The sequence below is a fragment of the Ischnura elegans genome, chromosome 3 (assembly GCF_921293095.1).
Source record: "Ischnura elegans chromosome 3, ioIscEleg1.1, whole genome shotgun sequence".
Lineage (NCBI taxonomy): Eukaryota > Metazoa > Arthropoda > Insecta > Odonata > Coenagrionidae > Ischnura > Ischnura elegans.
Genome location: NC_060248.1, coordinates 99,878,567 through 99,950,655, shown reverse-complemented (window position 1 = coordinate 99,950,655; position 72,089 = coordinate 99,878,567). Strand labels below are relative to the sequence as shown.

Genomic DNA, 72,089 nt, shown 5'->3' with positions numbered 1-72,089 from the left:
AAATTGACGAGGATGAAATCAACAAGGAACGGAAGAAGACGACAGTATCAGTGATCTCTACTCCATTTCCGGCTCCAAGATTTCCTCATATCAGAAGAAACCTCGTTGACTTCAATGGAAAAGCCTGTCAAGAAGGCTGAGAACAAAGAGGAGTTCATCATTACACGTGGTGGAAGAAAAGTAAAAAAAGCCCAGTTGCTACTCTTCCTGGTTTGGAGAAATCATCACATGAACTTCTTATACAAATAATTAATTCATCAAGCTATTCTTTTGTGGATATAACTCCCAACTAATTGTAAATAAGGTTATGAATTAGTGGGATGATGAAGAATCACCTTGAAATTATGAAAACTTGTTTATTTTCGTTGCTATGTAATGTCAAGGATATAAATTTGTTGATGTAATCTTGCTATTTACAATAAAAACGGAACCCTGAATCAATCGGTCGAAACTTTAAATCTCTCTGTCGGGTAGGCGAGTGGATTATACAGACAGCATAGTACTACTAGCATTAGCCGATGCTAACTGCAGGTTTTTGTGGATAAATGTAGGAGTGAATGGAATAGCAAATGATGCAAGCATTTATAATTCAAGCAACCTTAAAAGGGCTATAGATAGCAATATACTGAACCTCCCACCTGCATCGCCCCTTCCGAATGGAACCATAGATGTTCCCTACGTCATTGTGGCAGATGATTCATTCCCTCTGGATTGGCATGTCATGAAGCCATTTAGGATGAGGGAACTAACAAATGAAAGAAGAACTTACAACTATAGACAGAGTCGGGCCCGACGGGTAGTGGAAAATGCTTTCGGCATATTGGCCAACAAATTTAGAGTGCTTCTTACCCGAATAAACCTCGATCCAGGAAAAGTTGATACGATTGTTACTTGCTGCTGTCTACTGCGCAACGTCATTTTGAAGAGAAAACCGGTGCACTTAGGAGATGAAGATAATGAGAGGGCTCAAAATTTGCAGCCAATTAGATGCCTATCAGGTGGAAACAGAGCTCGGGCCCATGTGTATGACATTAGAGAGGAGTTTGTTAAATACTTTAATGGCGTTGGACGAGTTCCCTGGCAGGGTGAAGCAGTCAATAGGGGAAATATGTAAACCAAAAGGTAGGTTTGACAATATAAATTGCTTTTTCCTGTTGAAATAGCTGAAACACAGAATTTTTTAATAGCCCAAATTGTCTCTTTGTTAAAAATAACAATCCACATTCATATATTTACTTGATTAAATGTAAAGTAATTGAGCATGACGGTCAGTAATAATGAAAATATATAGCTGAAAAAATTCTTCTTAGTGCAGTTAGCAGGAACGAAATGGAATGTGAAATAAACACTAGCACTAAGAATAGGAAATATTTCTTATTCAAACTAAATTCAATGATTACATAAAATAATACTTTATGTAAAATAATATATGCCATGAATGTTTTTAAGTTAAAACCACCATTTAAAAACTATTCTATTAACACTCTGCTAAACAAATACTATTAATTAAATTACTTGAAAATAATTAAAAAATTTAAATAATTCCAAAACATTTTCATTCTTTTTTATCTAATAGATCCTCCAGCTGGCCATCCATCAGCACATCAAATAATTTTTTCATTGTTTTCAAACGTCTTCCCTCATCTTGGATCTTTTTTAGACCATGATAAATAAAGCTAGAGAATTGACTGTCTCTGGGGTGATGGGCGCATCTAGGGTCTTTGCTATTTTCTCCAGAACCTCAACGGATTGGCACTCTTCTTTAGGCCTCTTACTCCTCCTTGTTTTGGTGGAAGAGGCATCAGGCACAGGTGTCCTCACCCTTTCTTCATTTGATCCCATGAAACGGAAAAAAGACTGAGAAGATTGGCCACCATCATCCCCACTAGCGATTACGTTACCTTCCTCGATCGGAAGGACCTCATACTCTCCTACCAAAGGTCCAAAATTTTCTAAATCTACCTCCACCGTCACTGCTTCCCCCTGTAATTAAAAATAAGAATATTCATGATTTCAGTTTTATGGTCACAATTTATTATATTTATATGCATAAGTTAACCATATTATGCTTATGTATCTAATGCTTATGACGTAAAGAGTCATGACAATGGCTCTTTGTCCTCAAATAGTAATTGTAAGTTCATTATCGGGAAGAAATATTTCTTAAATTATTACAATTAAGTGTTGTATTCAAGACATGGGATTCAACAACTGATAGTTTAAATGATTTGTATTCACCCTAGCGTCATCAGTACTTGTATGGGTACATAGTATAACATTCGGATTTCTATGAGGAATATGATTTACTAATTTTTTTCTGGGATACATGTAATCTCTTAACAAAATGCAATTGATCATAGTACCTAGTAACAGTAACCTTATTAATTGACAAAAGTAGAAGCATCATTTTATTTAATGTTATGTGTTGAAGACAAGAATTGCGTATGGGGAAGACTGAAAACTTTTATATCATAGCTTATCTGCCACACTTTGTTAGTTGTTTGATGCATAACAACATTGTATTGTTGATATTGTACAAAAATCAATTAATGTGCCATTTTTTTACCATCTTTAATACCCTCATCAGCATGGATTTATGTGCAGTTTCTCTGCAGAATTCTCTTTGGATATACTATGCGTTAATTAATTTATTATTTATTAGGTGTTATTTAAAATATTCGTTAGAACAGCACAGGCAAAGAGAGCTTTCTACAAGAAGACGAATAAAAGGAGAAATAATGCATAGAAGTAAGGAAACAGTTCATCAGATGCTCACATGGAGTACTTTTGTGAATGGGAGTGCGACTTGGAAGTTAACAGCAGCAGAGAAGTCAAATATGGGAAGCATACAAAATGTAGTGTTACGAAGAATGATAAAAGTAAAATGTATTGGTAGTGTAAGGAGGAATTGCAAGGAAGAGTGGGAGAAATAGAAGTCATCTAAAAACCTTAAGCAGAAGACAGGATAACTTAGATGGCCACATTATCAGACATGATGCATCAGGCCATATGGCCTGATGAAAACAATCTTAGAAGGACAGGTGGAAAGGAAGAATGGCAATTGCCTTTGCTGTATGGTAGTCCTTCCCTTCCCCCCAATGGAGGGTCAGCCTGCCAACAATGGAGGAGTTTATTTTTATCAGAGAAGGGGTGGGTGAATGAGTTTCATAGGACAGGTTATAAAGAATGTAAAAGAAAAGATAAACATTGCTATGAAAAGGCTAGCGCATAGGATAGAGGAATGGAGAGCTGCACCAAGTAATATTATAATTATTGACTAATTATGGTGATTTATAATTCATCAAGAAAAAATTGTCTGAATTTATGTGAAATGGGTTAACCAACTGATAAATAAAAAAATAAATCATGACTTGTTATGAATTTAAAAGCTCTACCAATTGTTAACCTGATTGAATGGAAAAAAAATTATTTTCCAAAATATTTCATTACTTAACTTCACTTATTTTAGTGGGCACAACAGATATCTGTATAACATATGTTTCAGTGCATTTTCGAGGGGTCATGTGCTCCTTCAAGAATAAAAGCTCCCGATAAAATTTAAATACAGGCACATACACCTTGAAGCCGAATCTTGCCGACCTCGGTGTCGGCGGGGTAACGTTCTCGCCTGCCAAACAAGAGGTCGCGGGTTCGAGTCCCGCCTGGGTGGGTTTTCCCGATCCAGGGCATGGTCGTTTGTGTACGTTTAATTGTTACATTCGTTGAACACCCCGGTGTAAAATGGCCAATACGAGCTGTATCCGGTGGTTTGAGAGAAAAATAAAAAAATAAAAAATAAAATAAAAAGAGAAAAAAAGCATTGAAAGTCAAAGAGTGAACTTCCATATGACAACACAAATACATTTTTAGGTTTGTATATTTTTACCTCGGTAGTGGAGATCCGGTCTTCATCGATGCTCTGATGCGCTGCTCTTCAGCTCCAAATTGGCTCCTCAAAGTATTCATTTTGCTCTTGATATCTTGAGCGGAAGTTCCAGGGCGGAACGCTTCTTCACATTTCACTAAATCATTGATACTGCGCTCCCGCAAAAACTTGTTGTGGTAATTTTGAGCTTTGCTATTATACAAATTCTCGTCTTTACTGTAGTTCTCTATGAGAGTTGTTTTCGCCTCGTGCGACCACGAAGCTGATGCACTGCGAGACATCTTCTTTCAACAAAAATTTACGGGTTACTGTCAGTGCGATCCTCACGGCCTTCTTGGTACCTCTACTGCACAAACGCTCAACAATCCCCCACCGAATCAAATCCGCTCATAGAGTAGCCTAACAATACGAATGACTGACCTGACGTTATCGGATTGGAAAAAGTGATAAGGGCGATTCCACGCGTCACAGACTGACCGTCACAATGTGTTTCTGAACTTTTAATAACACAACTAGCGCGAATGGACTGACACACTAAACTTTTTCAACTTCCAAATTGCTACACAATTGTGAGACATTTAACTTGGGTGGATACACTACTGTATCTTGAAAAATACAGGAATAACGTGACTTAAAACTCTCTGTCACGGACTGACAACAATGAAACGAACTTTCCGCTCCGAGTAAAACCTTTAAGTTTTGCTCTGAAACAAAAAGTGATTCAGAGTTTCAGTAAGATACATCTCAGAACTCCAAATATATATTTCATAATGGTGCAAAGCCCTTTACAATAACTGACTTTACAGAGGAGAAAAGCATCTTCACGGACTGACCAGAAATGTCACGGACTGACTTTTGTGATTCCCTTTTGTTATAAACTTATTCACTGCCATTAAAATTAAAACAAATAATTTCTTTAATTCAAAATAAACAAGACAAATATATTCAAAAACTCTTAAAATCATTCAAAATAATGAACGAACCTCAAAATTGGTAAAATACAGTCATTCAGTGTCCATAAAAATCAAATAGCAATACATGTTTTTTGCGCATAGATGACGAGTGAGCTCAGCATACAATACCTCATTTTGTTTATTACACTCAGATACTTCGCCCAATGGTATCTTCAATGTAGATATTTTTGTACACTTTTTTCATACACGGACGTTAACTATCTATTATTCATCGCCTTTTCCCCTGATGGTATGGCAGTCCACACCATTTTTTTCACCAACCCACCAATTTCATCCACAGCCCCCTTTCCATGGTAGGACTAAAAAAATTCCATTCAATAAACACATTAAATGCATCAGCTAGATATGTCATATTGCACAGTGTATACATTTTGTTTAAATTGACTTGATACCCCATCAGAAAAAAGATTATGTTCTGAATACCTGGTATCAAGGTTTTTATTTGGCCCAGCAAAGTTTTTAATGCAACATGTACGGTGTATTTATCTTGATCTGCACAGTCAGAGACTAAAGCAAAGGATTTCGTTTTAACATCTCTATTTTGTTGTTGGCGGCACCAGACTACAGCTGCAAAAATAGATACGACCTTATTGATCAAGTGAGCACTCTGTATTTCATTTTGGTGTTAGCACGAATAATTCTCAGCGAAGTCCACCTGAATAACCAAAAAATTAGTGGTCACATTTTCTCTAGCATCTTTGAATGCTTTACTCTTCACAATTACGTGTTTAAGAGAGCAAAAAAGTGAATTATCTAAATTTTTAAGTCAGTCAAGAACTAAGCCCTCTTTAGATATCAAAATTACCATTTTATTCTCGATACCCCAACAACGCCACTCACAACTTTTATTAGCAAGATCATCGGTCAGTTCAAGAAAGGAGATTCCTGGACAATGATGAGTTTCTGACTTCATATATTGAGTAGACTCTTGATTACACGTGGCCTGAGCAATAAAATCCTTAAATTATGTCTTAATTGGAACACCTTTGCTGTGCAAAGCCCACAGGATAATACTCATATTTTCTTGTAAAACACGGGTGCACACATTATGAGGTGTATTACCATGTAAAAAGGCAAAAACAGGGCGCAGCGAAGCAAATTTGGAAAAGCTGATACTAAAATCGTGCACTTGGATGAAGAGGGAATGTGCCTCCTTGAAGGTTACCGTCATATATCTCACGGAAGCTTACAACACAGTCCCGTTCACTTGCGTCTTCCTGTGTTCCTTTATCCCTGGACACTGGTAGTAAATCGAGTCGTCTTCGTAGTACTGAACCACGGCTTGGCGTGTTTGGTCAGGCAGTCGACACGATGAGCGCGCGTCAGCAGCCTTAGGCTTAGTATTCCTCACTTTTAGGCCATTCTCTCTCGCCACATCAATGAGATTTTCTCTTTGTTTCCTTGGCGAATCCGGCTATGAGGCGATTACTCGCTTCTTACATTTGTTATAATGTTGTCGACTCCGAAAGGCAGTGGAATGCGAATATGGAATTTCCTAAGCGATAAACCATAAAAGTGGCTTACTGGGATTTTATCCAACAGTTATTTCATGAGTATTACTCGTAGAAAAAATTAAATTAACTCCGCTAACCAGTGTAGGTGACCCACTTGCTCTTGTTCTTTCACGGCGGTGCTGATTTTGTGTATAGACCCTATTCTCCTGTTTTGTATTCGCCTTTCCTCGTTGGATGGAATTCACTGTTCCCCTTTTCTGCTGCTTCTTCAGCGTATCCTTCTTTTGTTTTCGATACTCCTTTTTCTCCCTATTTCTCTGTGTATAGTCACGCTGTATTTCAGCACCCGTTTTACCCATTTTTCTCAATACATTTACTTCACTAAGCGTGTAATAGTAAGACGACACTCTTGCTCACGATCAGACCGAACTAACTGCTATGTACGGGAATCTCTAGTGGTGAAAAAGGAGTGGAACATTTTAATAATATTGAATGTGTTGTTCCCTATTTTGAATAATCAATCATTGTTGATTTTTCTGTTTATATAGCTCTTTGTTGGCCTGGTAATGTATAGTGTCCCTTAATTAGCGTAACAATGTCAGTCCGAGACGGCGCTCCTGAGCCGAAAGTATTGTTGCCACAAAAACAGTTCAGCACCTTAATGGGGAACATGCACAATTTTTTATAACCAGATTAATCGGAAGACAACTATCTAAAATGGATTTGGTAAAAATTTCACAGGTGATCTGCGGTTTTTTTACTGAGATATCACTCTTTAAAAATAATTCTTTCTCGGCAGCCTGAAAACACTGCGTCATGGGGCAATGGACGCGTGACGTCACAGAACGATATCGCTAGAGACCATTGTTTGTATTTTGACAAGAAAGTAAGTGGATGAATGATGGAACGGCATTTCGAGTAAAATATTGCTTTTTCTTCTTAATTAGTGATTTTCACTAATCTTAATTGATTATTTCATTCAAGCATAACAAGCATAATGGATGTAAACGAGAAAAAAGAGAGAAAGTTTTACAAATCTTGTGTCGTGCCCTGTTGCTCAAATTCCTCAAATTCCACGCCGAAGAAGGTTTTCATTTATGTCCCGAAAGATTCGAAGAAGAGATTAAAATGGTTGAGAGCCTGCAGAAGAGACGTAAATTCTATCTCGAAATTATCAACAGCTTTCTGTTGTGAGGATCATTTCAGCGTACGTGCCAGTAAGGTTGCAAATCTTATTTTTATGAGTTAAAAAGATTGAATTGAGCCAAAGGATGTTATTGCCACGTAATATAAATTGAAAAGTTACAAACATTCACATCAAAGGAAAAACTTAATTATGAACGGAAAAAGTGTTATTATATTTAAAGAAAAGTATTATTATAAGATTTTTCTACCGTATTGATGGAGACTTTCGCGGGGTGGTGCAGCATGCGCAGCAAGGTTTTCGGGTTGACCTTGCTGAGCATTTTTCTACCGGTTTAAGTACGTGTGCATGGAGCTTTGATACTTGCATTTTTCAATTCATATATATAAATAATTGAGCACAGGTTCAAGTGGCAATGAAGCTGACAAACTATGTGAACTTGAAGCTGAGTCAGAGGATGACCGGGAGAGTAGTTCAGGTATATCCTCTCAAGTGTCATCAAGTGTTGGGGTTCAAGTACGCACTAAATTCAGGAGCAAACAAACGCAAATATAGACATGTGTTTCTGATAGGGCGACATCACCAAAAAAAAAATATGTAAATACCCAGACACCCCCATTCAAAGTTTGAAGAGAAGGAAAGTCAGTGAAACTTGTGAGGAGTCGAGCTCTGAGGAGGATATGAGTGAAGAAGATGAGTACAGTTTTCTGATAATTCATCTAATAACTCAGAAGCTGAATTTCTTAATGAAAATGACTCTGTTGAAAGAAAGCAAGTAGCAATTGCACGAATAAATTTATTTAATGGAAACCCTAAGCTATACATGGGTGTACCTGAAAACTGTTGCTTCATTCTGGGCACTCTTCAGAGAAATACAAATTTACATATGTCCATGATCATGCTAACTCTAAAAAAGATTAGACTTAATGAATGCTTTACTATTCTCTCTGATGACTTTAGCATATCATTCAGCACAGCTGGTCGGGTTTTTCATGATGCTGTTCCAAAAATATCCCAATGTATGAAACAGCTCATTATATTGCCAGCCAAGAAAAAGATATTAAAGTTACTGCCCATACCATTTCGATCAAGGTATAGCCATGTACAATCAATTATTGATTGCTTAGAAGTAGAGATAGAAAAACCATCGGACCCTGTAAAACAAGCTCTAACATGGTCGGAATACAAGTCTGCAAATACTTTAAAGTACTTGGTGTCTAGCTCACCTGATGGATTAATAAATTACATATCTTAGGGCTTTGGAGGTCGGATATCTGATTCACTGCTTGTAGAGCAATGTGATTACTTTAAATACTTGCCTTCTCATTGTACTGTGATGGCTGATCGGGGTTTCAAACACATTGATAGCTTTCTTGGTACAAAAGGCTGCACATTAATTCCACCCCCCAGTGTTAAGTCTGAAGTTAAGAGCATAAAAAAGGAAGTAATGGAGACGAAAATATTGCCAGCTTGAGGATTCATGTTGAGCGTGTTATCAGACGCATTAGGGAATTTAAAATGTTAGTTCCTCATGCCTGTATAGATCACAATCTTATTACCTTGATGGATGATGTGATTATTATATCTTGTGGCTTAATTAATCTTCAGGCTCCATTAATAAAGTAGCATACTTGAAAAAATGCCGACAATGAAAGGGAGTGCAAAATAAATGTATTAAAAAATATAACAAGAAGCATATGGGGCCAGTTCTGGTGTAACTAAAAAAACTAATCATGTTTACAGCTGTTGAAAAGAATAGGAAAAATATTAATCTCCCAAAATCTTGTGGCGGCAGCCACAACATTCATTACAAAATCATGGTCATACTCAATCCATAGACAAGAAATATTCTTTGTCTTCTCAAAATCAGGAGCAGCAACACAAAGTGCAGCTCCTTTTTTCTTTTTTTCAGAGATAGTGTCATATTATGAGACACATTTAGTTTTGCTAAATGCCGAATCGTATTTTTGGTGAGTGAAGATGTTGTAATAACTCAGAATTATTAGGCATTAATCATACCTGAAACATATTTGTACATTAGTCTATTATTTTATTACTTATATTCTAACGACTATGGAGCTGATATAAGAGAACCGCATGATAAGTTTGGTATTAAAATTATGGGCAACTAATAATTAACCGCTGATGAAGGATAGTTTATTTGATTTCAAAAATAAGTATTTATAAACAGAAAACAATGTTAAAACTTAAAAAAAAATTTCCTATGTATTAAATAGCTTGCTTACCTGCTTGCTTTCACTCCACGCATCTCGGCGGCGACGAAAGAATCACTGTTTTTAAGGAAGGCGGCCATAATAAAGGAGTCAACCATAGGTAAATTGTCCGACTGCGCCTTCTTAAATCCCACTTCAGTCATTTTGTCAATCAGTTTTCTTTTCACCTCATTCCTCCAACAATCCCCCTCTTTTTCCATCAACAACTCCCTAACGACATTAAAGATCTGTATTCATTGAAAAACAGCAGTATTTAGACATCGAATTTTACGGAGAACTGAGGCCACTGAGACTGAATATTGTTCGGTGACGTCAAGCCAATGAGAAAGCGTTCCGGGTCACGTGACTTTCGTCGATTTTTTTTTAGAATTTCATTAGCATTTTACGGCATTTGTGATTGACGTTGACAACTTTGGCTTATATATTCGGATTGGTGAGAAAATTCTCAATAAGATAGGCTACAATAACGGGAGAAACAAAGTTCATGCATGTTCCCCATTGTCGAGTACCTCATGCTTGATTTGTATGTAAAAGGAGAATTCTTAATTATTACGGATCAATAATTTACGGAATTAAATTCATGTAAAACGTCACGGACTGACATGATTATATACTTGACTTGCAGACTCCATTTCTCAGAAAACAAATAGGTATCGAAATAGCAACTATGGACGGATATGTGTCATTAAAGGAATAAAAAAATCAATTCATACAAATTTTTATTTCTAATTGTAATTATTGATGCTATATTTTTGAAATGAAAGTATTCATCATATTTCGTATGTGGCTAAAAACTATAGCAAGCACATAAAAAATCTCCCGTGTCAGAGACACACGTGACTCATGCAAAAGTCAGCACTTAATAGCGAAAGTGTAGACTTAGTATCACAGATTTTGATCCATAACAGAGCCTCCAACCACTTTTTTTTATTTTACCAGTCAGTATGACATTTACGTGGTATCGCTCATAAGTTTCGAAGCTTTTAGAGAATTGGAGGTAAACGTTAATGCTCCGTTTAGAAAATCGAGTGCTGAGCGCGAGAAAAACGTTGGTGAGAGAGTGGTCAAAGACTTGGTGGCACCGTATAAAGGATCTGGAAGAAATATTAAAATGGGCAATTACTTCACTTCTCTGCCATTGGCAAAATGTTTACTGTCCTGGGATTTAACAATAGGGAAGTGCACTAGTGTTTCAAATGCATCAAACACATTTTTAAATTAGAGTTCAGAATAACATAATGTCGTAAAACCACAGTTTAAATCCTAATAGTGAATACTTGATTCGAGATGACCGTCTGAAATATGGAAAAATTCAAAGGCCGCGAAAACGGGTGTCCATGTTGGATATTGGTCGTGACGTCACAAGGCAGTAGCAGAAGGCAGCTTCTACACCGTTTAGTTCTACCACTATTATTGCATAGAAAAATTACAGAATTTTAGGGTATCCCTTTTTTTGCTGTCATAAAATATCTTCAGAATATATATGTGGCTGCTTCTCTTTTGAGTAAACGACTTCATCATTGCGTAATATATTAATATTCATTTACGTGTCAACTTCAAGTTTGGAAAGAGTAGTACGAATAGCACATTGAATCTTTAATAAATGCATGATGGCATTTATTTTTCGCTGGGTATATTTTGGCACAATGCCGTTTATCATGCCAAAACTTTTTTGTAAGAACCGAGTCAAACTAATAAACCTATTTCAGACGTTTGCTGCAAGACTTATTCGTTGCGTATGTATTCACGCCGGCCGGAACGTTCGCCCTTCGCAACTAGAATCATGGGATGTTAGCCTTATTTCCGAGCTGGCTGGTTGTTGCAATGGTTCGCTGTCCAGGATGGGTTCAAGAAAAGGTAATCTTGGTTGGGAGAAGGAAAATTCCAACGATTTATAAATGGTATACCAAACTTTGATGTATTTATGGTTACTGAATTTTTGAATAAGGAGGACAGGTTCAACGCTCCATAGAAATGCGAGACGTTAAGGCTAACAAGGGGAGACCGCGTACCTTGCTGCATCTTTTTCAATTAGGGCGTTAGTTAGGCTGTAATTAATTAATTTTCATGCGTTACTTTTTACAAGTTATATATATAAATTCAAAATATCCACATTTTCCTAATGGGTCGGTTGGGGTAGTGATAGCGTGCACGATTCAAAGAATAGATCTCACCCTAAGGACCGTGGTTCAAGACTACGTCATGGCATTATTTTTTGTTGTCTTCATTGTGATCATACGGCATCAAGTTTATCATTAATTATAATTGCAGCAATCATTGGCATGAGACAATTTTTTAATCATCATTATGGCGTTTAGGTATTTTAGCAGTGTCTTTACAAACGCAGAGATACGATGACTACAAGGGTTGGTGAGCGCTAAAATGTTAATTTTTTCTTTGCTTATACTGACCAACTTCCACATTAAAAATGAAAACCACTCTTGCAAGAGCACATACCATTAAAGGCTCGCGGCAAGCAACAATATGCGTACAGGCATAATTAATAAGAACACAAAGCGAATATAAAATGCCATATATCTCGAACACTTGTAATTCACATTACTCCAAAGGGAGTTTACTTACTCAGTACATACCTCAGTACCTTGTACTCAGTACCTACCAGTTTACCTCAGTAGCAGTGCTAAAAGAACCATTCTGAAATATAATTTCAACTAACAAATAGGATGAAATAAAAGTTGATAACCCTGGACCGGGCGCGCTGGCGTATAAAATACGTCAATCTTTGAAAACCAAGGATTTCGACATTGTACGTACATTCTGGGCTATAATGGTCTCGTGTATTCTTACAACGTACTTTGACTGCCTATATTGCGAGTTTTCAAAGTTCGAGGTATTGTAGCTAATTTTTTAGATCAGCAAGATGAACCCGTCACCAGTGGAGTACAAATTACGCCGCGCGACCTGCCGTGTACCTTTATATCTGTATCACCTATAAATGTACTAATTTCAACAAATAAAGATTAACTTTAACAAAAATCGTTTGTTATCATATATGCACATATCATGGGCAAAGTACGCATTTTGCCCGGTCGTGTAAAAAAAACAGTCGCGCCATAATTCTTTAAACAAACTACTTTCAGTTTATAAATTACGTAGGTCTACGCGGAAGATGCTATATTTTGACTCAACACTCTTTCTGATGTGACTGAGGTACCTATTAAGTAAATTATTATAATATAAATATCAATTTGATCTTACAATACCTTAAAATGATCTTCAAAACAGAATATCATCGATAGGTAAGAGTCAGGAGCAGCCTTGAACCATTTATTCCGTATAGCTTGTGCTTAAGGCACGGGAATGAATATCTTCTCCAGGCTTTTGTTTCGACGTCGAGATTAAATTTGGAACAAAAAATCATTTATAATTCTATTTTGAATTCATGTGTTCGGTACTAGACGACATTTTTAGGAAGCAAACTCCACCGATTCCCGGAAACTCTCGCCGCGCTAAAGAAGGCGACGGAATACAGCGATACTCCACTGGTGACTACTGCCTTGTGACGTCACATCTCAATCAAGATGGAGGCACTGTGTTTCAGCGCAACATGAAATTTTCCGACTTTCAAAACGTTTTAAAGTGCATACCCCAGATGCAGAAAATAAAAGTGACTACACTAATGTTTCTTTTTTAGGCTAAACTTTCAAATTCAGCAATAAAAAAAAATTAGTGCACTTCCCTATTGTTGGAATTGTTGCAAGAAAAATAAGCCGTACATTCCACCAGCAATTGCTGCATCGAAAAAACGAGAAGAATTATCCACTGTGTTTGGCTTTCATGAAAAAGTAACGATGTGCAGTTATGTGTCAAAAATAAACAAAGCAGTGATAATGCTATCATCAATGCATCAGGATGCAACAAAGAAAAAGCCCGAAATTATAGTTTTATAACTGGTCAAAAGCTGGAGTGGACACGATGGACAAAATGCATGGCAGATACACTACTAAAAGATTGACTCGAAGGTGGCCTCTAGCATTTTTCTACAGTATCCTTGATATCGTCTGCCTATCAGCATATATTCTATATTATATGAACAATAAAATGCTATCGAAAAAGGGTTATGAATGGCGATTTTTTTATCGGCAACTGGGCAGAGAATTGTGTACTCCTTCCGTCGAAAGTCGTTCGCATAACGCGCAAATCATGAGGCCCTTCACCACCAAATTGGCATTTGAAATTTTTTTTAGCCGAGCTATAAATCCATATGCACAGCCAAAAGCATCTGAATCGTCGAAATCCCCGGTACAATTCGATTCAACTGGGAGGAAAAAGATTACTGGCGTATGCCATGTTTGTCTCCGAGGCGAATTAAAAAAAAAAACGTCGCAAAACTCGAAAATCATGTTCGGCATGTGAGTTCCCTATTTGTGATAAACATTGTATTTCAACAAAAACATGCGGAGAATGTGTGAAATAATTAAATGTTGTTATTTATAATAATTCGATGCTTGTTTTTGTATGGAACTGTGTTATTACAAATAAAAGAAAAAATAACTAAAAGAAAAATAAACAGAATTGCGTTTTTACCCACAGTATTTGATATTTTTTATAGTAAAATTGTTTAAAGTAAAGTAATAACAAACGATATTGCTGGTTATTTGCTAAAAAGTTGGATAAATACTTTGATTAACGGTCTCAATGGTGAGAATAATCCCGGCTTTCATGCACAACAACCTTAGTGAGTACCCAGGTACCCGGTCATTGAACGGAGGAGGTATCACGTTTAATAGTTAATAACTATTTTTGAGTCATTGATTGCAAAATATTTTGCTGAAAAATTGGTGTCAAAATACTTGCATTGGGGATCTGGATGGTCATAAATTTTTTTTTAGGGGGAGGTTATTAAATTCTACTTGGGAAACTGAAATGGATACCCGGGTACTGACCTGACGGTTAAAAAAGAGTGGAAATCGTTTTTCGATCTAGCCGGCCCTGGTGGGCCTCTAGCGGGCTGGAAATGTGGGGAGGTTTGTCCTATTTGATCCCAAATCGCATACCATAAGTACGGGAAAAATCCCGGCGGGGGGACTTTTCACCCTCAATATCCGGCTATGCCCTTTACGCTCACTCAGGGGCGTCACATCCTGAGCTTCGAAGCGATTTGAAGCGTGAAACGGACCGAGCTGAAGAGCTTCGGAGCGCTTGAAGGCTGAAACGGACCACGGCCTTAAAGAGTATCAACAGTGATAACAAATGACAGCACAACCCTTAATAACTAAATTTACTCAACTTAACAGCGAAAAATCTAGGAGCAAGAAATTCCAATAACATTTTACTTAAACGGATAATAAACCATGAATACATTACCAGGAAATAAACATCGATTGAAAATTTAAGTTCTCGCGCTCTCTTTTGAGTCATGTATGGAATGACATCGTCTCAAAATATTCTGTAAGTGCTGTACTTCTCAAAATAAGTACACATTTTCATAGCTTTTAAAGCAAGCAATTTAAAATTAGGCGCGTGTAGAGTCCCCCAAATTTCTCATATACGCTACTGCGAAGTATGAAAAATATACATGTACTCTTTGTGCGTGTTGCGTAACGTCATCGGTAATGCATCGAATCACATCGAATGATGATGATAAGAGGAAATTTAGGTGCTTGTCCCGGAGTGATAGAAATAATACCTCTTTAGTGTCCTTGTGGACTAGATAACAGTTGACGCTAATAATGCGTGCACGGTGAGAATTTCTCGAGCCTACTCTTCATGCGTCATTTTTGGCTCCACAGTGCCAAGTATACTTTGCTACCAGTATTTTTGTCATCAATATTTTTGCCCACCCGGCAATGGCTCTGAAAGGCATACGTGTTGTTGAATTGTCGGGGTTAGCCCCTGCTCCTTTTTGTGGTATGCTCCTCGCCGACTTCGGTGCTACAGTAACCAGAGTTGATAAGGTATATAGTCGTCCTCATTTGAAATGGATATTTTGTCGTCGCTGTATGAGTCCGAACGATATATTGCCTGTATATTCATTCTTAGTCAATCTGCCACCAATATCATTACATTTTTTAGATTATAATGCCTTCATGTAAGTTGAAACATTTTTTGTTTAGGTTGGTAGCAATTCTTTGGAAGATTTCATGGGCCATGGAAAGCGATCAATTGCGGTTAACTTAAAGCATCCAGAAGGGATAAAAGTTATTAAAAGAATGTGCAGAGAGTCTGATGTTTTGATCGAGCCATTTAGAAAAGGTATATGGGTATCATTTTGTGATCAACGTAACAAATCTCAATCAGTCCTGACTTGTAGGACTTCCTTGCATAAATGAGTGTTTGAAGATAAACTTTTATAATCCATGGCTTAGATTGCCATTTTATTCAACAGGCGTTATGGAGAAGCTGGGATTGGGGCCAAGCCTCCTCATCAAAGAAAATCCGAGGCTGATTTATGCTCGCCTCACCGGTTTTGGACAGTCTGGACCATACTCATCAATGGCCGGTCACGACATTAATTATGTGGCAGTTTCAGGTGTGGAATATTGAAATACATGCTCGCAATTAACCCTTGCACTCTTAACTCTTTTTCAAACCCCTTCCACTATTACCTGAAGGTTCATGATCAGTGTAGGTCATGCCTTAGGCATTTTTAACTTGGAATGATGTATGAACATAATGTTTCCTGAAAAAGTATGGCCAAGAAACAGGGGTGAGAGAGGAGCTGCCATTCCTTAGATGTTGCACATGTGTCATGACATGATTGTATTGATATCAGTGGCTAGAATTTCTTCCAAAAGAAGCTTCATAAATGCTAACTGTCTTTATGTTTTTCTTTAATAGAAAAGAAGTTTTAAATTTATGCTCCCAATATGTTTTATGAGGTATTTCTTTCGTCAGTTTCTAGATAAAAAATAATAGCAATCAGTGACTTCAATTTGGCTAGGTTAATAGCCAAATTTTAGCTAAAATAGTCATATATCTAAAAAAAATAGAGCTATGATGCAAACTCTAATTCTAGATTTGGATTCAGGAGGCCAAATGCTCTCTCACAGTAACTTAAAAAACTCTGGTACCAATACCAGTGTAATTGATAAGCCTCGAAGATGTAATTTTTTTTTATAATTCAGCAATGTTTCTTCAACTTACTACATCATGGAATACTATTCTGTAACAGTGTTTTTCTTGATATATTTGGCCTGTACCTTCATTTCCCACATAGATATGTAGTTTCAACTGTTGAAAAAAAAATTTGAGTCGCAAATTTCAGGGTCTCAATATTCAACTGCCTCTGTCATTCACTCTTTTTTGATTATTAATTGGTATTTTATGAATGAAGAATTGATCGATTATTATTCTACCAGGTTTTCAACCTTTTATCATGCACAGGTGTTTTGTCAATGCTGGGTCGTCATGGAGAAAACCCGACTCCACCTATCAACTTATTGGCAGATTTTGCTGGAGGGGGATTAATGTGTGCTTTTGGGATACTGTTAGCCCTGCTGAACAGGAGTAGAATAGAAGCGGGCGGAGGTGTTGGGAAAGGACAAGTTATTGATGCATCCATGGTTGAAGGCTCTGCATATGTTGCAAGCTGGCTGTACAGAAGTCGGAAAAGGCTTCCTATTTGGGGAAATGAGAGGGGTAAAAATGTGTAGGTATGAGTTATTTTCAGAATTCACTAGCATAAATGCTTTCAATGGTTATCCCTGAGTTGATCCTTGCTTTCATTATTCAAGTGTATGTAGTGAAATTGATTCTTCACCATCGTATCATATTTGTAACAAGACTTGCCATTAATTGGATCTTTAAAGTATCATGTTGGAAAGACATTAACCCAGTGAATTATATGATACATATATGACTGTGTTCTCAAAATGCTGCCACAAATTGAACTGCACCACTTTCTCTGCTACTTGAAAATGATTACCAATCCTAACGTTTATCTCTATTTCACATATCAAATAAACACCAAAATATTAAACACTTGCCCTGGATACATCCTCATAAAGGGAATCCGGATAGATGGCACATACTCTATCTTCAAAAATCACTCTTAACTCAAATTGCAGCACAGAACTGATAATTATGGAGGACGAAAAATCGGGAGTGACGATGCTTACGCCCGAACGCCACTATTTTCGGTACAATACCCCAATTCTTTGTTCCACATCGTGAACAAGAATTTTCGTCCATTATAGTTCGACTCCTATTGTTTTTCTCCCAATGTGAAAGAGACATTGATACACTATACATGTTTTTATATGTCTGAGGTGGGGTTTCATTATCTCATCTGTGTGATCATTACCGGGTGAAATTAATGAATTCATCAACTGATTGGCTTAAGCAATACCTTAATACAAAGCGGTCATTCACAAAGACCTTTAATCAAAGTACAGTAACAGAATTCAGCCAATGCAAAGGAAAAATAATTTTAAAGGTTTAAAAAAATTCCACGTCCAGTCATTTTCTCATGATTGATTAATACAAAAATGCAAAAGTTTCCCCCTGCTTTTCTTGCAAGGGATGACATCATTAGAGTCTGAGTTATGTGACTCCTTCATCGAGAACCAGTAATGCTGAAATGCGGAATTACGTTCCTGTAGGTAAAATGCTGAAAAGTGGACGTAGAGGTAATCCCATTAATCATGTCCTGTCATGTCATGAGAACACTGGGTATATTCATAAATGCATGGCAATTGTTGCAAAAACTATTCTTCCTTAAATTTCTGAGATGATGGGTTTTGAGTTTTTCAAACTGATTGGTCGAATGGACGGGCCTTCGAACCATCCCATGAAGTATGTATACTTTAAAGATAATTTATATGCACGCTGTTTGAATTTTTACTATATTCCAATTAGGAATAAAATAAGAGCTATTTGTATGCATTAGAGTCTGGAATTTTCAATAAATATGTGTGAAAACTTCATTGTTGGAATCTTCAAAGTGGCATTCTTCTACTATAAACATTCTCTTCCACTTAAAACACTCTTTCCAAATAATAATAGTCACAAATGGACGTAACTATAGCTGCTCTCAATAGTATTGAAAGTGATCTGGAGCCGGGATCTGTGTGGAGCTTATCTTACAATATTATTTTGGTAGATGTAAGAACTTTATTTTTAAATGATATCCAGTTTACTGTTTCTCTGTCTAGGTTAGACTCTGGATCTCACTTCTATGACACCTATGAGACTAAAGATGGTGGTCATGTTGCTGTGGGTGCCCTTGAACCTCAGTTTTACAAGCGGCTGCTGGAAGGTCTTGGACTCTCCCGTGACATTGTTCCTCAATTTGGTGCTGATGATCCTGAAGGTTGTCGTGAGATTTTGAAGCAAACGTAAGTTTCACTATGGCACTTTGAATTTTTATGTTAGGCATTTTGATAATTTGAGGTCCTCAAGAGGACTTAATGCACTACCACAAGTGATATGACTGGATGTGACTTGGAGAGTGACTTCAGTCACAAAATCGCTTGCATTCACAGTAAACATGACCATAATGAATTCCAATCATCTTGACAGAAACATTTTATTTTATCTGTTTGATCAAAATATAATTCAATTGTTTTTTCATGATAACAAATACAATATACATGTATGCTATCGCCAAATGGCTCCAAATAATGAAAGTTAGTTCTTTTATACATTGTTGTTATTACGGATGAGTCGGTTCTGAAATTTTTTCCGGTTCTCAATACCGATCCGGTTCTCCCCCATCGGTTCTCGATACTCGGTTAGAACTTATATTTTCTGAATGAATGGCAAATTTGAATGAACAGCCACATGGACTGAATGAAAATAATTTGACTTAAAAGGTAAATAAATGGGAAAGCTCTGTAATAAAAAACTAAGTTCGTCTCCATAATTTTATTTGCCAAGTATAAAAAGTCAAACTAACATTTTCTTAAAGAATGCATGATCAACCAGTATGTCATATTACATCGGGCAGCCAGCTTTCTACAGGTTTTTATTTAAAAATATCAGCATTTTTACCGTCTGGGTCTAATCTATTCCGGTCAAAATTATTGCCTTCAGTCCTGAACATTCGTTTTCTGAAAACAGTAGTAGATGGAATATTAATAATATCACTAGTTCTGGTATCACCGTCCATGCTGATCCAATCTAATTAATCAGCAATTCCTCCTTCTGTAACACCATCCACCAGTGAACAATTTCAGTTTAGTCCAGGTTTACTGGTTGACATAGCATCTGGGCTAGTTAATGGTCCGCGGAATAAAGATTTTTTAATTTTTGACTTCACTAATCCAAGGGTTATGGGCACAGCTGGTTTGAGAATTATTTATCTGTTATTTGAAATGGAATGGGTCTTTCTAGTGATGGGTCGATTCCAAAATTTTAACGATTCCAATCCCGATTCCGATTATACTGATACCGATTCCATTGATTCTGACGCCATAGGCTCCAAGAAAAATATCACTTAATTCCAGGCAACAAGACAACCACTTAAAAAATTATTACTCTGTGAAAGAATCAGTTTACAAAAGCATATTTCATATCATCACCATGTAATTAAAATATGATGTCTGACAATGTAATATAATGTATAGCAAGAAACTTTTTCGCTACTACTTTCAGCCTAAGGTAGGAGATGCAGTCTTCCAGTATTTCCCAGGGAAGGAATTTGGTGGTGCATTCATCTCTGATAAATAAGCTTCCATTTCAGCTTCAACAGTGTTTGCTACGGTGACTTAGGGTACTTTTCCAAATGCATCACTGTATCTTGACCATATACCTGTCACAGGCTTCCAAGTCTGCATTTGCTCCTCCGGAAGTGGTGTGCCACTTAGAATCTATACAGTGGAACTTCGATCTATCGTTTTTCAGGGGGATGGACGATGGATGAATGCGGGAAAACGATCAATGCGGGAATATTTGGCTAGGTTGCCTATATCCCTGGAAACACAGCATTTTGGCGTGTAATTATGATATTCGTTAAAGGATTCAAAAAAGATTTTAGCTGATTACAGGAATACTAGTACTTTATCGAGACACTTAGATCATATTGTTGATTCGACTAAATGCGCTAATGTTACTTTCCCATGGCACTGAGCTTCTTCCTATGGCAGTTCTATCCCCTGGGGAAGATTCAAATTATGTGCCTTTCATAATTAGCCATAAATGACACATGGTATATATTATGTCTTATTTTCATCAAACGATGGAACCGGGAAAATCATGCATCGGGACTGCGATCTTCAAGTGATCAATGCGGGAAAACGATACTTCGGGAAAGATAGATGCGGGAAAAAATTACATAGCCTGTATGGAACTTTATTTGGGACCGGGAATGGCGAACGATGAATGCGGGAGCGATAGATTGGGCTTCCAGTGTAATGTGTTTTGTTATTACGAATATGTGGCACGAAAATTCAAATGACTATTGGAAACGCGGCCTTATATAAATTTGTGGTTTGAAATACTACTGGAATCGGAATCGATTTTTCAACTTGGCAAGTACTCATTTTCGATTCCGGTTCTTGGCCAAGAATCGAGGAATCAAACCGACCCATCACTAGTTCTTTCCTCTGCTGCTGTGTGTTGTGAGATGTTTTTGAAGGTTTGATGTTGATATTGATGGGCTGAGCAAAATACGCTTGGAGCACAGTTAACATACTGCATAGATAGTATCATCAGGATCAATCGTGAAACCCCCCAAATTTCTAGTGACATCTGTTTATTTGTTGAAACTTGTGAATCAGTTCAAAATACATTCAGTGATGTAGCTTAAATTCTTAATTCAATTGACAAGTTATTCGCAAGCCATGCTGTCACGGTTCTTATAACTTCATCACTACGGCTCTACATGCCGGTACATTGACACCACGGATAAACTGAGTGGTGGGGGCATAGCCCCTGTGGTGGATATGCCCACTGCATGCAACACAACTAAGCTAAGCACACTAGTTTAATTTCAATCGCCTCCTTTACAATGTGATTCCAATAATTATTGGCGGGGCACAGAACTTTCGTTTTTTTGAAATCCATTATTTGACTGAGATCCAAGCAATGCTCTGCTACCGCCGACTTCAATAGATAATATGAGCATCTGCATCTTTCATGCTTCGTCATCCATTTTTCGATTGTGCTGCCAGTTTCCCCAATATAGACATGACTGCACTCACGTGGGATGCTGTACACTCCAGAGGTTTTGAGGCCCATGTCAACTTTCATTTCCAGTCATTTTAGTGATGAAGTAGAAGGAAAAGAAAACCTATAGCCAGAAGCATTCTCCCGTGCATCTCCAGTATCAGTTATAACTTAGCCCCGACAAAATATAGAAACCATTCACGTACCAACAAGATAAAGCCTGCATCAGGACAACAAAAGTTGGCTTATAGTTAAATGGCCATTTTTTGCATGGAAAATTATGGCATTCTTTCAGTATAAAGTTATTCTCTTTCTTATTAAGAATATCATTTAAAAATAATTTAAAAAATATAATATAACACAATAACTTCATTAATGTCACACGACCGGTGTCAATGTGGTGCAACATCATTTGGTGTCAATATAGGAAATACCAACTCATAAACACACACTAGGTCAGTGGAGGTCTAAAGATAGTGACAGAAGGGGGGGGGAAAAGTTGTGTGAAGGGGAGAGAAGTCTAGAGTGTATATGAAAAGGAAGGTCTCCAAAATTTTTTTTCCTAGTTTATGAGATTAGTAGCCAATGTATATTTCATGGTTAGAAACCTTGAACATTGAGCTATTTTTTTATGTAGTTGCCTTCACACTCCATGACTTTCATTGGGACCTGTTTGCTTGAACCTCTGCAATGTATGTTATGAACCACTGTAAATTGAGCTGCACCAACTTTTGTTGCTATTGTCATACTAGAATAGCCTTCATGATGAAGAGCTACAATTACAGCACATTTTTCAGTTCCATTCTCCTGCTTCGGTCCCATTTGTAGGTAATATGGTATGCTGATCAGGTAGACAAACTCACTGCTAGCTGCACACAGTATACTGAAAACTAATGTGAACTGCTTGCTAGACAGACAGCTGAAGGAATGAGGCCTATTCTAGTGGACTCGTGATGGAGGTAAATAAAACTTGCACTGAAAATTATCCGCATATTTGTGATGCTGAGTGGTGGGTTTTGCATTTTTGGAGATGAGTAGAGTACATTCTCCTGGCATATGAGTGAAAAAAAAAACTGACTACAATGCTGGATAACCCCTGCTTACTTCACTAGTATGTAGTTTGTTTGTTTGAAGTCATATACATATGTATGCACGTGTACACTTCCTTTTCTCTAACTAAAAAAGTGCGTATTACACCTACCTCTCAGAACCAAAGGTATTTGGAAATGGTGGCAGGGATATTTGCAAGATTTCTTGTGTGCACGCTAGTTAATGTATTTTTTTATTTCCTGTGATTTGGAATTAATTGCTTCCTTTAATTTCAATCAATTGGACTTTGAAAGTTTGTTTTCTTATGGTGTTGCTGATGAAACGCACTATTAGTGCACAACTTGTTCGATGAATGAAAATAAATCACCAAGAAAAACTCTTTCATAAAATGATATTTTATTTTTTAGTTTCTTGAAGAAGACCAGAGATGAGTGGGCTAAGATATTTGATGGGACTGATGCATGTGTTACACCTGTGCTTCTGCCAGAAGAAGTTGGCTCTCACTGCCATAATGCCGAGAGGGGTTCTTTCTTCAAACTATCAGAGGTAAAAGTTCTGTTCTTTGCGTGTATAGCAATTTGGTATTGTGCAAAGTGTGTCCCAAAAATCATTAAGAATTTTTTTTCACTGAATTTGAAATTGTAGCAGAATATTTGGACTATTTAGGTGGTTTATACTCTTAGCATCAGAGCACATCAAAGTGAGTTTATGCCGGGCATTGGTGGAATCAACTCGATGACTTGACACAATGCCAAATCACATTCGAAAGTAGCTTTACTTGGAAGAAATTATAAAAGCAGTTGAGATATTTTTTTTTAAAGATGATTTTATAGCAATACCCCAATTTTTGCCTCATTCCAACTTCTATTGAAATTGCCTGCAAAATGTGAAAATTGATAACAATAACTGTTTTATGACTTTCATTGCAATCTAGGCTTCATGTCACTATACTGTTCTGAGGTTTCAGGGTTTGTTTCAAAAGAGGACTGAGCTCAATTTTCATAATGGTTTCACCATTCTACTGTGTTAATATACCTCAGCTGTGCAGGATAGCCGATTTGAGATTGGATCATAACAGTTGTGTAAGTTGCTCACTGGTGCTCGTGCTCAATGATTGGCCTGTAGTTTGAAGGAAAATCCCTTGTAGGTGTTTTCAAGTTTCTATGTATCTTCTCTGTTGTTTAGAAACCTTACTCATGTAAAGCATTACAGTAACTTCACTCAAGAAGATGGGTACATAAAAACTCTTCAACATCTGTTGGAGGTTTTTTGTAAATGAATTACTCTGCAATCACAGATCTAAAGCACTTGTGAGCCACCATACACAAAACTGCATTGCTGCTGAGTAGTGAAGATGCCAGTTGCAATTCTGGTAAAAGTATTGTAATCTGAAATAACACAATGGACTGCCCAGGAAATGTACCCTAAACAATTGAATAGAGGCATGCTTCACGAATGAAATCTTACCAATTTCTTTCACTCCCACGTCCGTAATGTTTTCTTCAAGGGTATCCAACTCCTCTTGGGTATTATAAATTCGAAACCAATTCCCATTTTCTCCTTTTGATTCCGGGATCTTCGTCTTTGAGATTTTCCAGAGCTTTGCTCTAATGAAGTCAGCCTTTGATTCATATCTAAAATGGCTCTCTTAAGAAAGAGCGTGGTCCTTAATACAGTAAAACCTCTTTACATCGTAATGGAGGGGACCAAAATTTGGGCAATTTGATGTATGGAGGTTCACTATAGAGAGGTTTTAGTGGAAGGCACCATTTTTTCATATCCTTGGGAAATGAAAGGTGCTACTGTCTTTTTAATTATTAAATAACTATTTAAACATATATGCATGCATAAGTGAACATATATTTACAGTTATACATTAGGAAAAGGATTACACAAAGGTAAAGTAACTAGTTAAAGAGGCCTTTTTAGAAAATAAATTAGTTATTGGTTTTGCTTAAAATTTTTTTCAAACTCTTTCGAAGTAATGTTTTCAATTACATGAGCACTTTTTAATGTCATTTTCACTATAAATAAATCACCAGCTGTTTTCGTTAATGCCTTTTGACCTAAGAAATTATTCAATTTACTAATAGTGTTCAGAGGAAAGTACAATAGTTTTATATTTCTCAACATAATTTCTTCATCCTCGTATTTCACTGCCTGAGTGTTTTAATTGTGCAGCCTAGATAGACAGTTTCTTATGTTTTTCCTTGGTTGTTTAAAATAGATGTCAGGGTGAATGATGGCTTTCCAAAGGTCACTGCTACATCTTCCTTCTGCCAGCCCTCGTTGATGGCTTGAGAAATACCTAATTATGTGGTAATGCCAAGTAGTCGCCTTCTTTTATTTCTCGAATCCATCATCAGCCTTTGATTAATTAAGTAATTTTTATATTTTATGGGCAATAATTGAAAATACTCCTGATAATATCTTTTAGAGAACTGATTTATCATTCTTATAACATGTGACTTGTTAAAAATTATAAAAATATAAATAAACATGTGACTACTGCAAAAAATAGACAAGAAATTGAGCACAATTTTGAAAATTTCATTGAATTCTCTCTCTCCAAAATATAATGCAAGTAGTGTTCCGAAGAAAAAATCTGTCAGGGGCACACAAAAATGCTAGGTCTGCGAAAGGACGTGATTTCCCGGCGAGAATGCTGGGCGAACTACTTTAGAATGCGGCGGCGACGGTAAGAAATTTCATTGCCCTACCGCATATCAGCTAATTAGCTGTCTCCTTCACCTAACATTTTCGCGCATGGATTGATGTTCGTCAGTATTGCTAGAAATTGACATCCCGGACTCCCGATGGAAGAGTCAGATTTTGCAGCATAAATACGCAGGCAAGACATATGTCACTAAGCGCGATAAATTATAAACTACGATCGTTCACGAAAGCATCGAAAAAATTACCAAGGCGGTAGTAAGAAAGTGCTACACTGGGAAATGTGGGAATTAAATAATTGCAAAATTGTATTTGATTTATTTCGAGTTGCAGTATATTCATGAAATATTTTCATTTTAGAAGCAGAAGTAGCAATGCGGTCGAGTAATTCTATCTCCATGGATGGGAGAGGAGTTGGTTGAAATATTTTCGCCAGCAAGTGATTATAAGCTGCGCTGGTCGCCTCTTTTATTAACTGAACATTGTATGTAAGCACTTACAAGAAAATAAAGCCATAAGTAAATGAAAGCGATTGCTATCGCATGATTTTGACCATGATTTGAGAGAAAACAATGTCTTCTGTCATCATCATCATTAACTACCACTTAATATGATTAGGAGAGTTGGATGCCTTTTTCTTATTTACTGTTAGGTATGCTCTCATATGGAACAAAATGGCCCAAACTAATGGTTAACGTGAAAATTATTAAAGGTGTATAAGAAAAAAATAAGCGTGAAACATTTATCGCTGATAATGTCATTCCATGTTCGTTATCGCGGCTGCATTGATGGTCTCAAGTTGTCTCAGTACGAAACGCAGAGGTAGTTAGGCCGTCTCGGGGGTGTCTCGTTGCTATGATATATAGAGGTTTTACGATATAAAGAGGTTCACTATAGAGAGGTTTGCCTATAAATTTACATGTAAAACTGACGGGACCAGAGGGTTGGTATGATGTATAGAGGTTTTCGATGTAGAGAGGTTCACTACATAGAGGTTTTACTGTATTTGTTTATATTTTGGAAGTAATTAATGAGATATATGGATAATGAGAATATTCACAATTTCATGAGACAGTTGTGATAGAAAATGATACTCACTCAAGTCAGTGCTGTCCTTGTTCAAAGTTCCACTGCTGTTGGAATTTTCTCCACTAACTTTTCTTATTTTTTTGCCTACTTCTTTGGTAATCATCCTCATCCTCTTCACTTTCTGAAGTTATAGCATGAACAACTTTATTTCTGGGCTTGGCTGCATTATTTTTACTCTTGGGCCTATCATAATTTATGGTGGGAGTGGGGGTATCCAGCTCCTCGATTTCAGATGCCACTGGGAAAGATGATGCCAAATTTCTGCCCCCGTCATGGCCATCTGAATTACTGTCTGTTGACCACAAGGCAACATGCATGCCTTTGCTTTTACCTTCTCGGGATCTGTACTTAGGTCTGATGTTTCTTCAGCCAAGATTACTTTTTTACGAGCTTCATTCAAAGAGCCTAAAATACATATAATAGAGAGGCTAAGCAATTATGAGATAAATATGAAGCAATACTTATTGGTTAGCATCAGTATATATTAGGAGGTCAAAACTTACTAGTGGTGTTTTTCCCCATTTGCCTTGGCGTAAATTCATGCCAATTATCTTCCAGCAATACATTCTTATCCACCATCTGGCAAATTTTTTTGGTAAACCTAGTCCAAAAAGGCCACTTGCATTTGCCATTGCAGTACCATGACATTGGAACTACCTCTACTGGGGACTACTCAGGGAAAAAGACTATTATCCACATTGTAAATTTGAAAAATGATAGGTTTCTTATTGATCACAACATCCTCACAGGAATGTTATAACTGATCACATTAATCTCTAAAATGTATTAACCTTGGAATTTCATTCAAATCCATGAAAAAGAAAGCCATTTACTATTACTTATGCACAGTTTAATGGAGTAGAGGAACTGCAATTTCCTTTTTATTCCACTTTAAACTACAGTATTTCCCTTGAACATCATTTACTGGCCAATGTTTCAGCTCAGATAAATCTCCAACTTCAAATATTACTATCTCGGAACTTGTACATGGTTTCATCAATATCCTTACAATATCCATACAATATTACTTTTAGATAAAATACTTATTGGATATTGGTAACCATTTATGGATATTGCATGGATATCAATTGTTACCAGGGCAAATGCATTATATTATTTTGGCCGTAATCATCCGTACAAACCAGGTCACCAAACGTAAAGGTCAAATTTTGTTTGTGCCGTTGGTTTTATTTATTATTTTTCTAAATGTTTATAAACAAGCCATTACCCAGAGTAGCGAAGTCACTTGAGTCTGTGCAGTAAGGTCCTACCCAACTGCTGGCAAATATTAGGCCTCAACGAGGAGAACGAAAAGCCATCTTGAAATGGTGCATACATATCTCCTCCTCTATTGTCTTCCCCTCAGCACGACGCCATTTCTCCCCCAGTGGGTCATCTTCCTTGATATGTGGTGATATTTGCCCATCTTAATTTCCTCTTACAGGCAGTCCCCAACTTTTGCATACAATGCGTTCCTAAAAACATGTACGAAAGTGGAACCATTGAATTCCCTACTAATCAGGGGTTGCGTTCCAAAAGAGTGAAATACGAGGGTTGTAGCAAAAGTAAGGTACCTATTATGTTGCATATTAGGTTGCTATAAATTTTCACATCATTGAAAAGTTTACACTATTGCCTCTTTTTCAACGTAGTCTCCATTTTATTTTTCGACTCACTTTTGAAGACAGTGCTCCAGCTTTTGTATCCCTAAGTTGAAGAAGTCTCCTGCCAACCTGTTGAGAAAGCGTGTGACCTCTGCTCGGACTTCATTGTCGCTCTTGAAGTGTTTGCCACCTAAGTGTTTTGTTTTGGGGTGTAATGGAACACCCTCATTTCATCTTTCGTGACGATTGACTCCAGAAACTTCTCCTTGTTGCCTCCCCATCACATTGTTGAAGAAGTTTGCGAACCTGGTCAAGGTGTTGCTCCTTATGTCCATCAGTCAGCATCCGGGGGACCCAGCGAGTACACATCTTGCAATAACCCAAGTTAAAGTTAAAGTTCTTTCAATTGTGCCGTCAGAAGCTTCAGGAATGCATTCAACAAATTCACAGACAGTGACCCTCTGATCTTTGAGCAGCTCACTGATGATCTTTTGGACAATCGCATCCAAAACTGGCGGTCTTCCACTCCATTCTTCGTGATGAAATTCCGTGCGGCCCTCAGCAAAAGCCCTGCACCATTTGCGGATGTGCTGAATGGACATGCACTCGTCACCGTAAACTTCAGTCAGTTGCTGATGAATATCCACAGGCAGTATCTTCTTTGCATGGAGAAATTGGATTACTGCTCAATCCTCACACTGCTCAATCCTTGGGGGAAATGGGGATCATCACTTTCATTGTTGATGGTTGCTAAGCCAATAATGAGCGACAGAGTGAATCGCAGACTTGCAGACTCGAGAGCAGGAGAACTACTAAAAATAAATACTACTAAAAATTCTAAAAATAAGATACAGTTTTGGGAGTTAGACTGGCACTTTCCCTCAACATTGTAGCTCATTGGAAACCTTACTTTTGGTACAACTCTCGTAAACGTACTAAAACCTTATTTTTTGCTCTTACGTACTTAATCCTTAAACTCTCTTATCTATTCATCTTTCTTCTCATTAAAATTGACATTGCAAATTTCAAAAACATTTACCTTGAATAAGCGTAATAAATCCCTACCAAGTAATGCTCTGACACCTTTTTTAACCACAGTGAATGTACCCTCCTTATTCAAACCATTAAACGTAATTGAACTTACAAATGTACCCACAGGAATGATTTCTGAACCCACATAAGTTTGGAGTTTAACACTAGTTGGGAGCAATATAAATCTGGTAAATAAAGCTTGATAAATATTTTCAGGAATTATGGAGATTCCAGAACCTGTATCAATTTCCATTTCAATAGGTGTACCTCCAATATCAGCATTCACCAATATAGGATTAATATTCACATTATTAACATTAAATAATTCAATACTTTCTTAGGTTGAAAATTCTTCGGCACGACCGGAGTTGGAGCCCCTTATTCGCCAATTGGCATATTGGCGGCAGTTTCTAGAACTATTTTTCAATACAGTCTTACACACTTCTCTACAAAAACTATACCAATCAGTCACTGTTTTATCCGTCACTTTCAAAACTGCCATATTATACTTTTGCATACACTGCCATAACTATTGACTAGTCAATTTTAAAATTTGACATATGTATACTTAGATGACTATTGAAAAACCAAGAACCCTTTCTTACAGATCGTGAACATTGATGCGGATTATTTTGAGTTTGATTTTTACATACCCATTCATAGCCATCAGTCTTCTTTGGTCTCTTAGTTAATTTCATTTGCCTTTTACACTTAGGATATTCATAACTTGACGCAATCAAACCTTCATTCATACACCAATTTAACACACACTTTTGTCCGTAAACAGGCAATAAAGCGAAATAGGCGCTAGAATATTTAACCTCTCTTGAAAAACATTCATCCAAATTCTTTTTGTAATCCACTTCCATCAAAGTCATGTTCGAACGTTTTATGAAATGGTAACTTCGTTAATAAATCCAATTTGTTGATAAAAATTTAGTAACCATAGCGGGCGGGGAAAATAGTCCTAGAAACCTAATACTTTTTATAAAATCGTGATTAGCTTCACCACAAGCATAACAAACTTTTGCATATTTCACCTGTTGTTTTGAAGATTTATCACTTTTGACTTATACTCCAGCTTCAATTTTCTCTTCAGAAACTACCCTAGCTGATCTACCTTCAGAAAGTTTGTTAACAAAAGTTTCTGATTTTGCCTCTTTCATACTGCCTTCCTTCTTTACAGCAATGTCTACAATTTGCTGTAGAGTTTTAGTTTCTTCTTCCTCGCAAATTCTGTCCAGAATAGGCCCAGGAAACAGTCCAGAAATGAATTTGTCTTTTAAAATATTATTTAGCTCATTTCCAAATTTACAGTCCATCGCCTGTTGTTTTAAACGCACAAACCACTCCACCACTGACTCAGGTGAATTTTGTTGCATCTTGTAAAACTCAATCCGTTTGCAATAAACTAATACAAACGATGAAAACTGACTTCTCAGTATTAAACATAACTGCTCATACGTTTTTGTTGTTGGAGATACTAGATCACATAGGTTACGTACTCCTCTGAAAGCCTCTTCACCAATAACAGTAAACAACACTGCCTGCTTTGCTTTATGCTCCTCTTCAATACCATTGGCTAAAAAATACATTTCCAAGCGTTCATGGTACATATTCCAATCACCTTTTGTGTTGAATTCAGGCATAGTTCCGATATTCCCGAAAACTTTCATTTTTGTGAACCTTGTGAACCTTCACTTGTGGTGTGAACCCCTATGAAAATTTTTTCATAGGGGTTCACACCACTTCCGACTGGATTACTCATCTTGGTTATGTCCAGGTATTAACTAGAAAATTCTCACAAGATATTTAAGTTTATCCTCGTCGCCAAATATGTAGTAAATCAAGAATCTGAGTTACTGATATGGAGGCAACTCCTTATTTATTAATTCCAACTGTGTATGAATATTGATTATTACTCACAAATCACCCTGGTGAAAATGAACTGTTCGCTTAACTGTTCGTAAGCTGTGCACGTACTGTGCAAACGGTTCACAAATTTTCTGGGCCGTTCATGAAGTGTTTGGGAATTGTTCGCACGCTCTAACCTGGTACCCACGAACGGCCCATGAACGGAAAGCCTTGTGCACGGCTCCTGCACAGTTGGACATGAACGCTTCCTGAACGCTTCATGAACACATATTTTAGTTCTGCACATCTCCTCCACAATTACTAAATGAAATAATTTATCCATGATTCACTATTTTACATAATTGATCATAAGGAAAACAACCATCATTGTGTTCATAATTTTTATGCAAAATTAGGATCAGATATTGACTTAAAACTTGAAAAATTTCCTGGGCCGTTCATGAGGTGTTTGGGAATTGTTCGCATGCTCTAACCTGGTACCCACGAACGGCCCATGAATGGAACGCCTTGTGCACGGCTCCTGCACAGTTGGACATGAACGCTTCCTGAACAGATATTTTAGTTCTGCACATCTCCTCCACAGTTACTAAATGAAATAATTAAGCCATGATTCACTATTTTACATAACTGATGATCATTAACATATCACCACGAATTAAGGAAAACAACTATCATTGTGTTCATAATTTTCTAAGCAAAATTAGGATCAGATATTGACTTAGAACTTGAGAAATTTCCTGGGCCGTTTATGAAGTGTTTGGGAATTGTTCACACGCTCTAACCTGGTACCCACAAACGGCCCATGAATGGAACGTCTAGTGCACGGCTTCAGCACAGTTGGCCAAGATCGCTTCCTGAACAGATTATTAAATTCAATAGCCCAACCCATTTCTTCCACGGTTACTAAATGTAAAATTTAATTAATGCTATTCATGATTCACTATTTTGCATAAATGATAAGCATGAATTAAAAGAGACATGAATGAGTGCATTATAAGGGAAGACATTTAAAATTAGGGCTAACATGTTCAAAAATTCAAAAGTGCTAACTGTGAGTGAATGTTTATGCTGAGTTATTGGTGAAATACGCAAAAATTGCCAAATTGGTATAATGAGGGTAATATATATTTACATTGACAGTTTTAATAAAAGTGTAAATATATAAGTACAAATGTTTTGAGGTTGCTATGCATTTACAACAATAATGTGAGCAAAGTAAATAAAGTGGTGAATGTGTGACTTTCAAATACAATCCTGAGCTTGGACAATAACTGAAAGTACTGCAAATAACCCCATAGAAGCTTGAAAATCTTAATTCCCAAAGACTTGAGAGCTCTTCCTGAACAGTTTAGTTTCATTGGTATGCAACACTTCAGTTCAGCCTAGCTACAGTTTGTAAACATATCTACCACAGCTTCCTGATCAAGCACTGGTATTATTAAATGGATTTCTTTTTCTTGACCTCAATTATTTAATGATGATTAATGTCTTGGTGTATAGGTCTGAGAATGATATACAACTGTTATGAATGATAAAGGTTGCATACCTGGTGAAAATAAATTGTTCAAGAACCATTCCAAAAGTGTGACATGAAATTTTCAGAAACTGTAGCAGAAGTGTTCATGAACTGTTGGGGAACCGTTCTTGGAGTGAATTTTGGCCCATTGAAGCGTTGCATACTGTTCAAACAAGCTATTCATGGGGTATTTTCCTGCTGTTCATGAGGTGTTTTCATATGTTCATGACGCATTCTTTTAACTTTACAGGAAGTGTTTACAATTATACCAATGATGATTAATGTCTTGGATTGTAGGTCACAAAAAATACAGAAAGAATTCAATTGTACACAAATCTAAAAGAAGAGACAAGAATTTTGGCATATTATGTATGTAAAATTGAATTCTATTTACATATATTCTTTTATTGTAACAAAACATTGTAATAACCTTTCATTCCTTTATGCATAGGCTGATTTAGAGGGGAGGGGCATGTGCCCCCCCCCCTAGATGCTAGAAAAATAGACAAGATTTTTAGTATTCTTTTTGTTTAATTGGGAGTCTCAATCATTTCTGTAATTTTATATTAATAAGTATCTTGTTAAGATAAAATATATTGTACAGTAATTTTTCTATGCATATTGTTACCCTTTAAATCTCAAATAAGAGAAGACTGTTTGCCTGTCACACCCATTTGCCCCTCCCAGAAAAATATCCTGGATTCGCCCTTGCCTATTCATGTATCAATTTAATGTAACCATTATCATTCATAGCCCAGAATAAGGTATAAGGAATATATCGAAATGTCGGTAAACAATTTTGCATATTATTCTCACAATTGTTATTTACACAATTATTATTGTCAGACCTACACTTCGAGATGTTAATCATCATTGGTATTATGGTAAACGCTTCCTGTACAGTTAAAAGAATGCTTCACGAACATCTGAAAACACCTCATGAACAGCTGGGAAACGCCTGCTGAACAGCTTATTGGAACGGTATGTCACGGTTCAATGGGCCAAAATACAGTCCGTGAACGGTTCAATAATAGTTCATGAACACTTAGGGAACAGGTTCTGAACACTTTGTGTAATGCCTCCTGCACTGTTACTGAACACTCCATGAACAGCTGAACACCTCATGAACAGCTGGGAAACACCTGCTGAACAGCTTTTTGGAACGGTTCGTCACGGTTCAATGGGCCAAAATACAGTCCGTGAACAGTTCAATAATAGTTCATGAATACTTAGGGAACAGGTTCTGAACACTTCGTGCAACGCTTCCTGCACGGTTACTGAACACTCCATGAACAGCTGAACACCTCATGAACAGCTGGGAAACGCCTGCTGAACAGCGTATTGGAACGGTTCGTCACGGTTCAATGGGCCAAAATACAGTCCGTGAACGGTTCCCGAACAGTTCATGAACACATGCATTCCATATTAAAGTGACCCTAAGGGTGAAAAATTATTAGTTTTACTTAATACCATACATTATGTACAATGTTTGAGAAATACATAAACCTTCATAAAAATGGATATTTTTAAAACATTTTGTTTTTTTTTTCTAAGTTTTTATTGCTTCTCTAAGCACTGAACAACACTGTCTTTGTTGAGCAATAATGATGGTCAGGTTAACAATACCTTTTCATTGTTTTAATATCAGTCAGTGATTGTTATTATGAGTGAATGGATTGCCAGTGAAGTCTTCTTTGCTTCCACATCATAATTTAAGGTAATTTCTTAACACCATTAGCTGTAATTGCAGTTTTTGTTTAGTGTATTTGTCTGTAACACCCGTTACTAAAAACATGGAAAAGTTTATCTCACAATTAAACTAAAACCCTAGGATTTTTAATTTTTTGGAAGAGTGAAGTTGTGTTATAGTGGAACATTTATACCTTTAACAAATGTAAGAATATTAAAATTTAGTTGGTGAAAATGTGGTAACGGGTGTTACAAAAAAAGTGGTAACGGGTGTTACAAACTTTGGTAAAACTTGAATTTTGTCTTTTATTTTACTAATAACTTATTTTTATACTAAGATTTGTATTTAAACCTGGAAATAGAAAACTAGGGTTTATTTTATATCCATTTTTTTCTACTATGAGCAACATCTGTTTACAGAAAATGCCACCAATTCAAAAAACAATTTTGATGAAAGCGTATCGTGAACGACTGAAAGCTGACAAAAATAAATACCAGCAGCATCTTTTAAATGAGAGGCAGCGTGACAAGGAGAGAAGAGAATGGAACACAATGAAAGAAAAAGATGACCAAAAATTATTGCTTGAAAGACGTAAACGTGTCCAAGAAAGAGTGAGGAAGCATCGCAACAAACATAAACTTAACCCATCAGGGTCAGCAAATACCACCATATTGCCAATTGGCAGCTACAAGTGCCACCGATCATTAGGAAAAGCTGTTAATAGATTGAAAAAAAACCTGCCAAGTAGTCCTAGCAAAAAATGTGCTGTTGTAAAAAAACTTGCGCTTGATTTTGGACTAAATTTAAAAGAGGAAAAGAAAACTGATCATCTACCACATCGCATAGTGCCTGCGGAACATAAGGAGTTCATTGTGAACTTTTATTGTAGTGATACTATCAGCCGACTAGCACCTGGGAAACAAGACGTTAAGTCAGTGAAATGTAAAAAAACTGGCAAGAGAGTGCACATGCAAAAACGACACCTAATTATGACTGTTAAAGAGGCTTTTGAGGAGTTTAAACTTAAGCATCCTGATATTGCTGTGAAGAAATCTTTGTTTTTTTCCCTTCGCCCAAACCATGTCCTACCTATTTCTCAAATGCCACACAATGTGTGTGTCTGTAAATATCACAGCAACGTTAATTTTTTATTAGAAAGTATTTCCAAGATTGAGATAGCTTTCCCAAAGACCCATAAAGAACTACTAGAATACTTAAGTTGTAATGTATTGAATGAGACATGCATGTTGGGTGTGTGCACACAATGTTCAAGTAGAAAAGTGAGTGACCTATTAGTCAATGTGCACAAAGAAGAGATTTCCTGGAAAAAATGGGTTGATGAAGGAGTGATCCACTTGACTGTTGTGACTGGGAGTTTAGAGAAAGCTATTGAAGAGCTCGAAACAAAAATTACTCATTTCAAGAGTCACTGTTATGTAAAAAAAATACAGGAAGATTACTTTGAAGAATCTATTAAAGGCCTAAATAAAGAAAAATGCACAGAAACATATGGAGCAATACAAATAGACTTTGCTGAAAACTATTCAATGACTTATCAAGATGAAATTCAGTCTGCCCACTGGAGCCACCAACAAGTAGGCATTTTTACATGCTGTGCATGGCTACCTAATAAAAAAAGAAACTCGTATGTTGTAATTAGTAATGACACAACCCATAGTAAATTTTGTGTATGGACTTTTCTCCGAAAAATTGTTTTTGATATTAAGGACAGTTTTCCTTTCCTTGATAAATTAAAAATATTTAGTGACAATTGTGCAGGACAATTTAAGAACAAATATTCCATGTCAGCATTGTGTAAGATGGAAGAAGATTTTAATGTTACCACTGAGTGGAATTTCTTTGCATCAAGCCATGGGAAAGGTGCTGTTGATGGAATTGGTGGGGTGGTAAAGCGCCATGTTTGGACAGCAGTTAAAGGGAACCGAAATGTTCACATTGAATCAGCGAAAGACTTTCACAACCACATTGTGAATAAAGTAAATGGCATAAAAAGTTTTTATGTTGACAAGGGGGAAGTTCTGGAAAATGAATCAACCTTACGAGCTTATTGGGCCACTGTTGTTCCAATCCCAAATATTCGGTCAAACCATCATTTTCGGGTCTATGATTCTTGCCATCTCTTGGTTGCAAGAACTTCAACCTCTCTCATGACCAAAGTACCAGTTTTTAAAGAGACTAGGGAAGATATTCAAGAAAAAGTTTTAGCTCGCAAGAAAAGACTTCGATATGAAGACGTCTACTCAGATAGTGAAGAAGAGGTTCATTCTCCAGAAAAGATGTTGCCAGTGTCCACTGTCAAAACACCAGGAGATGTTTCCTCTGGGATGTATGTACTTGTGGAAGTTCCATGTGAAAAATTGAAAAGAAAAAAATCAAAAAAAGGGAAAAAGTACCGCTATGCAGCCATATGCCAAGGGAGTGTGGACAATGAAAACTTCATATCTGTGATGTTTTTAAAGTCCCTTGATTCAAAGAAACTTTTCATAGCTGATGATGATGACATCAACCATGTTAGTTTTAAGAACATTTTGGGAAAATTACCAGACCCAACAGTGAAGCCAAAGGGCCTGTTCACAATTTTATATGAATTCAGTGGGGAGATTGACGTTCTGGAGAAATAATGATGACCACATCTACTATACCCATACAGGTCACATGCCAGTTCTTGAATGTAACTGTATCTAATACCAGTCACAGCAATTATAATTTAGGACTAATACTTAGTCACAATTTTAAAAATGTTACAAATTTCCACTTATAAATCGTTGCTGTAAAAGCCTTTTAAGGAATTTTTGACACATGAATTTGACATAAAAAATGTCATATTAGAGGGTATTAGTTTGGTCGTCAGTATTTACTTACATAAAAACAATATTGTACATGCATTATTAAGATTAAAGTCATTTATTTTCACCAAAAATGAAGGATGATCCCAACTCTGTAACACCCGTTACCCTTACCTGTAACACCCGTTACTTTTTGTTTGTCCCTTAAATATGTTAAATAAATTCTGAAAACAGAAAACTCACAGATGGCTTTGATGTTATTACCTTAAATAATGTATTTATTTCTTTTAGGATATTTTTAGAGACCATGTTTCACAGAGTTTTAACCAAAAATGGACAAACCGCATAGAGAAAGTCCAATGTGTGTAACACCCGTTACTGTTGTAATTCGGTTTTACAAGAGGAAATTAAATAATTCTTTAAAAGTTAAACTATGCATTGCATTATAATACTATATTTATACCCCATTATCACATAACTTATAGGTTTTACTCTTTATTTTGGGTTATTTGGATATTTTAAGTGTCAGAGCGTAACACCCATTAATATGGAATGCATGAACACTTAGTGAACAGGTTCCGAACACTTCGTTTAATGCTTCTTGAACGGTTCGTGAACAGTTCATTTTCACCAGGGCAGCCTCCTTGGCATAACAATCAGGTCAAATAGCAACCACAAACAAAACAGTTGCCAATAGGTAAGTTACTAGAGATACCTAGCAACATAAATGAAAATAGATATACAACAAACATCCTTCTTTGTTACTTACTTTTTCTATATAACACAAACCAGGGCATAATTACATGTAGCAACTGTGCTTTCCAAACTAAGACAAACAATGATAATCCTAACAGACTACTAAGAATATTAATTTGGATCATATAAATGAAACATAAACAATCACACACTCCAACTCTTCCCCTTGATTTTTATCGAATTAAACACATCAACAATAATGTTCATAGTCTCCACTTAATGAAATACATATAAACAGCACATGCAAAAATGATTATGTAACATGACAGGCACAAAAAAAATCACTTTACTTGGGGAACAGTTAACTCAATCCTTATGGAGAGTTCTTGAGTCTTTCTGCCTGTTGGGGACTTGGTAAGTAGGTCAGCTAGGTTGTCTCGATACATTACATACTGAACATTAATCAGGCCCCTCTTGATGCAGTCCTTGATGAAGTGGTACTTGATATCTATTATCTTGGACCTCTCATCAACCTCATCCTTTTCAGCCAGGGACAGGGCACCAATGTTCTCAGCAAATATGCAGGGCTGTCCACACTTCTCACTGGCCCCAGCATCATGTTGAACATCCACATGCATTCTTTCCTCAGCAACAGGCATTCTTGGGCAAGCCACAGCCATTGCCGCGTACTCTGCATGCTTGCTAGATGTGGCAACAATTCTGCTTTTTGCACTTCCACTCGATAGGACGACCAGCTAGCAGCACCACCAAGCCATCTGAAGGATTTTCTATCAGCCTTGTTGTTGGCCAAATAAGCATCCAAGTAGAAAACAATTTGACTCCCTGATTTTCAATATACAATGCAGTAATCTTTGGTATGCTTGAGATATCTCGTCAGGTGCTTGACCACATCCTCATGTCTTTTCTTAGGTGCAGACAGGAACTGGCTGAGGTTGCTTACAGCAAAACTCGGGTCTGGTCTGGTGCCATTCACCTCGTACAACAGTATACTAATGGCCCTCCTGTATTTATCTTGATCAGCATTACAATCTTCTTCTACTTTGTCAGTAAATAGGCTTTTGCTTAATGGACAGGTGGTTCCTTTCCAGTCCGTCAGTCCAAACTCATCCAGGATCTTTTCAGTATAAGCATATTGGTCAATGCTCATACTACGGTCACCAAACCTCAGTGCACGGAGTTATAGGAAGTCTGAGATCTCTTCAAGCTCTCTTATCTCTACTTTGTTGTTGAGATTTTCTTTGAACTTCTTGAGATCATCCTCTTTCTCCACCCAAATTGCCAGGTCATCCACGTATAATCCCACATAAATCTTTCTCTCTGGGTCAGTGAATTACCATAGATCTGCATGAGATGATTTGAATCCCATATCAATTAGAATACACCTGATCTTCCTGTACCATTCCATCCCAGATTGTGTGAGACTGTACAAACATTTCTTTAGTTTGTACACCAAGGAACGTGGCTTGTCTACATCAAACTCTTGTGGTTGTTCAATGTAGATATCTTCTGTGATGTCATTGTTGATGTAGGCTGTGATGTCACTGTTGATGTCAACATGTTCACACCTCCAACCCCTCTTGGTAACCAGACCACATTAACTAACTTTAACCTAACATTAACCCTATTGGTTTTTCTCCTCACCAGGGATGAGTATATCTCATGGTAGTTGATACTTTTTTCACTATGCCTAAGCACCCTAAGTGCATGTAATCCAAAGGGAAGGATTTTACCATATCCAAGGATGGAATTTTTGTGAGAATTCTCTCAAATACACTCAACCTGAAGATACTGATTGAGATACCAGCATAACTGGCATCACATTACAAATTTCAACATAGCGTGTGACTCAGGACCTCTGGAAATATCAATAAAGTGGTAAAATTAATGATTAAAATCAACTCTGCTCTCGATTGTATACGTTCGTATTGTCCTCATGTACTGCCATATGAAACAGTTGAATGTTGGGATGCACAGTAACATAGGCGGATCCAGGGGGGTGGCACGGGGGCACGTGCCCCCCCCAGACCCTAAAAAATATGCAAGATTTTTAATACGCTCCCATTATCATTGCATTCGTTTTGTATTACGAGGTATCCTTGTGCCCCACCCAGAACAAAATCCTGGATACGGCCTTGCTTGTGCCCCTCCCAGAAAAAAATTCTGGATCCGCCCCTGCACAGTAATAATGGCGGAAATTTAAAAAAATCACAGATAAATGCTCGAAAGTCCAAATGTAGCTGACGAAAGTCGAGTAATAGGTGTCAATGTGGAAAGTATGAAACTGTGAATTGTACGAAAGTCGAGGACCGCCTGTATATTGTTCCTAAAATAATCATAGAATGAATGTAAGGGGGCTGCAGACCTTGTGTGTGCCCCCTCATACCCGCTCCAGTCTATTACATGTTGCTTTATAGATGCATTTGAATCAAGATCATCTTCCTTAGCACCTCGGTAACAACCTGCAAAAATTCAGATAGTAAATAAAGGGAAAATTACTAGTAATGGTCCAGTTATACAGGTAGTTAGAGTAATGATGCATGAAGCATTGAAAAAACTTCATCTGAAAGAGTCTAATCACCCACACTAAGCAATAGCCCCTGATCAGTGAAAAAGTGACCAGTGTGCTGCTGCCATGTAACTGAGCAAAATGGCATCACACGGCTTAATGCACATAAGTATAATTGTGAGGGAGGAATTCCTGGCTCACCTCTGATCACCACGGGGGCAAATAGAAGAAGGCAGGTGACAGTCACACTGTTGACTGTTGCATTTGGTATGCTCACTCCAAGAGATCACAATGTGATCAACTGACAGGGTTGGGCAAAATACTCGCTCCCCAGTATTTTAATGACAAAAACAAAATATGTACAGTGTAACCTCGATCTATCGTTTTTCAGGGGGATGGATGAAAAAAACGATGAATGCGGGAATATTTACCTAGGTTGCCTATATCCCAGGAAATGCTGGATTTTTGCGAGTAATTATGATATTCATTAAGGGATTAAAACAAGATTTTAGCTGATTACAGGAATATTATTACTTTATCGAAACACTGAGGTCATATTGTTGATTCAACTTATATCTCTTTCAAATATCCTAAAGGAACTAAAGAATGTTTGCACTCCACTCGGAATTTTCACTGCTATTATGCATTTCTGTGTGATGTAAAAATTCTTATCCATCAAATGCCATTTCAAGTACCCGTATTTACGAGAGAAATGTGCATGTTATGCCTCAAACAACTGCTTTCGGCGACGCAGTGATTGGTTATGAGATGGATCAAGAAGGCCAAAAATAGTTTATTATTTGAAATGTTCCTTTCTAGCAATTAAATTTTTAATATGATTGAGGCAATGTTGTATTAATCGTCAGTGGCACGCCCACCTGATCCTCGTCTTCATCCCACTTCTTGTTTTCACCAGGGATCTCGCTCTACCCCCACCCCTCCCATCATGTGCTAGCGGACATACTGAGGCCATGTAAGGAGAAGGAGCCACTCCTTCTTCCATGCCGAGGCGTTCTGCAATATTCGCACACTTCTAGCCCGGATTCTTTTCTTCATCTTCAATTATTTTCAGTCCATCTTTTAACGTTCTCACTTGTTTCTTCAGAAGGGCCATGGTCCGAAGACGAATAAAAATAAAACCGGACATTATTGAACCCACATGGAAAACTCTGTCTGTCGTTATTAGCCATAAATAACATGTTGTAAACACTTCCTCTCATTTTCGTCAAATGATGGATGTGGGAAAATGATACTTCGGGGAACATTAGATGCGGGCAAAAATTACATTGTCTTTATGGAACTCAATTGGGGACCAGGAGCGGCAAACAATGATTGCGGGAAAACGATCAATGCAGGAACGATAGATCGGGGTTCCACTGTACTTGAAATGTTAGTATTTTAAATATTGTCACAAAATACATTAGTACACATCTGTCAAAATACTTACTGAAATACACTATTTTAAAATACTGAAAATACTTCAACAAAATAAAACAATTAGGTAAGTTACACAAAGTTTCTCTTTAATCGAAATTAGTCATTACAATAATTCATATTACCCTTTAGCACAATCAATTCCCCAAAGAGTTCATCAGAAATAGCACCCCATGAAGGAGAATTTATAAATCCTGCCAAAGAAAACATTCATTCCACAGGTGTAGATGAGCATAAGCTCGTGTTGTTCCAAGCAAAAGCTTTTTTGACCACTGCATATTTACTTATTATGTCTATTGTTTTTACATTAAAATAATTAAACCTTTCTGTTAGTGAATTGATTAAAAGTGTAAAAAAATTGGAGAATCATCTCAGATTTTTTTTCTAGAAGTATACAAATTCTGTATTTGAGAGAGACTAATGTAGGTGACAGCATCCCATGAAAGCATATCTTCTCATTTTGTTTGCATTTAATTAAGAGCCTAAGTAATTGGTATAAAGACTTGGATGTACTCTTCTAAATATTCTTACTCAAGTTTATTTAAGTTGAGGTAGTTCAAGTTTTGCCCCCACTGTGTGAAGTTTATTCTTGAACTTTAATGGTTGACACAAAGAATCATAAAGTGAGTTCCACTGTGTCGTGCAAGGTAATATTAAAGTACACTGGGGAAATGATTTCAGATGTTTTAGGTCACCTAGATGCATTCCACTATGCAGGACTATTGGCCAATCCTGATGCTCATAGACGTAGCTTTCAAAAATCTGCTGATGATGGTAATGGTTTTGTGGTTCGCTTCACACACGAAGTGCTTTGTTTTCTTTGGTGTTCATCACTTAAAAAATTATTTCCACTAATGGTCATCAATCAATCATCAATTTTTTTAGGTCATCAATTTTTTTTTTATTATCTTGGTATATTAATACTTTTAAGAAAACTAATTTGAATGAACCCTTTATTTCATGAAAAAACCCTCCGTTAGATTTTGTCTTACGCCACGTGAACTCAAAAGCATGCACCAGAATGCTACCCATTTTATCACATGAATCCTCAAATTACATTGATACCAACCAACAAATATCTAATAAAAAGACTAGTCAGTATTTTTGCCAAATGTCTACAGCGAAGAACCAAAAAGTTAATATCCCGTCTTACTTTACCAATCGAGTTGCTGATAAATTGCTCATTGCATTTCAGCATTTCAATAACAAAATACTCTAATTCTTGTGTATTTTAAATACAAATTCAAAATAAATTACATCGTTTGAAAATACAAAATATTAAATGCAAATGCATTTTTAATACGTATTTAAAATACATGTATTTGAAATACTGCCCAACTCTGTCAACTGATAACTAAGAATCATCTGAGGCCGAATGCTCACGTTGGGAGGTTCATTGGTATACACACTACTTTCACATAAGATGGATGTTTATTCAGCTACATATTTGTTTTGATGAGATGGCGGTGTTTAAATAAATACACTCTCAGTGGTGAATTTTTGCCAAAGACACCTAAACAGGTACCTTGACCGTACCATATATTGTGATAAAATACCAATTTTAAGATCGATTTTAAATTCCTAATCCAATATCTGATTCTAAGAATGATTGGATCAGATGGGGATGACACAATGAATGAACATTTTACAGAGTGATTGTATTAGTTTATGTATGCCCTCTTTGGTTTTTGAGCCAGTGAATCCATGAGCCCTACCTGGTTAGAGCTATAAAACCAATGGAAAATACATCTAATATTGGTTTGAAAGGAAATTATATGAATGAGAACATTGGATTCATGGTAAATAATTCTATGGAAATTGGGATGAGTGAATTTTACCATACAAGTGTCATATTGCAAAGGAATATTAAAATACTTTCTTTTCCCTTTCCTGTCGAGGCTCTTCAAGGCCGTCATGCATAAGTATTAAGTATTTTTGGGGGATATTTTTTGAATTTTTAGGCCTGATTCTTATTTTATGAATTAAGGGAGATATTTTGCAGAATGGATAAGTATTAGAATTAGTTTTCCCCCAAACAATAAAAGGCTTTAAGAAGGGCTTGGCAAACTCTTTTAGAGTATTTCCTTTTCATAATGGTTGGTGTCCTAACAGCCTCTGCCATGCGCTCAATGAGGTGGCTTGCAACTATTGGAGTCAGTGGAATATGCAAACCTTGTTACATTGTTGTAACCTGACAAAAAGGGATTTTATGTGATATCAGAACATTTTTTTCATAACTTCTCGGTATCTTTGTTTTTAGTATTATTTTCTTAGAATAGTGCCGAATCCATTAAAAAATATTTTATCTTATAAGCATGGGACTAATTTCCTTTCTAGGATGCTGAACTAAATGAATGGATCCCTAAGCCATCACCATGTTTGAGTGAAACACCAGGAGTATCCCAGGCATCTTTGCATCCTAAACCAACTGTTTGTGGTGAACATACCACTATAGTGTTACAAGAGTTGGGATACAGCAATGAGGAAATAAAGAAACTCGAAGATGCTGGAGTTGTTGATGTATTTCAAACAAACAGGTCTAAATTATAGCATTAATTGTTGGTTGATCATGGCATACAACCAGGCATACTTAACTGTTAATGTCATTCAGCATCAGAAGTCCTTTTGTATGCGAGTCACTATTTCAGAATATGTTGTAAATTTGTTACTTTTATTAGGGTTTCATACATTTTGTTTGAGTGAACATGGGATTTATTGTCCAAAAATATATTTTGTCTCATATTATATCATTCAAGATATTTTCTGGTGTATTTTCTGTGATTGTTTGGAATAAAGAGCATATTTTTATTTTTGTTTATTAGCAATATCCATTAAAATTATGAGATTATTTTTGTAATGAGACAAATTTATCTAGAGAGTAGGGGAGCATCTACAATTTTCATGTAGGGTGGCTCAAGATGCATATTTTGAAGATTTGCTAAGGTGATTTGCTTGGTGAGTGAAATATTGCTCTAGTTATCTCAAGAGGGCTACATTATTGTGATAGGATGGTTTAACGGCTACATTATTGTGATGGTTTGAGATAGTTCAAATAACATCAGTGTTCTACACAATAGACAAATTTTCTGAGCTCTGATTACCAGATTCCTATGAAATTCCTTGTGGTATGTCTGTAAATAATAAAAAAAGGAAATTTAAGCTTAATTACTAAAAAGAAAATTTTCACTCTCACGGGCTCATGAATATCAACCCTTTGCTGAGGCTTTTTGTTTCTACAGGAAATCCAACGGATAATTTACTACATTGCAATATATTTTTTGTAAATTATATACACCAATATAATTTTCTATTTATGAAATCCATTTTTTACACAGAGGTACCATATGCATAACACTCTTCAGGCAAGAAATCTCTCAAAAGAGATTAAATGATCTCATTAAAAATAATTAAAATTCCATTATAGTTTTTCCCACCTATCGAAATAACATTGCACTATGGATGCCAATAGAAGAGCGAAGAGATGCATTGGTAAAACATTTGAATCATATAAATGAGCATGCTAGTCCGGTGCTGATAAGTTTTTCAATGCTCATGCATCAACAATAATTCAATGCTCCCGAAAAAATGGGGCTGGACTGCAATGATTAGGGATAGGTATGCAAAATCAGTGGTTCCCCGTGAAAACGGGAATTTCATTGTTCTTGCGCATTTCAACAGTTTATCAGCAATTTTCTTCATCTTTCACTCTTTTTTTCATGCTGTTTTGACAAAAATTATATCAAAGTGTATGTAATCCATGGCTTTCCATTAAACTGAGGATATGGATAGTTTTATTTTAAATAAATTGTAGGGGTTATAAGTAAGGGCTTACCCATAAGCGGATTTAAAGGAGTGACGGGGGCATGTGCCCTCCCTCAGACGCTTAAAAATGGACCAAATTTTTTATACCATTATCATTACATTTGTTTCGAATATTACAGAGCCTCAATCATTTTTAAATTCATAATAATAACTTTCGTGTTAAAATAAAGACAATATTTTGTACATTAATTGTTGTATTTTGTTTTTAATCTCAAGTGTTAGAAGATCGTCTGCCTGTCAGACCCTTGTGCCTCTCCCCCCAGAAAAAATCCTGGTTCAGCTCCTGTACTTACCTCTCGCTCATATTCCTTCATTGAAAAATGAAAAAAATACGCATCAAATCCGCAGTGTTAGGTATTGTCTTAAATTTACCGCAGAGCAAAACTCACAATTAATTGACAAGTAATGGCACTTAATTAGTATTCATTATGTAATCTTCAAAATAATGCTGATTTCAGGGTAAAATAACCCCTTTTTGCAAAAATGAATACCACAATATGGCATAAAATTACGCCACCGTTTGCGTGTCTTTAACAATGAGATCAAGATACATTAGTCTTGTGAGACTTTTGACAATTTACTTTACTTAGGTATTTGGTTTATTTCATTAAAAGAGTAGAAAAAATTGGAAAACAAAGATCGCCTATGCTTTATTGACTTCCCCAACAGATGAGGAATGATAATGGAAAATGTTGAAAAAAAAAATAATAACCAGGACCAAAGTTTTTCACCTCTGAAACGTAATCTTTGCTCAGCCGTAGATTGGATGAGGACGTTTTTAACTAATTAGCCTATTTAATAAATATGATAGTTTATTTTCAGAGTATCGGTATTGATGAGACGAATTTGTAAATATTGAAGTGTAGTCCGGGTTCAACGATTTTTTTTACCGATTAAAGTACTTACGAGGGGGATAGATTCCCCCCAAATCCTTAGAGAAATGAAGAAATATTTAAAACACTATTGTCTAGTTTTGACGTATAATAACTGCATCTGCTTAAAGTAAAAGATCATTTACTAATATAATGCCAAAATGATGTAAAATGTATTTCTAGGCATGTAATTTTTCAAAAAAATTTCCGGAACCCCCGTTGCTGGGGGGGTCAGGGGGTGTTGATAATAGGGTAGTTTCCTTCATCAAAGAAAACGAAACGCATTGATTGCGATTCGTTACCCACCATTACTTTATTCATAATATACAAATTATTTGGTTTTTGAAATCCCAGTTTAGACGAATGGCGATGGTCAATTTTAACCGCATTTGAAAAAGTCCAGATTGGCGCCCATACGATGCCACTCCACGTGACGTCACAGGGAACTATGTAGTTTCTATACGAGTAGATAGGAGTTTTACATCGTCTGAGATGACCAATGCATGAATGAGGCACAGAGCTCAGGGAAACATGTCTTAATATTCACCTATTAAAACTGCCTAAGGTCGGAAAGTTTCATTTGTTTGATAGGCTATTAGTAATCCTTATTTAAGCCAAGCGCTACCTGCTAGCAGGGTACTCTGCAGGCCGTTTTACACGGTACACGGATTTGCGCAATCTGACGTGCGTGCGAAGGCGCAATCAAAATTGCGTCGTGTAAAGCGGTGAATTGCTAGAACATATGCGTGGATGCGATACGGCAAAATAGCCCCTGTTCTAATTTCGTTCATGTATTCGTGCATTTCCACGCCATTTTAGAAATTAATGCAGCTCTAACCTGCGCAATTCCGTGCCCCGTGTAAAACGGCCTTGCTGCCTGCTAGCAGCCTGCATCGTATCAGCACTCAAATCCTCGCCTCAAGGTTACCTCCCACGGTGACTGCTGGAACCAGAATGACGTCACACGGGGTTTTCCCAGCATTCATACTTAGCCGTCGCTTGAACATTTTCACTTTTAATTTAATCGCGAAAAATAGATATCGTCATTAAAAAATCTAAAAGCGTGAAATTTGTAATCCAGGAGTAATAATATTTCGATTTAGGCAATAAAAAAATTATAGGAAACTACCCTATTATTATTTCCCATAAAATACGAGGGATGTCCAGAAATTAACAGACGTTTAAGCATGTTGGTGGGACTAGCGCCGTTATTTTGGCGTCAGAGTGTTCCTACGCTATGTACGCAATTAGCTGTGTTGTACTCGCACAGTGAGGAGGCGGAGGTGGTGATAGAGGTAGAGGTAATATCGCATAGTACGCACGCAGTTTTCCCACAGCCTCGATCACGAGCTAGTCTTCCACTGTGTGGCATCAAGTAGAAATGTTATTAGGTTAGTTATAAAATTTTTTGCAATGTTAAGCGATAGTAATGATGATAGTGACGATATGTCGTCAGCATGTAAGTGGTGGCCCATTGGTACGTTAAGGAATCGCGAATTCAGTGCTCCATTTAATGATGTAACAATAAAAATATTGCAGGAAATGGGAATTTTGTTCAAATTTCCGTCCTACCTTTACTACAGAAAATACCGAAGTCCAGGGGCTCCGCGTCATACATTGCTATACTTCTGAATTTGACTGTAGATCGGGATCATTGCCCAGCAAAACGGTAATAAAGAAATTAGCAGAAAAGAAAAAAGAAGGGACCGACGTATAATAAGCTCCTTTTTTAGAATTCCTGAGAATCTATATGAGTATCCACAACCCCATTGGAAAATTTCGATCTAAAATGCAAATTCATCCAATATTTTGAATTTATAGGGTGGGGTATACTTAAAATCTAAATTTCATGAATTCCGAATTCTAAATAAATAATTTTTGCAAACAGAAATTACAGTTGAATACTCCTTTGAAGCAGTGTCATAAAAATTTTAATAATGCTTTTCCAACTCTTCCATCAGTTTTAATAATCTTGAATAGTAATCGAGTGATGAAGCCATCTCTAAGTCAAAAGTGCCTGGGCATTGAAACTAAGGAACTTATGACGTAAGGCAAGGGAAGTATGAAGAAGATGACAGAAATCAAAGGACGATCGGTTTTCAAAAGTAGTCATCAACAGATGACGTTGTATTTTTAGAAAAAAAATTGTCGGAAAAATGAATTATTTTAAATGAATTGATATCAAATGCTAATTTCTGTGCAATCCCATTCATTCTTTCCACACTAAAACTCATTTTTAATTATTTCTATAAAAATATATCGGACCTATTATTACGTGACATTATAGACGCTACTTAATCAAATGATTCTTCAATAGCGGGTGCTTCGGTCCTCCTCGGTTTAGAGTCAGCCAGCGTCGAATAAAGAGGTAAGTAGGCAAGCCATGTTTAACTTATCGGTTCCCTGTTTCATTTCTGTGACACAATTGTTTTATTTTAGTGTTTAAGATGCCTGTAAATTTGTTGCTATTATTGTCGATGACAATTTGTAAAATCTATTCTCCACTAAGCGGAATTCCCCCTCGAATCATCTTACTACCCTCTGTTAAATCACCTCAATATTTGAAGAACGTGTTTTTGTGATATCACCGCCAGTTATTTGTAAGCATTGTTCGGTCCTGCCAAAGATACGAGGATAGTGCGGATTTATTTTAGATTCCCAATCTGTCCTTACTATTACGCTTATTCACTTTCATGGTTCCAGTTGGTATTGTGAAGCGAGGTACTACAAAATTGTTCTTCACTGAGTTCGATGTATATTAATCTAATTCAGTTATCTTGGTTACATATCAGGTGATGGTAAATCGTCCCTCGCTCCGAACCAGTGTTCCTATTTTGATTATATTGTCACTTCGGCGAATCTTAATAATTAAAATTGTTTTAGAGAGTTTGTGATTTGCCGACGAAGTCCATAAGGTCATTCGTCCTTGCTATTCGGGTGATTTCTTAAGGGTTTTTTGAACACTAATTTCTGTCCATTCGTTGGCTATTTGTGTGGTTGTTTGCTCTGAGATTTCGCGTCGTCGTAGCGCTTCCCACAAGGAAATTTTTAAGAATTTTCGGGGTCTCATCACCCCGATAAATGAGTCTGTTTTAAGACTGTGGCATTTGACCGCAGATTTCCTTATGCTGCCATTCTCAGTCACAATGCTATTATGTGGGGCACGTCTTGGACTCATTTATAAATATATCGTTTTGAGAGTTGAAATAGACTCCGGCAAATGCTTTTTTTGCTTAAATTTATCCCAATGACTCGAGAATTACGTTTGAATTCAACCGACCGCAACTATTGAACGGGGCATTTTCTCTGCATGGCCATTGACATGAATGAAATAAACCAATGGATTAATTTTCGGCTTTAAATTTCATTTCCTTTCTAAAACTCTCCGACAGGTAGTGACCGAATGTTGTTGCGTTAATATTTCATAGTTCAGCTTCTATGCATTTTGAACTCTACGTTCGTGTATTGTGATGGCATCATTTTAATATTTGTCTTCTTATTATTTCCAGTAGCGCTATTCCGTGTCAAAGTGGTGGAGTCTCAGTTACCCGAGTGTTTATTTCATAAAAATGTTTCACATTGGAGAGTTATCCTGGGGAACGAATGGTAAGCCAATCTCATTTTTTAAATGTTATATCACCTTTTATTGTGCTTCATGCCAAAATGTTGTTGCCATTCGTTTACTTATCATATCTGCACATTAAATAGAAGTATATTTTACGAACACGAGATTGTAAGCTTTAGTCTTCGAGAAAAGCAAAGCAAAAGCAGTAATTGATTGTGGCTTACCACTGTTTGTCCCCCGTTTTGTGGTCAGGCTGTTTTTGCTCGTTTTTCCCCGCAGTTTTGAGCCTCAGCCTGGGATCAAGTCTAAAATATTCGTGCAAAAATTCTGCTTCGAACGCGAACTATTTTCAGTATATCCATTTTTTTCCTAGTTATCGATAGAAAACTATAATCAAGTAACGAGAGTAAGTACTTCTTTAGCTTTGCGAAAGTGTAAGTAAAAGTAATAGAACTCTATTAGCTGGAGAATCATTATTCAGTTAACGTTTCTCCTGCTGATATTTGAATTTCGTCAGTCAAAATTCACATCGCTGTTCTAATTCATTCATCTTAACTGTCATAAATTCTAAGATTGCTTACACGCAGCTCTCCACTCTGCCCACCTGTCTGCTAATATATTAATATTTCACTTATTACTTCACCATTAGCACTCTTAAAGAATTACGTAAGTCTTACGGAAATTACTCCGGGTCTTTCTTTGCATTTCTTCCCATGCACCAGTCCTCAAAAAAATGTCATCATCTTGTGTCATAAGTGACGTCTGCCTATGGATCTGACCGCGGAAAAAATATTTGTGTATTATCGAATAAGCATTGAAGTTTTCAATATTATCATCCACTTGTTACTTATGTCATATTTTTCGACCGTCTATCACCGAATATGTAATTTACCTATGTGCATGTTTCAAATATTGTGCTATGGTTTCATCCTCCAATCAATCAAAATATTCTATTGTTACATTGATGTAAATCCTTCCTTGTTACGTTAATTTTTTTCTACTTTCTATAAATGGCTCTTACTTATTCGTAAGGATGTAATTGTTATCTCAAAACCCTCCTTGCATATTTGGAGAAGAATATTATTTTTTTAAACTCGTTATTATGGTACCACTTTCGTTTAATCCTAATCTTTATAGCTATTTTTTTGCGTCGTTTAATCAATATCACACAAGCCTTATCAGATGAAATATATACGCACGAAATTCCTCTATTTTACCAATTTTTACCGCTGCGTTTGTTTTACTCTTCTTACGATGACTATTACAGATTAAATTATGCACAATAGAATATGTACTTAGGATTGGCTGAATATCCGGTAACGGAATTTAACTAGCTACTTTCAACATGTACGTAACCAAAGTCCTTGTTACTAGAATGTAATACTGTAAATCAAATCCTTGGTATTGTTCTCATTGAATTCCGCATGGTTGTCCACAGTTGCACAAACTTTAATTACACTAATTACTATTATAAATTTTTATGTCTTAGGGTCTCTTTCAATTTGACTTTTCTATCTAATGGACGAGTATATCCAATGTTATTCTTACAGTAGGGGTAGTGATGCAGCTCACAATCACGGATTTTGGGAAATATTTGAAGGAATGAAATAAACGTTGACTGCTTCATTATTGACATAATAAATTGATACAAGAACACATCAAACTGAATGACTCAAGGATGGAAGAAAATATACATTGAGAACTGAAGAGCTGAAGCCTCAAGACGTTGAAGATACAAGAGAAGCATTCTAAATGTGAAGGCTGAAAAAAGTACGAAGAGCCTGGTTATTTATATGACTGATTTGTTTGGTATGAATGATAGAATTTGCTTGTGAACGAATCAGCCATTAAGTGTGAATGTGAAAGTGCGTGAACTGGCATGTATTTGTTAATGGTATGAATAATGCTTGATATTATCTTATACTTCGGGTAGTGTAGTATAGAAAGTAGTGTAGTGCATGTCCGCCTCAAAACCAACTGCGTCCTCAACATTTTCTTATTTATACTGCTGTGAGAAATCAAAATTTGATATTCCTTTTTTCATAATCTGTGCATATATATGGCATTTATGGTGTTTGCTTTAATTTTTTTATTATATTCAAAACGAAATTGAGAATGTATATTATGTATAATTATATATGATGCATACTGATAATACTGCATGCATGTTTTAATTTTAATGTCTACTAATTTCAATTGTTATTTGAAATATAAGTTTTAAAAAGCCTTTTTTTACTTCATGCACCTGAGATAACCATAAAAATTTCAAGCTACATTTTAGAAGTTGTGTAGTTATTCTCGATAAAATTGAATCATTTTTCCACATTTAAGAAATAAATGTCTTCCCAGTTCATGTGTTACGGATAGGAATAAAAATGTCAAAAATAAATTATTATATAACCTTGGTTAATCATTCAATGTTTGGAATAAAAAAATTTAATTCCCTAATTTGTAAAAGTTTATTAGGACAATTGAAAGAAAAAGTCGATTTGAAAACAGGAAATAAATTTTCGCTTTACAATTTTTATATCGACAGCTGCGGTGCATATACGTTTAAGCGGTTAATAACATCTTGTTGCCATTTTGTGTCATGGAAAAATTATTCCCTCCGACGGTTACGAACCACAATATTCAAAATCGTATGGTTGCAGTGGAAAATGCACTGCATTACAACTAGGCCAACTTATTCATTAATTCCACTGATGTCTCATTACTACTTTTATTTAGTCATTCACGGGAACTAACCAGTCTCCTAGCGTTACAAAATCAAACTAAATTTTAACATGCTGTGGTATTATATGCTGTGATATTACGGATGATCTTTTGCATACATTTTACGTTCGTTATCTCCCATCAAAAGGGTACCGCGTTTTTGTGAAAAAAATGTAATTCAACGCTTCTTCAAATTTACGAGAGTAACTAAAGTATACAATAGAAAATACCGAACTTCCAAACTGTGGCGAATGTGGCGCCTGCTCCATTCCTTGCAATACTTTTGATAAATCCAACTGTGCCTATCATGTGGGTGCTGTGAGGTGAAGGCTAATGCTGCAGTTATCTGCGTTGTCTGTGGCTTACTATCAGTCAAGCGGACTAACTTTTAAACATGTGGATTAAACGAAACGGTGGTAAACTGGATATGTGACTTTCTGAGTGATCGTAAACAAAAAGTAGTTCTCGACGCAATTAGCTCTGATGTAGTTAAAGTGACCTCATTTGTCCCACAAGGAAGCGTAATCGGCCCCGTTTGGTTCATTATTTACATTAATGACCCCTGATCCTGAATTAGCAATTAAATTCGTTTATTTGCTGACGGCGCTGTCATCTATCGTGATATTCACTTAAGTGATCACTATGACTATGAAATTCTATCAAGGGATTTAAACAACGTTCATCTGTGGAGCCAAGAGTGGGGACTCGAACTTAATCTGACAAAATGCTTGGCGGTACATTTTTTTAAAGTTCTTCCAAATGTAATCCATGTTTATGCTGTTGATGGTATTAATATAAAGGAAACAAGTGAAGTGAAGTACCTGGGAGTTACGATAACCTTGAACCTATCGTGGGGAACACACAATGAATATTTGCGGCATATCCCTGTAGAAATTAGGATTCGCCAAGCGTATTGTGGTAAGATTTCCAGATGAGAAAGTAAAAGGAAGGTGCTATTTCGCACAAGTCCGACCGCACCTTGAATAAGCAGCGAGCATATGGGATCAGTTTCAGAAGGACTTACTCCGCGAACTGAATAAAATACAAAGGGAGGCTGCGCGGTTCGTCAAAAACTTCGTCGGGAATACTGACAGCGTTACCCACATGATAAGCGAATTAGGCTGGGAGCCGCTGGAGACTCGGAGGCTGCGCGCTAAGCTTAGATTGCTTGAACAATTGAGAATGGATATCTTTAAGTGCGACGCGGAGAACATAATATTAGAGCCCCACTATATTTCCAGGTCCGTCGGACGCGATAAGTTAAGAGAGATATTTAGCCGAACGGATAGATACGGGAATTCGTTTTCCCCCGAACCATAAAGGACTTTGATAAATGCTAGTTGTAATTTCCTTTGAGTACTTCCTTTTTATTTGTAAACGGCTGGTGTCCTAATACTCCCTGTCACACGCCTTTTAGGCAGCTTGCGAGGTATTATGTAGATGTAGATAAGTGCCTGGACTGTATTAAAATATTTAGGTGACCACTACCGTAAACCCTTTAAAAATGCCATATCAGTGATTGAAGAATACAAAAATTTCGTCCGAACACCCCTTAAAATTCATGCTACCTATGAAGACTACTGTGCCAATTGATGTTTTTCTAGACATGAACGCCGAAAGTTAAAATTTAATGGCAGCGGCATATGGGTGAATTTTTAGTGGCGTGCGCCGGTGTCCACGCCAATAGTCTCTACGATGCGAATGAAGTCACTAACGATCAAAAACCTTTGTACCTTTTTAGTACCTTTGATCAAGAAGGCCAAAATAAGATTGAATATCGATTATATTCTTGCACCAAATATATTCTGGGAGATGCACGCATTGGCGGATTAACGATCGCCCCCCTGTATTTCCTGGAAAAATAGGTTTTTTTAGGACATACGACACATTTTCCTTGGTCCGGCTCCTTTACCGTTTCACACGTTCGAATTATTTTCTTCAATTACCTATCCCCACACGTTGTCTTATCAAACATTCCCTGATGTTTTTGATAAAAAAAACTAAGCTCCTCCTTCTTCCCTTCCATATTTTCGTTGAATTTTTTAATTTGCATTTTTGTAATCTCGTCTCTTATTTTTTTGTCTGTATTTTAAACTCCTCACTGATCCATTAAGTATTATTATTACTATATAATCATTTTACTGTGTCACTATAAATTGGCCGTCATGCTAAATGTGATTAAGTTAAATAAATATATAATAAAAATAAATATTGATATTTATTGTGGTTTCTTTCCCATGCAAATTTTATTTTATCGGCTCGATGGGGAATGTTTAAAGACATTTGGAGATTATCTAAAAGCCACTTATTTACAAGGAGACGCACTGTCATGTATAAGTATTGCATACCACTTTGGCGCCGGGTAAAGTAATGAACCTCCCAAACAACAACCGTAATCCGTCCCTGAATACATATCTTTTGTTCAGTTGGTTACGCGGCGCTTGCGGTGTCGGCGGCAACCACCTCAACTTGTCATTTCAAAGTTATTGAAATGTTTAAGCTTCTTCTTGAGCATTAAATTTAATAAAAATAAATTTTCCAATCTAAGTAAAATTATGAAAGCAAAAGTTACCATCGCAATCATCCAATGAGTCTCATCAGATAAAAATTCAGTTTGGAATTTGCCATTTCAGTGTTGGTTACATTGTCATAAGCCAAATATTGCAACATCGTAGTCACCAAGTCATCAAGATTTCATTTGCAAAACCCGGAGAGTACCTCGATATTATCATGCCAGATAGTTTTGAGGTACTCTCTGGGTTTTGCAAACAAAATCTTGGCTCCGTTCGCGGTTACCGATTGCTGTAGCTCACACGCACTCTTGTGAATCTTCCTATTTTCCCCATTCACCCTCGCTCGCAACTCCACCCTTTCCTACCTTTCTCCCTCCCGCTACTCACACTCAGTGCCTCGCGGCCGAGGAATGTCGAATATGCCGCAGAGCAAAAGGGAGGGAGCCACCGCCGCCCCATCAGAACGGTAGGGATCTCAGGTAGCGAGGTATATAGAAGGGAGACAGAGGAGTGGGGGGATGTGCAGAAATGGCGGAAAGAGGGGAAGGGGTTGGATCGCGCGGAGAGGGAGGGGGACAGCTCCACCGAGAATGCAAAGTATCCAAAGGACAGCGGCGGAAAAAAAAGAAGAGCGGGAGGCGTCGAGATGAGCGCGCGGAAAATAAAAGGAGAAAGAAAAAAAGTACGATCGCCGTCCAAGATGTCGGCGCTGACCGATACAGAGACTTCGTTCCCACGGCTTCTTCGAGACTTAACCTTCACGTCCTTCTCTTTTCGTGCCATTCTCATCATTCTCTCTCTCTCTCTTCCTCTCCATTCCTCCCTCTCTCTTTCATTTTTCCCCATTCTCTTTCCCCACTACATTTTTCGTTTTGTATCTTTCTTTCACTTATTCTTTCCCCTAGTTCGCTACTTTCTCGTGCTGTTTCAATGTTTAGAAAAACGCGCGATATTAGATGACGATTATATTTATAAGAACCTACATTTGGAGTGTGTTTCTATACGTAAATGAGGCATGAATAATGATAACAACGGAGAAAACAAACATAGAGGCCTTCGAAATATGGTGCTACAAAAGAATGATGAGGATCAAATGGATCGACCGAGGAAGTCCTAAGAATAGTAGGGGAAAAGAGAAGCCTCATGAAAACCTTTATAAGGAGACGAAACAACCTTATAGGCCACATCTTGAGACATGATGGGCTGATGAAGACTATCGTCGTGGGACAAGTGGATGGCAAGAACGGAAGAGAAAGGCCTCGAACAAAATATGTGGAACAGGTTTATAAGGATGTGGAAGAGAAGAAATACGTAAGTGTGAAAAGATTGATTGGTAAGATAGAATTGAGTGAAGAGCTGCGTCAAACCAATCTTAGAATTGTTGACAAGTGATGAAGATGATCATTAAAATCCATGCTTTCTACAAAGACTACCGTGGCGATCAATGTTTAGCTATACATGGGTGCCGAGAGTAAAAATTCGAAGGCAGCAGCGTTTGGGCGAATTCCTGCGGTGCAAATGAAGTCACTAACGATTAAAAACTGAGCACCTTCCTTTCAGAAGGCCAAACTAAGAATAAATATCGAGTATTGACTGTAGCACCGATCATATTCTGGAAAATACAAGCAGTGGCGAATTAAGGGGGGAAGGGGCCCCCCACTCTCTGTGATTTCCTATTATTCTTTTTTTCAATGATTAGATATAATCGCGCGTTATTTAATGGGGTGCCTTCGGTGTTCTCCGTATCAAGGTGGTTGACTCTTATTGCTAAGTGGACAACTCATTTTCGTGAAGATATCTAAATACAATGTTCGTGCGTACAAATTTTTGTTGGCATACCGACTGTCATAAAAAATAGCCTAATCAAGCCACATTGCTCGTGGATTTGGATTGGATTGTGTATTAATTATTGTATTTATAAAAAAAATGCTAAGGGTATAGCGAGGTAAAACAGTAATTTTTGAAGCGTTAACGATACATGGCACACGATATTTCTATAAATCAAGGATCGATGCGGACAGGAGCGGATTCAGAACCAAATTTGGGGGTAGCGGGGCATGACCTAAGTCTGGGGAGTATGGAATAGCCCCCAGGGGGTGAGGGTAATTCTAACGAGTAAAATATTTTAAGTACTCATTTTTTACGCATTTTGGAGCCTGATGCCGAATCAACTATTTCAATGAAGAACTTGGCTCACAACAAATATAAAACACTGTTATGCAACACTAATAAAGCATGATTATCGGTTTTCCAATCACTATGAACACACTAAAAGTATTTGCACTCCTTGAAATTCGTAAGGATTCTTCACATCTCACTTCCCACACATCACTAAGGACTTAGAATCAGTTAACGTTATTTCACGTTAACATTGCGAAGACAATTAAATGAATAGGATAAAACAAATTGCTAAACCAGTTATTGTAACATCAAAAAACTTTGAATTACACTATCACTCCTACCGTAACCAAAATATGACCAAAACAAAAACGAATAACAGCGCAACAAAATGCGTGAAATGTAAACACTGACGAAATCTCACAATGAATTGGCAATAGGTTCAATACGTAATAAAATCAAACAGAACTTAGAAGCGAACAAACGAATGAAAATTAATACGCGTTCGATGTATCCATAAAGCACAACTAGTTCAAATATGAAACATATCCCCTTCGCAATAGTCAGATACCTTTGATCGAAATGTATACGGTTGGTTAAACCAGCATGGAAGAAATAATTTCCTCGAAAATATTACATTCACAACTCACTTCACTCTTTACTTCATCGTCGATATGCAATCGAGTTAGAGACTTAGGTGTTGGATGAAACGCTTCACGAGTCTATTTTCTCCCAGCTCGGGAGAAAACGAAGTTACAGACCTTACAAAAACGAAGATAGGCCCTAGGTATACACCGATCACGAAGGGGTCTACGTCTGGGAGGTTATTTGAACAAGCCTTAAAGAGACCAGGTTCCATTTTGCAAATTTACTTGCACAAAAATGAAGAAATGTCGCGTAAAATACGTGAAATATAAGTTATTCATCAATGCTCCCGTCCGCTTGCAACTATACTATGGGAGATGACGTCACGTAACGAATAGCCAATTACAGGTCGTTTTACCCTCCTGAATTTCGATGCTAAAACAAAGGTTATTAAAACTTAAATAATAAATTAATAGCAAAACACATGGAATTTTCATTAAACATATGTGAACTTCAAACATGTATGCACTAAATGGAAAGGGTTTCATGCTTATTCCTCACCCATGCAAACACTCTATAATAAAAATTAAAAATGTTTTACAAAATTTGGGCGGTAGTCATGACCCTTTTGACCCTCCCACCTAAATCCCTTGGTGCGGGCGTCGTTTGCGATTTTAGCTTTAACTTCGCAAAATATATTTTCCGGGAAGTTTTTCTCTACCTTTCTCTTGACCCCATATTACCATGAAGCACTACTTATTATAAAAAAATATGTTTTCTATAGTCTCTAAAATTTTTCTCCTTTTCATCGATCACCGTCGTGCCTATCACATCAAAATATGTCTGTCACTCTTGAAACAAGAGATAATATCGTCGCTTCGTATTTTCCTACATTCTGGCCATCTTCATAATTGAGGCAGTAGAGTTACGCTCTGTAAAACACGCAATTTTCAAGTCTTTCTTCAGGAGTCCAGGAAATCTTTGAGTTTTTGGAACAGCCAGAAGTCCCAAAGAGCAAATCTGGATTGTATGGTGGATGTGCCGCACTTGTGAACTTGAACGTTCAAGATATCCATTACAGTGCGAGCGAATTGTGGGCTCGCTTTATGTGAATTGTAGTTGTTGGGGGCTGTTGTGGGGAATATTGAACACGCGTTACGTGAAGCGCCACGCACGTTCAGTCACTACACCGGTCAATTTGGATCTATCGGTAATATCGGCCAAGCGAATAGGATATTCGAAGGTATTCAGTGCTTTCACCTATCTATCCTTCGCTACACATTTTCCCTGTGGGTCCCTGTCATCATTGCCTTTTAAACAGGCCTCGTATTTGTAAATCAACAACTGAAATCATATAAAATTACCACCCATTCAAAAGATTCGTTATTTTATCCTTTTTAGTACAGCATTCGCCTCCTGGAAATGTGACGTGTAGCGCTATTTTTAATGGACTGGAGTTGTGAACGACTGATTTCTTGTTCACCTTTCTCCCGAAATGGGCTAAAAATAAATTTTTAACCGCTATTATTAATATAAAAAAGGGAGCAATAAATAAGTGGAGATAAGTGCAGCTACTTAATAGAGATTTTGGATGAAGTAGTGAGGGAAACTACCTTTAATCTCATACTACCTCCTCATTTCACATTCCTTCCTTAACGCATTAATTATTAAAAAACAAACAAATCAAAATTAAAGGCATGAATCAGCTTAAATTATCACCTTTTGTTTTTGTCTTGTCATATCAATTCATTTAATTTAACTTAATTGGCTTAAATGACATTTAACTTATCTTATATTATCTTATCACGTACAGCGTGATAATTTTAAATTATCACGCTGTACGTGATAAATTTTTATCGCCTTATATGTAATTATCGCCTTAATTTCAATTTTAAAGTAATTTTAAGCTATTATCCTGTACGTGATGTTTTAACATTGAAAACATGATCGAATTAAAATTTATCTTTGTGGACAAATACAGCTTATTACATCAATATGTTTAAAAGCTTGGAATGCAATAAGTTCATTTTTCATTTTTCCTGTCCCAATTTGTCCCTGTACGTGATGTTTTAACATAGAAACCAGGATCGAATTAAAATGTATCTTTGTTGAAAAATGCAGCTTATTATATCAATATGCTTTAAAGTAATATGTTATTTACGTTAATCTCAACCTTGGCATTCCCTTCATTTGATTATTGTAGTCTTAGAAAGGTTGTTTATGTATCACAGTGCATAATCAGCCTAGGCTAGCTAAATCTTTGTAACCGAAGAAAATATCTACTCGGTGATCTTCTTTTTAAGATTTTCAGAGAGAGAATCTCTAATTATCTACGGGAAATGTTTATGAAAAGTAACCCCTCAGATGTCATCTCGCAAAAAGGACTATTTACGTTATCCTACCCCACGTACTCCGCCTACCAGAAATCATTTCTAGTAACGGCATCTAAATGGTGGAATTCTTTCCCTGAGGATCTAAAACAGAAGGGCTCCGACCGTGCATTTAAATAAAAATTATATATGGATTTACTCAATGGAGAGCGGAAATAAACTCCTACATAAAATACTGCCTACATATTACGTGTGTTGTTAAATTTCAATCCTTGTTTCACGAGTCATTTCTGTATTATTTGTGTATCAAACTGCTTTATTGTTATTACTGGATATTTTCATGTAACTACTTTGTGCTTTTTGATGAGCCAATTATTGTAAATGGCGTTTTGCTCCAAGGTTATACCCAGAGCAAGAAAATAAAAATATATTCTATTCTACAATAAGTTAATTTATCATTTTTCCTGCCCGTATTTTACCTTGTTTCGGGGAATGAATGGGGGTTCAAAGCAATGGGGGGAGTGAGGCGAGGACCGTGCTGATGCGGAGAATGTGCGCCCGCCGCACAGCACGGCACTGAGGACACGAATACCCGATCAGCGGAGGCGTTCCATATGGCCACTGGGCGGCCTTTCCCACGGATGCGGTTGGACCGGTGAGGGTGGGGACGAGATGCTTGGAATGGCTGGGACGGGTGAAAGGGGTTGACGAAGCCAGAGGCTGAGCATCTAATGGAAAAGGGGATGGCCGAATCATTCGAGGGAAAGGCTCCCTCACTCCGCATGGACGCGTCGCCGTTGGGCGGGGAAAAATAAGCTTTCAATTGCACTTCATTCGTTTCAGAATATACTGTATCGTCGCCGTGCGTACTCTGTTTTATAATAATAATAATAATTATAATAAAATGTCTTTATTCGGGCGAGGTTGAGACTAGGAAGTCCCCTCTTCCCCCTAACCCCTCCATAGCGTCACTGCAAGCATATTAAAAAATAATAGACAAACGATTACTATACAAAGGTTATGCCATATACAATATTTGTGAAATGTCAACAATATGAACAACTGTGTGTGAAAATTTTGTGGAAAAAAGATTTCTGTTTGTGGGAAAAAAACATGAGGATAAGGGTGTGGTATCCTTCAGAGAAAATATCCACTGCAGGAAAACGCCCACACAAGAAGGGGGCGTGAAAAACCTGCGAAAACTACCGACAATTTGTGAAAGCTAAAGTCGTGTTATTTGTAAAATACAACATAATCAATGAGGTACAAAGTATACACAAATATTACACATGCAATTAAGATATAAAATATAACATATATATACAAGCATTCAGTGATACATATCACTTTGTCGTAGGCGCTGCTCAGTGTCATGCATATTTACCAGCTAGTTGTGAAGTGAAAAGTGCTTCGTGTAGCCTCCTGTAATAATTGTAAGTTAAATATGAATCTAATGCATCTGTTCATGGAACGTTGAAGCTTAAGACTAAGTTCTTGAGAAAGGTCCTGGTAGGCAATGTCAGAATAGTCAAATAAAGGTAATATTAAAGTAGGTTCTAATTGCGCTTTAAGAGATGTAGGGATGACATATTTAAATTTTGATAGGGGATAAAGTGATTGATTAACAGATTTAGTGATTTTATTTACATGTGATGCCCAAGAGAGATTTTGGTCAATAATTAATCCTAAGTTTCTGACTTCATCGCAAAAAGAAATTGGAGAATCGGCGATACGTAAATTTGGAAGTTCATCCCTCTGCATTCTCGCTAAAAACTTGGGTAGCCAATTAGTATTGCTTGGGATTTATTAGGATTTATGCGTAGGAAGTTATTATTGCACCATTCTTGGAGGTATGCTAAGTCACCATTGATAGACATCAAGCTATTGCTTAACTTATTGACTTTGGAATGCAAATAGATTTGTAGATCGTCTGCATAGAGGTGATACTTGCAATTTATTCCTGTTGAGCAATCATTAATGTAAAGTGAGAATATAAGTGGACCGAGGATGCAGCCTTGTGGGGCTCCTGTAGAAAGATGGATCCAAGAGGATTCCAAATTATTTGCAATTACTTTCTGTTTCCGATCCGAGAGATAAGAAGTAATCCATTGAACAACAGTAGGAGAAAAACCCATGCAATGGATTTTAGCTGCAAGAATGTCTTTGTCTAACGAGTCAAAGACTTTACTAAAGTCTAACAGAACGAGTGCTGTGATCTCTTTCTTGTCCATGGAGCGTCGCATATCATCCGTTGTTTTAACTAAGGCAAAGGCGGTACTATGTCCGTGCCGAAAGCCAGATTGATAATCATTGAGTATTTTATTTATAAGTTTTTCTAGAGCCTTAGAAATGATTGAAAGAAAAGAAATTGGGCGAAAAGTTAATTGATCTTGAGTGTTTCCCTTTTTTAGTATGGGTTTAACTAAGGCAGTTTTAATAACAGCATATTAAAATTGTTTAAATAATTCATCAAGTTAAAAAAAATCAAAAATAATTCATCAAGTTAAACAAATAAAAAATTGCAGGTTTGAAAAAATTACCTCTACTTTACTTGGTACAAATGAATCAACATATGGAATGAAGAAATGAATATAATTTTTATTTATGACATTAAATTGCTTAAATAATTTATCAAGTTAAAGAAATAAAAATCGCAAGTTTGAAAAAATTACCTCGACTTTATTTGTTGCGAATTAATCAGCATGTGTAATGAAAAATTTAATGCAATATTTTATTTTTAAGATTAAATTGTTTAAAAAATTGACCATATAAAAACAATAATTTCAGATGTACAACAAAAATAACTTCAGATTCGGAGGACGAAAAACATATGAAACGCTTGTTCAAGATAAAATAGTGGGTTAACATAAAAGCGGTGTTGACCGTTTACAGTCCAATGCTCCCATTTGGGAGCATATTTATAAAAATTCATGGAAATAATATTTCTTATTTGTGATTACTTTCATAGATTTTGTTGTTTAAATAAAGTATGGAAGTATTTTTTTAAATTGAATCGCATGACTTGTGTATAAATTGATCGTTAATTATACCTTTTCAAAATTGGTTATTTTCATCACCTCTGTCGTGAGTATACGTCTAATTCGATATTTTTCCTTATGCTCGCTCTCCAGCAGTCCAGTACAACTTCCGAACCCTGGTAATGCCAAACGATGTCGTCCTTATTGTCGCCCGGCAATGGTTTCAAACATAGATGGCAGCACCGAAGCTCGCCCGTGTGTTCCTATTCATTTACCTTGTTAGGACGTAGCGGAAAAGGATCTCAATATGAATTTATATCTTTAAAATAATGACTTAAGCACTGACACTTATTTTCACAATTAATAATCTTTGCTCCATGAAATAAATGCGTGGAGAACCATGAAATAAGCCCCCGAACATGACATTCTCTACCTCATTGCATTCCATACGCTAGGCTTCAAACAGATCAATCAACGGCGTCAGTCAAGCACAAATTCTACAAAATGGGATTATAGCTAATATCTATCGCAACAGCTTATCAGTGGAATTCAACTTCCTGAGTTATAAGCACGTAATTCCGATTCAAGGAGATTATATCGTGCTATGAAACAGTCCCAGACAAGAGGTGATAGTATTTTATCAACGTGTGTTATAAAAGAGGTTCTAAACAACAAATTTAAATCCTTTATGTATCGAATCAAGCCCTGAATAGCATTTTTAACACACTTTATTTCTTTCCTTCGATAGAAATGTGGAAAAACCTAAGTGCAGGCCCCCGAACTTCGCATTTAGTGTATCATTAAAAATCTGCTAGGATTTCATGAGTTCAATCAACAATGTAAAATTAAGTACAAACTGCATGGATAAACAGTTAATACTTATCTCAACAGTTTATCAGTAAAATTCAGCTTCTAAGTGGTGAACAGGTAACTCCGTTTCAAAGCATCTGTGATGCTACGAAAGTGAATGCTAGACTGGAAATAATTGCACGTCATAGTTGTTTTACTAATCGAGGCGGAAGGAACAGGATAAAATGATAAGATCCTGTATAATATACTAGCTTAAAGTGCCCTATTTCAACAGGAATAGCGGCTTCCAATAAACATTTCCACTGTGTTGTGGTCGAAAAGTTTGAGACTGTAAATCTTAAGAGATAGATATGGAATAAATGTCAACGAAGTCAATTCTAATGCAAAGAATTCGTCCTCTCCCTCGAAAGAGTCAAAAACCTTCATCGAGAAAAGTTTCCTTATACATCGCTCTTGGTATTTCAAGAAAATTGATCGTTCTTAAGTAGCTTCTATATTCGAAAGTTTGCTGAAATAAGATCACTCTCGGACAATCACCATAAAACTCCTTAGATGTTTCGGGCGAGCTACAATTCTGCCATCTATGAGAATAATTTCTCGTCAGCGGCAATAGCGACGACGGATGAAGCTTTAAGTGCCCAGTCCTGATTATTCTAAGTCCGTACTCTCCAGTAACAAATAATTATTCAAAAGATCAATTAGTTTTTTGATCACGTGTATATTTATTTCTCAGGCAGTGGAAAATTTTGTTGCGTGTTCCCATTTGGGAACATGCTTGAAAACGCATTTAATTTTTTTCGGGCTTCCTTTCATAATATCTCTTAATTAGTCGAAAAATAAATAGGATATGCAAAAAAATTTAAAAAATCAGTCGGTTAGTTAGTTCGGAATGGGTTGATTTCGACCACCATTTTCCAATTTGGGCCTACTGTGCGTCGTGCCTTGACCAACTCCATTTTTATTTATTTAATTTTTACTTCATTTATTTAATTTCGTTTGTTATTTAGATTTTTGATTGTATTATTTCATGCTTTATTTTGTGTTTTGCTTGGTTGATGTTTTAGATTGTTTATTGTACTTTAATAAGAACTTTGCCGTGTGTTTTTGATAAAATGAGGGGGAATAATAACAATGAATTTTTAAGAGAAGAGACGTGTAAGAATGAGGGGAAATTCCAAATTGAGATTTTCAAGGTAGTTAATATTATTACAGGAATCCTTAGGTCTTAACATCATGCTGTCTACTACAATGTGTTCATTATTTTTATAATGCACTTCACCGCCGGTAGACTTCATCGGAGGAAAATAATAACTCAATGAAAATGGTAAAATTCTGCGTGTAATGTGAGCTTGATACAAAACGAAAATGAAGTAGAGGACTACAGAGTATAATTAATAATGATTTTAGTTTCTTCTACGAACAGAAAACCTGAAGCCGCTAGATGTATCGAATGCACTATGTTGGTGACAAGGAATAATTGATCTTCAGGGAATTAATGTGTAGGCGAAGAAATCTTTTCCGGATATTTAGGGTCCATAAAGGGATAATCTGGATAAATAATCTCCTGATAAGTTTGTTAAAAGAGTGGCCGCAAGTACTTCAAGACGTAGAATGCAACTTTGGTGGTAGCATAAGTTAAGTGTCATTTGAACGTAATGTAAGGATACATGGAACAGAGTGACATTGAAATTTGAAATGTTTCACTGCTTTCATAGCCTCTAAAAACTCACCAAAATAAAAAGACAGATCCTGTAATGACGTAAAAATGACGGGTAAATTGATTTAAGAGAGTTATGAGTAATCATTATCAATGCAGTGCATGCGGCAGGCTCAAAGGGGACGCCTGAATACCTAGAATAAGGTCTGAAGATGACTAAAAACACTTCATCCATTCCGTACGCGCAAAAAAATGTGGATGCTTACTCAATGGATCTAGACTTGGATTTGAAACAGGATGGGGGGAAAGAAAACAACATGGAATTCCAAGAATGACTCTGGTGGCAAGAATTTGCTATGAAAATTCCTCTGAGAATTGAGAATCACCTAATGGGAGACTGAGATATCAGGAAAAGGAATGGAGGCATCAAAATGACTAGATACTTCTGGATAGGTAATGATAACGTTCATAAAATCGCGCTCCATACTCGATTTACCATTGGAGTTAGTAATACCGGGACTTAAGTGTAAACTATCAGTGTTGAAATATTGAAATAAATGCTTGCAAATTTTCACGATTAATAAATATATATTAAGACCACTTTCACTACATCATTTTCATTAAAATCTAGGTCGAAATATATTTTATAAACGTGGAAAATTGCAAGTAATTATTTCCACATGGAGAACTTCTACTCCATCACGATTGAATCTACGGATTTTATTTGTTTTGAAACAGTCCTAAAGTCCTAAGTGTATTTGCACTTAAATATATTGATCATTCACTTATTATTACCTGTGAGAGCGTTCGATATAGCTGAAACATTTATAGCTACTTAAACACAAAATTCTAAATTACTATAACATTACTGAATCACTAAAAATCCGCGATAGTAATAAAAGAATTAATATTTAATTGAGAAAGAAAGTATGTAAACGGAAACTGATGAGGTATGAAATTCATTTACACAGTGATAAAGATAAATTGAGTCTGGTTCGAACGTTGAAAATTTTGTAACACTCACCTCCGGTAAAATTAAGGATAGGTTCCAAGATGGAAACCATGGTTTAGACCTCTCCTTTAAGAAAATAAAAGGATTTTTCTCAGTTATTTCCTAGAGTCAAATTATGAATCACAAAATTTCGTTTACATGAAAAGAGTGGTAGATTTCACATAATTATTAATTCTATTTAATTAATATTGGCAGGCCAAACATAAGTTTCAGTAACCAATTGTATTGGGAACTGTTCAGACGCTTATCTTTAATACATATTTCTTGATGATAGATTTATCTTAAACAAAGTGTTAGTAACTTTTACATTAAATTTTACGTATTTAAATGTGATTAATTAGCTCCATAAATTTACGCATACTTTTATACTCCTAGCCAAATATTTATCCTGTTAAATAAGCGTAATAAATGGATACTTGAGAGCTAAAATTTTGAGAGTAATATATTTCGCAAAAACCAATTTAAGTGCCGAAATTAGTGAGGCATCATAACTTATTTAAATTAATACTATGATGCACATTTTTAATAATCAGCTAATAACTATCATAATTCCATTTTCCATGGAAAGCTAGAGGGATATTTCTTCTGAACACTCGTATTGACGGCTGAAAAGAGTTATTTCCGGGATTTTTCATTAATTACCTGAGCACTTAACCCACCATTGCGTTTAATATTGCTTTAATTTTAGCTTCCGTTCCATAAAAACGTTAATATTGCAGCAATGTTTGTTTATGTGCTAATTCGCAAAGTCATAAAATTTCTTTATTACTGAATTGCGTTTTTTTTCTTCTTGAATGAATACACGTTCAAATCAATTAACTGAATAGCTAAAATAAAATGGCACGCAATAATAACTTCAGAGGTGCCTTTAATTGTGTACTGTTTTTATGCTAAATTTTGATCCAAAACAGCACTTTAAGTACTTTGTTCACTTCCTGGTTTTATGAGCCCGGAAGATAACTATTAACTCTTCGAATGCTACCAATAAATTTTTTCCCCGCAGTATTTTATGAGAACTTTTTCTTAATCGATTATCTTGCAAATTATTAATTACGCTATTACTTATTAACAGCGTTGCAAATGGCAGGGAGAATTTTTAAAACAATATAAATCCAAAAAGTTGGTGCTATTTTTTTAAAGCATTTGATAAAATAATGTGTTTGTTTTATGCCTAATAACCTCACATCACATAAGGTAATGATTTTTCATGACATGTGAACCAAAGGACGGAAATAATTTGCAAATAATCAAATTCTCATCAAAGTGCAACCGTTGAATAAATTTAGTTTTTTAAATACCGAATTCATTGCCTACGTTTTATCAAAATCTCAAGAAAATTACTATATAGTTTTTGAGTTCATTCATCCGTAAATATTAATTCCGGTATTACTGATGTTGTTTAGGTCAAAAACGCGCCATTTTTAAACTACAGAAACTTTAAGATAAGCGATCCGATTGGCCGCGAGTCTGCCCTGATGATTATAACTCTGGGCAACTCATGACTTCGAATGCTTAACCTAGGAATGGCAAGTGAAACGAAACGAAAAAGTTTCGTTTCGATCCGTAGGAAAGCGAAAATACGTGGTTTGGTTTTAGTTTCGCTCCCGCACGAAATTAAATCACCAAGAAGTTATATTTCGACCCGGGACGAGAGAGGAAAAGTGGGAATAGTTTCAACCCATTTCAATAATTTTGTCCCGTTCACAGAATGTAGAGAGGTTAAAAAACATTTAGCTTCGTCGTATTAAGACATTATCATTGTTTAGTTTCGATCCGAAGTACTTTTGACTCTGATTTTGTTCGACCCTGAGTTTAGCTCCCCGGGTTTAAATCCATTCTATTTCTTTTCTACATTTCGATCCCGAGAACGAAACTATTGAAGTTTTACTGGCTTTGACTTTCGTTTAGTATTGATTGTCATCCCTGGCTTAATCTGTCGGAGATCGCGATGCATCCAAGGCAACCGGCAGTAGGGCAAATTTGCGGCCAATCGCAGCGATTGGCGCAAAGTTTCTGTAGTTTCAAAATGGTGCGTTCTCGATCTAAACCATTGGTAATTCGAGTTCCTACTGGTGTCGTCTATCCTGGGTTAAAATTTCGTGACATAATCTTTCTCCAGCCTGAATTTTTACTCTTAGGAGATAAGCAAATGTAACAAAAACGGCAAACTTTCAACCAGCAGAAGTCAACTTTTTCCCTCACATTTTTGTGCATCCAAGATCTCTAAATTTTAGGCATTGACAACTTCGCCATTTTAATTTTTCTGTTCCTTCGAGCAGCATATTAAAACGTGCAGGATAAGAATTTGATATCGCGGTCGTTTCGTAAAAAGAAATTATCGACACCAAAAAGCCTATTAATTATCAAGAAAGCCAGTAACTAACTTATACGCACCGGCGTGTCGCTGCAATGTAATGGTATGTTTTTACGTCAATTGAAATTAAACGGAGTTTGGAGACCAGTATTTTTCACGCCGCGGCTAAAGTTTATAAATACTCTGAAATTCCCCATACGAGCAAATGAAAACACAGAACCATTTCTGCTCAAGCATAATATAAAACATTTAAAATAATTAAAACATTAAATGAACACATAGCAGGATTCTATTAAATTCTATCTAAAAAAAAGGTACGATGAAGCAAAAATTACCCCTACTAAACAATGGGAACATACGGATTTGAACCAGAGGAAAAGAAAAAAAAATTCAAATAATTTGTGATAGCACACTATAAAAACAAATATGATTTACTGATTTAAGTAAATGAAAGGTCGTAGCACTTTTCCACAAGAATTAAAGCAAATTTCCACAACAATTTTCCACAAAAAAATTCTTGTGGAAAAGTGCTACGACCTTTCATTTACTTAAATATGTCTAACTTCCACCAATTGAAGCCTGAATCTGTTGAACTTATGATTTACTGATGTAATTTCTCGCTGAGGTAATAATTTAAAAGGGTTTTCTTAAAAATTATAATTAATTACAACGGTCATGAATTCAAACAATATCTTTGAATCATATTCCATGCTTGATAATTGAAAAGAGTTTTCTTGAAAATCATCATTGATTACAATGATCATGCATTTCAACCATATCTTTTAATCCTATTCCCTGCTTAAGAATTCACCTCATTCAAGCTAAAATGAATACTATGCTTAGATTATCCCTTTACATAACGATGGTAGACTTGTAAGAGCTGAAAGACAGATGGAGTTTATGCACTTGAATATCATTAGCATGCCAGTAAATCTATGATTGGTCGCAGTAAAAATCATCAATTTTGTAATTCTTTGCCATCTCTGAAGACCAATTAATTCAGGCGTTGAAGTCTCCATAGGAATGTTTAGGGCTGCCCAACAGCACACTATGTGTAAATTAGATATGATTTATATTCAACTACTTCAGAACTCTCATAAAATTCATATAAATAAAAATATATCCATGTTAGAACACGTATTAGCTTAATTCCCATAATGCGATCAACATCAAATGCCATTTTCATTTCTCTCAAAACCATTAAAAAAACATTTAACAAATTACATCGCCATTCTGAGTTGTCACTTGCTCTAGGAAAAATTTAGCAATAGGTGGTAATTTTTCTAATTACGCACACTCACATACACACATGCCTATTTACGCTCTGTCTCCGTCCGTCTCTTTACCTTTACAGTGAGAGATTGAGGAACATATAGATATAAAGAGTGGTGGAAATATTTCGTTTCTTTAGAGTTCGGATGTTGGGTCATGGACCTTAAAGACAAGGGAACAATTATTCTAGCGATAAAGCTGTCATGTTCTAACCTCTTGGCCAAACCTTCATAGGTTTTTCAGTCACAAAAGAGGATAAAACCCTATTGAAAAGCGTTTATTTACTTAATAGAGGTATTCTAGAAATAGCAAGTTTTACGTTTATATGGGATCGGAAATTAACAATTTTTCAATCACAGCTGCAAACCAAAATTCTTATTTCTTTGACTAAACTGGAAGCCTAGTTCTTTCTCCCCTGTCGATTAATCCTGATATCTCTTTTATTCATTGGTGCTTTCATAGTATTCTGCGTTTCCCACGAACTTTATGTATTGAATTGTTCGAATTCTTCCATTTTCGAATATTAAGAAAATTGAGCTGGCAAAGTGAAAATTTCAACTTTCGATCAAATTCAATGCATACTATCGAAGCACATCCATTTATGCTTTTCTTTTCTGTTGAACAAAGAATTAGGTAATCCCATAAGTAAAAAATATCACCCCAAAGTTTTTATACCAAATAACTTTCATATATCTAATTGCGCAGAAATGTATTGCTCTGCAACATTTCGCCCTCCCTTTCAACCAGGTTTATGAACCATTAATGATGGATAGTGTTTTTTAACTATGTGGATTAAATGTTTTTAATATCTCGAGAAAAAAGAAAACTTGGAATCAGTCAAATATGCGCCAAAGTTCGATCAAACTGAGCCATTTTTCTGTTCATTATATACTCTATATCTATATTCTTTAGCATCATTTTTTTTTAATATTTCTTGGAATATCTATGGAATATGATGCCCATATGTTTCTAAAATATTTATTAAAATGAAAATAATCAATTTGGCCAGATCTTGGCTATCTGTGGATTATTAGGGAAAAAGATGTACTGAAATTTTGCGAATTAAATAGGCCATTTGCGATAAAATAGTAAATACCTAATTTTTTGTTAAAAACACTTTATGTCAATTTAAAACAAGCCGATTTGGCTTCTCAACATGTTTCCGTAGACTCGACTATTGCGCGAAGTACTCCGTTAATTTTTTTTGCACTTAACACTCCCTATTCTCGCATGTTGAAACCTGTCTAACCCACTCACCACTTACGAGTAACCGCACACTTTATAGGAGTTTAGAGCAGCAATTAAATAATTTTTCGAACCGTTTCCAAAAAAAAAAACTCTCGGGCCCAGATGTGAAAAAAATGGCCATCTTGAAATTTCCAGCCATTAGTTCTGTTTAGCACGTTTAATTTTTCCGGCATCACTTTTTTCATCCTCCCCCGTGAGAAGTAAAACCCTTCGCTTTGCCACCATTTTTCTCACGCTTTCATTTCCACTCAGTGGCAAGAATTCCCCCGAAAAGAAGAAAAAAAAACGGTCAGGGATGGATCGGACCTGTGAGGGCGGTAAGCCGCTTGCTTTTGTGAGTCTCATAGAGGTGGGTGTGGGGGGAGGGGACAGGGCAGGTCAGCATTGACCCCTACCCCCTCCACCCCACCCTTTTATCCACCCCCTTAACTCTGAGCATCAACTACTCCCATCCCAATGGCTACCAGTTTGAGTTTTTCGAGTGGATGGTCGAAAGAAAAAAAAAAGGAAGATGTCATGGGCCTTCG

The 72,089-nt window shown here is 36.5% G+C and overlaps 1 protein-coding gene across 1 annotated transcript; it reads left to right on the top strand.

Annotated features, from left to right (window-relative positions):
• Window positions 1-15,185: 15,185 nt before the first annotated feature.
• LOC124156250 (alpha-methylacyl-CoA racemase) lies at window positions 15,186-44,562 on the top strand. The gene is made up of 7 exons (XM_046530665.1): window positions 15,186-15,610; window positions 15,770-15,908; window positions 16,042-16,185; window positions 17,040-17,304; window positions 18,809-18,991; window positions 23,219-23,357; window positions 44,092-44,562. The coding sequence occupies exons 1-7, from the start codon at window positions 15,503-15,505 to the stop codon at window positions 44,302-44,304; spliced, it is 1,191 nt and encodes a 396-aa protein (XP_046386621.1). The 5' UTR covers window positions 15,186-15,502; the 3' UTR covers window positions 44,305-44,562.
• Window positions 44,563-72,089: the final 27,527 nt, after the last annotated feature.

Bases quoted from the DNA above. Each gene is read 5' to 3' on its own strand.
- LOC124156250 (XM_046530665.1), top strand. From the start codon at position 15,503: ATGGCTCTGAAAGGCATACGTGTTGTTGAATTGTCGGGGTTAGCCCCT. The intron at 16,186-17,039 runs GTGTGGAATATT...TATCATGCACAG, and splicing joins TAATTATGTGGCAGTTTCAG to GTGTTTTGTCAATGCTGGGT. The intron at 18,992-23,218 runs GTAAGTTTCACT...TTTATTTTTTAG, and splicing joins CGTGAGATTTTGAAGCAAAC to TTTCTTGAAGAAGACCAGAG.